The 72,089-nt window shown below is 34.8% G+C and overlaps 2 protein-coding genes across 5 annotated transcripts; one reads left to right on the forward strand and one right to left on the reverse strand.

The window, feature by feature from the left end:
- The first annotated feature begins 2,956 nt into the window (after window positions 1–2,956).
- On the forward strand, window positions 2,957–7,184 carry LOC103485880 (amino acid transporter AVT6A-like). Of its 4 annotated transcripts, none has more exons than XM_008443614.3 (6): window positions 2,957–3,193; window positions 3,775–4,284; window positions 4,828–4,980; window positions 5,499–5,702; window positions 6,002–6,467; window positions 6,728–7,184. In XM_008443614.3, the coding sequence occupies exons 2-6, from the start codon at window positions 3,858–3,860 to the stop codon at window positions 6,864–6,866; spliced, it is 1,389 nt and encodes a 462-aa protein (XP_008441836.2). In that variant the 5' UTR covers window positions 2,957–3,193; window positions 3,775–3,857; the 3' UTR covers window positions 6,867–7,184. The 4 variants fall into 4 exon arrangements, with proteins under 4 accessions (XP_008441836.2, XP_008441834.2, XP_008441835.2 ...); XM_008443612.3 differs by having other exon boundaries at window positions 3,026–3,409; XM_008443613.3 differs by lacking the exon at window positions 2,957–3,193 and adding an exon at window positions 3,235–3,681.
- A 6,115-nt stretch (window positions 7,185–13,299) lies between these two features.
- On the reverse strand, window positions 13,300–32,364 carry LOC103485881 (uncharacterized). Its single transcript, XM_017044028.2, has 7 exons — window positions 31,940–32,364; window positions 31,562–31,739; window positions 21,507–21,604; window positions 14,506–14,602; window positions 13,841–13,926; window positions 13,676–13,731; window positions 13,300–13,576 (listed from the first exon to the last, which is right to left on the reverse strand). The coding sequence occupies exons 1-6, from the start codon at window positions 32,186–32,188 to the stop codon at window positions 13,678–13,680; spliced, it is 762 nt and encodes a 253-aa protein (XP_016899517.1). The 5' UTR covers window positions 32,189–32,364; the 3' UTR covers window positions 13,300–13,576; window positions 13,676–13,677.
- Window positions 32,365–72,089: the final 39,725 nt, after the last annotated feature.

Raw genomic sequence — 72,089 nt, forward strand, 5'->3', positions numbered from 1 at the left:
TAATCCTAGGTTTTCCATAATCCGGGTTCCAAATGTGGAGTGGGTTAACATAACTCTCTCCACTCCCTCATAGTTTGAGGCCCAAACACCCCCAAGTGTTTTGCAAAATTCAAGAAGTTTTAATGCTAATTCTTGAAAGCAAACATAAAAGCTAAATTTGATTCATCATCAAAAACTCATTAAGACAATCTAATACCAAGATTTAAATAGTCTCCCAATAAAAACCTTAATGCATCATTAAAAAAAAACTAAATTAACCATACATAGATGTCATAATAAAGTTAAACATTGGAGAAAAAAATACTAGAAAGTTATATCAAAGTTATCAAATACAATTTAATCAATAATTTGATGCGTCGATAGTTCATATCAATATGTATTTGAGGTGTAAACTATTTTACTTTAAGAAAAAAATAGTAAACGTTGTATCAAAGAATATAAAAAAAATAATAAATATAAAATAGTAAAAATCATAGCACATTAGAGATTTTGAAATATTGATAAGTGGTATTTATCGTAGCAAAATATCGTTATCATAGTCATATTTGTTGCTACGAATCACCCATATATAATACATTTTTAAATTAATTTTTTAAAAAGAATAATGATGGACTATAATATTACATTAATGCAACTTGACTATTTATTAATCATAAAATAATTTTATTAATTTTATACTAATTAGTGACTTGTATATAAATAGAAATACAATTTCTTATTATAAGATAAAATAAAGTAGAAATGTATATTTTATGTGCATCACGTGGTATTATTATAAGGGATCTTTTAAAAAATATAATAAAACGATAAAATATTTACATTGTATAGAACTGTAAATGGAAAAAGGCCACAGGCCCACAATGAAAAAATACAACAAAAAAAAATGTCACATCAACCACGTCGTCAACAACGCGCATAATATATTTGGTATACGATTGTTTAGATTTAACTATTGTGTGCTATATAATCGTTTAAATTTGATCGTTTAGATTTGGATCCAAATCTAAACGATTTTTTTTTTCAATTCTATCGTTTAATTTGGTTACAGGATCGTTTAGATTTGGCTACAGAATCGTTTAAATTTGTTTAAATTTGACAACACGATCGTTTAAATTTGGCTACACGATCATTTAGATTTGACTACACGATCATTTAGATTTGACTAAACGAAAATTTTCAAGATTCTTTTGATACACGATCGTTTATTTTTTCAAGATTATTTGATATACGATTGTCTGCATTTGGCTAAACGATTTTTTTTTTTAATTCTTTTGGTCAAGATCATTTATTTTTTTTACACAATCGTTTAAATTTGGTTACTTCAATCTAAACAACGTAAATGAAGAGTAGGAAAAGAAGAAAGACGATGGAAAGAAATTACAACGAAAAAAAGAAAGAAAAAAAAGAAAGATGATAGAAAGAAATTAGATAAACCAAATCTAAACGATGTAAAAAAAACGAAGAAAAAAAAGATGATAGGAAAAAATTCGCAGCGGAAGGAAGAAAAATACATAATAGTTTGTTATATTTATGAAAATTTAGTAAATGATTTATTTTTTTAATTAAAATTTAAATAATAATCTTATCTTTTTGGACTAAAATTAGTAATTTAAAAATGAAATACTACATAATTTATGTATTTTTTTTTTTAAAAAGAAACTTTTAGATACTGCTTAATTAGAAAATAATTGTTAAATTAGGTAAATTGAAATTATATATTCCCAGCTAACACGTCGCTAAATAACAATAATAATATAATGTAAAAGCATAAAAATTAATATTATTTAATTTTAAAAATAAATATACTAAATAATATTTTGTTGAATTTATCCATACAGCACACATTTCAATATATATTTGTTCATCTTCTTATATTTTTAACAAAGTTACCATGTTGTACTTAAGAGAAGGTTATTAATTTAAAATTAAAATGATATTCATCCGTGAATTTAGTATAAGGACAAGATTCGAGTTTTCAACTTTATCATCTGTGTAGAAAATATATAAAAAAAACTTATTTAATTTTTAATACTTGTAGATAACTTAATGGTTACTCTTTCACGATTTTTTTTTTCAAATTACAAATCTTTTATTTTCACCTAAAAATAAAGTCTCTTATCAATGAATTTTTTAGACCTGCACTGATTATATTCTGAATGGCTATTTTATAGGAAGAGTTGATTAGAATTTGGATGAAAATTGAGATGTATAGCACACGTTTGGCATTAACATAAAATGATGTGGTAGTGTTTTTGGTCCGACTTCCTCTTCAAGCCCTAGCAGCCACATGATCGTCCAAATCTCAATTTTCATTTGTCTAACTAATTCCGGATTTCAAATTAATAGTAGTTTAAATACATATGGTGTTATTTACATAATGTATAAAGTTATTTTTTCTCTCTTTTGAAAATTACAATGACTAAAGTTTATTAAGAGACTTTTATAAATACAAAAATGTCAAACTATCTAAAAAATAGAAAATATATATATATATATATATATATATATATATATATATATATATATATATATACCCATAGAATTTTATCCCTTTCTATCACTTATAACAAGATAAAGAATATGGGGTTGACATCAATAATAAGGTAATAAACTTCAATCATCTAGGAAAAAAGGTAAGTGAATCTTTTAAACCACCTAATTTGGAAATCAAATGATGTTTGATCTCATTATCTTGAATTTTCCTTTAAAGTAAGGATAGTTAATGAAAACAAAAAATATTTACGATTGGAATATACGATCGCTTACCTTAATCAACGTATTAATCTATGTGAATTAAGATATTTTTGGTATCTCTCGTTATATAAGTCTGCCAGCTTTTTCATTTTCAAAATATTTTACTGTTATATATTTTAAAAAATCTAAGTTATTAATTTCTCTATTGTTCTTATTATTGTTAAAAAGAAGGAAAAAAAAAACAAGAAGCGTCGGCCATATGCATGGAGGCCTGGTTTTTTCGTTTTCGACAGGTACACTTGTGGCTGCCGATTTCCTCTTCTCAATTATAAATTTCCCCTTTCTAAAATTCTTCTTCCAAGGGGAATTCAGTTGAATTCACGATCACAATTCCCTTTACCGGCCAAACGGACGCAGTAATTTTCCGGCGGCGTATACATTAGAATAACAATAAGGAGACAACTTTCAACAATCCAAGTCAATTTTCTCTTTTGTACACGTACGTCTTTGCCACTAATTGCTCTCATTCTCTCTCTCTTCTCTTCATCATTGCCTAAGAGACGTGCTATTTTGGCATTTTTCTCCCAATTATATCGCTTAATTGGCCCCAAGTGAATCCCATTCTGGCATTGTTTTTTTTTTGGTTGGGGATTTGGTTTCTGTTTCTCTAATTGGCTTGTCCGAGGGGGTCTGGATTATCTCCTTTCTTCAAAACGTAAGAACCCAGATTTTGATTGTGGATATACTATCTTTCGTTTCATTTCTTTACCCTTCTGTTTCTGAAGTCTATTTCTCTTCTGGGTTTTCATCTTCTTTCCAATTTTTATTTCGTAAGTGTTAGTTTTACAGTTGATCGGATTGTTTATTATAGAACACCTGGTTTTTATATTTTACAAGAACCTGGGTATTTTGATTCTGGTGGCTTCGTTAAAAGTAGTCATTTGATTGTATACGATCCTCTATTGCAAAGCTTTGAAAGCTTATCAGGTGGGGATGGGGTCAAGTTACTTTTGTAAGTTGTTAACTCTTGATAACCTATGTCAGATTCAAGTTTAACTTTTATGTCTGTTTCTTTTGCAGATTTCTTGAAAAATTAGCTTGGTAGTCGTTTGGGATTTCTTAAATCCTTCAGCTGTTTTGAGTTTGCGTTGATAATTGCGAAGATGACCATTGAAAATTTTACTCCAAGGGAAGAGAAGAGGTCGGAAAGGAAGAAATCTGCAGTGGATGAGAAATCTCCTTTGTTACCAAGTAGACAAGATGACGGTTCTGGGGTTAATGAATTCAGTGGAGCTTCCTTTAGCGGGGCAGTGTTTAATTTATCGACCACAATCATTGGTGCTGGGATCATGGCTTTGCCAGCTATGGTGAAAGAGTTGGGCCTCCTTTTAGGGGTTGCTATGATCATCATCATGGCATTCCTTACAGAGGCTTCGATAGAGCTCTTGCTCAGGTTCAGTAGACCGCGGAAATCTACTTCTTATGGAGGTTTAATGGGAGATGCTTTTGGGAGATACGGTAAAATTATGTTGCAGATATGCGTTCTTGTCAACAACATTGGTGTTCTTACTGTGTACATGATTATTATAGGTGGGTTTCAATCATCAATTCATAAACTTATCACAGAATCTACTTCTATGGCTTTGTTTTAGGTATTTCTTTAGAGGTTGAGGATACTACACCCAAATTTGAAACTGTGAATGAGTTCTTTATTTATGGAAATATAATAGTTTATTTGATAAAAGATAAAATAAGGATTGAGGTTCAACCCTTCAACGTCTAGATACCTTTTTGTCTTGTGTTTTTTTTTATACACGTTTTGATGTACGAAAGTGTCAAGGCTAGCTTATGTGCATCTCTATTAATCTCACGAGACAACCCTCGACCCTACAAAATTTGGATATCAAAGAAACTCGTAGTCCTAGATAAGTGGTTTTCTTAGCCTTTTATCAAGAGAATGTTCCTTTGTTTTCCACTAGATTAGGTCAACTCAGGATGGTTAGTGTATCTTTCAAAAAATTGCTTTAAGAAATTCATCGTATGTTATCTTGGCAATGAGTAACTTTCTTGACTAGAAATACTTACATATGTAGTTGGATGAGATGAACAATCTTGGTATGATTTTGTCCTCAGGTGATGTGCTCTCCGGAACCACCGCAAGCGGTGTTCACCATGCTGGTGTGCTAGAAGGATGGTTTGGCCAACATTGGTGGAATGGTCGATTTTTTGTACTTCTATTTACAACGCTTGGGATTTTTGCACCATTGGCATGCTTTAAGCGAATAGGTTAGTGCTTTCATTTTCATTGTGAGGATTGCTGGCTCTGCACCAATCTTCTTCTTCTGCCTGTTCAGCTTACATTAGAACATTGCCTGCACTTTTGTTCTATTAAGATACATGAACGAATACATGTTATATGTCTTGCGTAAATTATTCTTGTTACTTAACTTTATTCATTTGTCCACATCTTAAGATATCTGATAGCCTTGTTTTGTTTAATTATGCATCTTAAAGTCAAATTTTTGGATGGTTTTGAACGATAGGAAAAATGCTTTTAGCCTCTTAAGCATTCTTTCCATTATTACAATTGTTTCTTGATCAATGTGCTCACCTAGTTCATTAATAAATATCAATTTGTCTTCTCTTCAATGTATATCAATTTATGTTCTGTTTTTCTTATACTCCTACACGTACAGATACGAGAAATAGGATGAGAATCTGAGCTCCATCGAGAAGATAAGCTTAGATATTTTATGATATGTATTACAGAGTTCTAATTGATTATTGACCCTTCTTGGCTACAGATTCATTGAGCTATACATCCGCCTTATCAGTCGCATTGGCTGTGGTATTTCTTGTCATTACCATCGGAATTTCAGTTTACAAGTTGATAGATGGCAGCATTAACATGCCCAGATTGCTCCCTGAGATTATCGACATTTCATCATTTTTGAAGCTATTTACTGCTGTTCCGGTTGTGGTTACTGCCTATGTATGCCATTACAATGGTAATTAGTCTGTTTACCTACGTTGTTCTTCTGTGTATAAACTGTTTTAAAACGGTACTGACTTCTGCAAAACTTGAATATCTTATACCAGTGCAAGAGTTCTATGATTTAGGGGCAACGATCTGAGATTTTTATTGGTTTCTGAAAAGAGAGGAGATTACTTTTCACTGATTTTTATGAAAGATTGTTTTGATAGCATCTATCAATGTTGACGGATCTGAATCTTGTTAGTCAGTTTCTGGTACATGTACCAGCCTAGGTGTTTGAGTTATCTTATATTATTGACTTCTTGTTTGCAGTTCACAGCATAAGCAATGAACTGGAGGATTCTTCACAGATAAAGGCAGTTGTACGAACTGCCATTGCTTTGTGCGCTTCTGTTTATATTATGACCAGCATCTTCGGCTATCTCCTTTTTGGTGAAGGAACTCTCTCAGACGTACTTGCAAACTTTGATGCTGACCTTGGCATTCCCTATGGTTCTGTGTTTAATGATGCTGTCCGTGTCAGCTATGCAGCACATCTGATGCTTGTATTTCCAATCGTTTTTTACCCGTTGAGAGTTAACTTGGATGGCCTCCTCTTTCCATCCGCTCGACCATTGCTCCGAGACAATTTGAGATTTTCGCTGATCACAGTCACACTTATTACTCTCCTTTTCTTGGGAGCAAATTTCATTCCAAGCATCTGGGATGTCTTCCAATTTACTGGTGCAACTGCTGCTGTCTGCCTTGGATTCATATTCCCTGCTTCTGTAGCTTTGAGGTTAGCTAGTTACTTCTTTGGCTTAAATTACCTGAAATAACCATTAACGCCCCGTTTGTTTTCTTATTGAGAAAATAAGGGTTACTTGATTGCTTGTTTTATTGAAGTCTATTTGTGCTAAAGCCTAGAACTTTTGAATGTTTGTCAAACTTGGGATTTCGTTCAATTTCATTGTCTTTTTCAAGTTAGCTGCAAAGTTACTATATTGTTGGACTTGGTGGTAGCTTGAGAGTAAATACTGTTGTGTTTTTCCTTTTCAGGGATTCACACAATATAGCGACGAAAAAGGACAAGGTGTTGGGTATTTTCATGGTTGTTCTTGCAGTTTTCTCAAACATCATTGCCATATACAGTGATGCCTACGCATTGTTCAAAAGGGACTCCTCACCCCGAAACTAATCGATCATGCTCTCTCTCTCTGATCACGACATGATCGTTGTATCTTCAGCCAAGAAAGCTCAACTGATGCAAAACCAGATGCATTGTGTCAATCGGAAGTTTGAAGGTTTGGGTAAAGACTTTTAGTTCAAAATAATTAGATGAATGTGCAGTTGTGTTGGAGGTTGGTTCGTACTGTCTATTGTCCTTCATGTGTATTATATATAATATTATTCCCTTATTAGTTTGCAATAAACATGATGGAACGTTTGATGGACACACGTTTCTATTGTTTTGTTTGTTGTCTATTACTTTCAAGTCTTAGTACTCATTCTTACATATTGAATTGTTTAGGATTCATTTTGTGAATCCATTTATATTAGGATGTAGCTTTTGTTGATATTTGTAAGTTTTTCTGGAAGATCTTTTCCCTTTCTCGCTGGAATTAGTGAGAAGTTAAACCATGTAAAATTGTTTTATTTTCTTGATTGTTGTCGGTTGGCAAACTCCCATGTAAAATTGTTCTTTTCTTTTTTTCTTTCAAATATTATTTTAATATCTATCTATATATATAGATATTGTGAATTGGGTCTTTCTTGGAACGAGTACCCTTTTGAATCTAGAAAAAGTCGTGACTACGGTGGACTTCAGGTATGCAATGAAATCCTGCAATAAAATCTATAGCCAAATCTTACCTTATGGCTACTCTAGACATACATGGAAAAAAAATTCCATTAACCTTCCATAGGAACTTGGATTTAACACATCACTTACACATTTCAACAATTATAATTCACTAAAATACGATGCCAGGCTACATGTCACTGGAAATAGATGAGTCGTATTATAGTTTCTTATCAACTATTTCTTGTAACTCAGGTGAAGAAAATAAAAATATAACAATAAGTTGGAGAAGTCCAATACGTTAACATTTCACAGCAGAATAACGATACTAAAAACTATAAATTATTTCTAATAAGTAGTACTTCAAACTCAAAAGGTTAATTGGAAATATAATCCACTTTTGGAAACAAAAAAAGAAAAAAAAAGGGTTAGGAACAGTATAGAAAGTATGTAGGGAAGAGAGCAGGAGTGGTCAGTGTTTGAAGAGATGCATTCCATATTTTACTTTCCCTAATTGATTAGAAGTTTGGTTTTTTTTAGCTTAATGGTTTTTCTTCTCCACATTAAATTGTTTTTCTTTTTTCTTTTCCTTGTTTGTTATGTTTTTTTTTTCAAATATTTTGTAATGCTAACGTTTAATTCAATATTAATGTTTTTTTTTCTTTTTAACTTTTTTAACTCTGATTCTTATATTAGAAATTAAGTTTTAGGAAACTTAAAAGTCTGTGTAACAAAATTCATAAAGCTTAACTATTTTTTAAATGTTTCAGGTTTGTCCTTCCGTCCTTCTTTGTTCCATCATTTTCTTTTCTTCTTTTCGTTTTCGTATGTTCCATCATCTTTCGTCTTTCATTTTTTTTTTTGTTCAAGCTCGTGTATCAAATATAAAAGACTAGAAAAAAACGTTGTAAAAAAATCTAAACGATCATGTACAAAAAATTCTAACTAAGAAAAACGTTTAGATTGAGGTAGTCAAATCTAAATGATCGTATACCAAAAAGAATTTTACAAAAAATCTCGTTTTGTCAATGCAGTCGTGTACGTGCAGAGAATTTAAAAAATAAATCGTTTAGATTTAGTTACCCAAATCGATCAAATCTAAACTGTCAAATTTAAACGATTGTATACAGACAATTTAAAAAATAAATATGAGCGATCATGTACCAAATATACCAAATATATTACCTGCGTTGTTGACGGAACATTTTTTGTATTTTTTCATTGTTGGCCTATGAGTTTTTTCCATTTTTAAAATTGTTCTATATTTGACCGTTTTGTTATATTTTTTAAAAGACCCTTAATTTTTTAATTTTGGAGTTGGATTAATTCTAACTTTAACTTGAGTTTTCTAAATCTAACTATAACTAAGGTTTGAAATAATCGATATCGATAATATTAGGGTCTTAGAGTTTACAGAAATACTTATGCCGATAAAAAAGATTAAAAAAAATTATGAAAATGATTCAAACACATTATGGTTATATCATATGAAAGTAAGTTTTAAAAAAGCAAGTTCATTAACCATAAGAGTTGATAAAATCCATTACCAAACTATCACCAAACATCTATCGATATTTTGACAGAATAATCTCAATGCGTAGCAGAGGAATAAGTAATCATATATGCATGCAAAAACTTGCTCCCAAAAGGCTAAACACCATAATACACGATCCAAAATTAAACCTATATTTGTTCTATCATCTATGTGTGCGCTAACGGTAGATTCTAAAGGCCTATATCACATCCTTCCCGCTGCGGACGTAATCCACCAACCTTATTTTACTATAAAATCTCACAAACCTCATTTTTCCTTTAAAATCTTATACATCTCATTTGACTATCATTTCGTAACGTATATACTTTCTTTGCTAAACACGAAACGTTTATATAAAAACACATGTATTCTTCAAACATTACTAATACACAAAACTCATAAAAGTATTTTCAAAGCATTCACAAACATATCTTTCAAGAAGGTTATAACGTTTAGCAAATCAATATAAAACACTTCAATATTTACACATATAGTTTGAAAATAGTTGAAAATAACCACTCACATATGGTTTATACTAAAATATTTGAAAATATCCTCATTCACACATACAAATTTCAACTTTCCAAATAGCTAGAGTCTAAAGTAATACAAATTCCTTACCTTTCAATGGTTTACTAAATTATGAAAATCTCATGAAATCCCATAACATATTTGTAAAATAAACCATATTAATAGTATCGATACAAATTTAATCAGAATCAACTTAACTTCACCGTGACGCATACTTTGGAACAATTGAAACCCAACCCAATCCGAGTAAGGAGTACTAGTTACCAAGATATATTCCAAAAAAACCTGAGAGTTTAAGCATGAAACAATGCCTAACAAGCATTTAACTCCAGGAATTGATCAATTAAACAAGCATAGTAGCACATAACTACAAGAAGAGAAGAAAAATAAAAAGAGAGAACACAAATGAGAGGTCTTAGCGGAGATCAATATGGCAATTCCCAGCAGGACTATGAACAGTTACTGTAACCCATTTATTCACTTTTAAAATGAGGATTCAAGAACTAACTTACCAAGAACTTTTCTTTGTCTTTACTTTTTGTTGCTATTTCCTCACCAAAAACATCAAAATTTATCTTCAACAGACATAATTTTTCTTTTTGAACTTGGATAAAAGTCATGAAATGGGTAAATCAACAGCCCACATGTCCCACATGTCTTCTCCTAGATTATCTAAAGTCCACCTTCTACGTCTAGAAATGAAAACGTGGAGGCCCTTTTGTTATATATTTTCTTATTTAAGTTCTTTGTTCATTTTCTATCCAACGTTAAACCGTAAAAAATAAACCATTTTAGAAAAATAATTTAAATGTTTGATAATTCTTCGAAAATAGCTTTTAAAATAAAATTTAAACATTTTTTGTTCAAATAAATATGTATTTTTTTGAAAAACATTTTTTCCAACGTGGATCTAAAAGGATGCTAAATCTACTTCACCATCTACTCTTAAAGACAAAAACGTGAAAAGCGTCCAAAATTGTACCACCCAAAAAACATTGGCCAAACTAATTACTTTCCGCTGACTTGTCTAAAAAAGTCTTGATATGATACAAATTAAATTTCTCTAAAATTATGTTGAAAGATGTAAATGTAAATAAAAATCTAGAAATATCCTAGATTTTTTAATTAGTTTAAGGAATTTTAAGAATTTTAAGAATTTTTTTAAATAAGGATGAAATTAAAAATATCTAGAATAATTAAAACTCTAAAGAAATCTTTGGTTTGGGCTCCAAGGATTTCACATCTATAATAGAGGTTGTGTCTTCATTTGTGAACCAAGCAAAGAAAGCAAAGCAAGAGAGAAAGAAAGTAAGAGAGTTAGAGAGAAACTTTAAAACATTATCACTTGTCTCAATGCAAGTTTTTGGTACAAAGAAGCAAAAAGAAAAATGAAGGAATCATCTTAGGCAACCATTGCTCGAGTCAACCAACAAAAAGATATCAGGTGATATAAATCACTAGAAGACAAGAAGAGCTAGATAAATTGTCAGAAAAAAGGAAAACATGATATATTCAGCACCGCATGGCAGCGCTCAAAAGTAAGAGAATTAATAGTGCATCAGAGCCATGTACCATCCCATCACACAAACACCAATAAAAACAATGACATCTTCATTTCAAAGTGTGTAAACAACGGTAAAAAAAATCCAACTCCATCCCTAACCTTTACTCTCTGTGCTTTAGGTGAGAACTTAGGGTGAGAGTTATAAAGAATCTCACGGTCTATCCCACACCTCATTTCTCCTTAGTTTGTATTAAGCATAAATGGAGCCAAATAACACAAGAAATTGTGATTTGTGACTTGACACATTTCTTTTCTTTTCCATTTGTAATCTCTATTTTAGTTGTATTTATAGTTTAAACTACATGGATGAGAGGCTTAAAGCTTTTATTATGAATGCAATGTTATGTTACTTTCATTCTCCTATATCTTTACTTATTGCGTGCACGTATTTTTTATGTTATGATGACACAAAGGAGTAGCTAGTTTCTTGGAATATTTGGAAGTTTGTATTACTTATCTTGTTTAGTTAGTGCTTCACTCAACGCCTAAATTCTATTCGAAAGAATCAAATGGGTATTGGGAGTTAACTACTCAAGAGAGCAAGTAACTAAGACCTCACTAAACAAGCGTCGAAGGATTTAACACTATAATTACTTCTCTGAACCCCTCCTTAACATACAAATCCCAAATGTGAATGTATGTGGCATCAAGGCGCTGAGAGGTTGTTTGTCTTAATATAGGATGGATCATAAATAATATGACTCAAAGGGTTAGATGTGAATTGAGTAACACTTTCACTATTTGCATCCTGAAGGCAAGCAAGTATGGTGAGAGCTCCAAGAGGATGTCTGCCTTAATTTGGAATTGGTTATGAAATTTATATCGTTCCAGGAATTTACATAATTTCCTTGTATTGAGTCATAATGTAAAGAACGTTCTTTCATTAATTATTCTTGCTTATACCGAACTGAGTCCAACATTACATAAAATTAACAACTCCGTTTCCCCTTTTACTATACACCTTTAGTATACGTAACAATAGAGTTAAATAGAAGATACTGTGAATATAATTTACTGTATAGATACAACATAAGACTTTTGATTACCCAAAATTCCTTGTGTTCGACCTTGACTTACATAGGGAACCTCTCTTTCACTTGCACTTGGGCAAGAGAGGAAAACTAGTACACAATAAACACATCAAAAAAGTTAAGCAACACATAGGATTAAGTTTGCCCATTTTATCGCATGCCCTTAGCCTTGTTGTCTAACTTGGTCGCAAACTTAAAACCATATTGTCATATTCACGATAAAATTAAAACACGTACATATTAGGAAACAAGCAATTCCTTAAGGGGCCGTTTGTTTCATGAGTACTCCTAGTGGAAATTTATATTACCGTGTTTGTTTTGTAGTATTGTAAGATGCCAACATTTGAATATACTTATACATCCTAGGGTGCTCGAACGGAGGGCATTTTGGAGAGTTTTGGATTCTTGGCATACCCATTTTACATTTTTATCCTTTTTTATTTTCTATTTTACATATATATATAAATCTTCATTTGCATTATATATATATTCATCAAGACAGTTTTTCTAAAACTTTTGGTTAAAGGTGGCATTTATCAATATAGTGAAACAAGGGATCAAATAAAAGAACAAGACTGTTTCTTCAAGATAGAGTGAACAGATACATCTTTCCAAGCCTCAACGATCAAGCCAAGATCAAGTTCAACGATAGAGGTCTTGAGGGGAAAAGAAAAATGATTGGAACATATCCTTGATCAAAAACGATGTTAAAATGGTGAAGGGAAAAGGAAGGGAGTCGGGCTAAGAAAAGGGTTGATATGGACTTGAGAGCGTGATGTTTTGATCCTTCATATGATTCTATATATATATTTTTTAGCTGCAATCATATATTTTTGTACTTGAATGAAACCCCCTTAAGGCCCGATCTTTTTAGAGTGTTATTATGTTTAATTGAACTGTTACTTTTTCTTAGATAAGTCGTGAAGTTTGAGCTTGAAATAATTCTGAATGCCAATTATACTTATACCATGTCATTTTTTCATTGGTCAATCAACAGTCAACTTAGCTGATGGACTATTGAAAGTTATTTGAGATCAAAGACGTATTTCGACGGTTGTATTTAAGTTTGTTTATCCATCAAATATGTGTTTAGAAGTAGCAAAAATCAGGTTTTTCCATTATAAGTGTGTTTAGATATAAGGGTTGCAATAGAAGCACAATTCCCATCAATGGTCAAGAATAGTTATATCGTTTCACTTTCACGTGACTTGTGATTTGAACCCGGCCACTTCCCGTTACAAGAGTAATGTCCAACCAGTTGGTTAACTACGATTTTTCAAACAGAACTAATTCTCCATTTCTTCACTAAATTTCCAAAGAAAATGGAGAATGCACAACACTTTACAAGATCTATTCCTTCAAAGTAAACATCCTCCTCTCTAATGCATAATCACTTTAATTTCGAAAGAGTTGGAACAGAGAACAGAAAGGCTCCATCAGTTACTACCTTCATGAAATTTGTGATCACTGGTTAGACATACGGGTACGATCACATGATTGATGATTATATTCGAGGCAAAAGTAGAGATACAGGGATGTGAGTGACCTTTACTTGTGCAAGATACTCTTCTTTGGAAGCTTTGATTTCTTTTGTGTGTGATTCTGTAATTAAATTAGTCGATTAGTAAACACATCCAAATTAGAAGTTTGAGCATCGAAAGAAAGCAAGAAATGAGGGTGCAAAAGAACCCCCCATAGTACGTTACTTTACCTTGTGTCTTCCTAGGGCTTCATAGTCTGTCCTCTCCTTCCAATTGCTCTTTCTTAGTTTTATCGGCCTATTTCCGACGTACTTGCCTGTGATCAAGAAGGGTCTAAGCACATAAACGATAACAAAAGGAAGTAAAGGGAAAGAAGGCTTCAAGGATTAAAGAAAGGATGTAAAGAATAGTTTCAGATAATTTGTAGGAAAACATAAGACATCGAAAAATGGCAAACTTCACATCTTTATAAACTCTAGCTACCACAGCCTAGATGGCACACGCTCGAGGATTTGACCATGAGATTCATCTATGCTAGTTCCAAACCATCTTTTACTTAGTTCTTTTAGAAAGTAATTCATACTGTCCTTTTTAAAAGGACAATTTAAAATTTCAACCAAAAAAAAAAAAAAATTCAAATCTACAATTTAAAATCTAAAATTTTCTTTCAAATGTTTCTGAGAGAAAGAAAACTGCAAATTGAAGAAAAACCAAACACTTGTTACTTAACCAACCACAAAACAAGGTTTTTTCCATTCAAAATCTTCTAATAAAATCTTGCACAAGGTCAGTAGGGTTACACAGTACATGTCATGAGAATTGAACAAGAAGCACGAGTCCAACAGAGAGATGAAATAACTGGCGAACCCATATAGATCTAAAATCAGAATATTACCATTCATTTCTTTAAGTGCTCCAGCAAGGTCGGTAGGATTGGAGAAGCTAACAAATCCATAGCCCTTGGTTTTACCAGTTCGCTTATCTCTAACAACCTTGACAAAATTATATGCATGTTAATCCATTGGTAAAAAGAAAATATTCCCCAAAGAACAACGTAATCAATAAACATAAACCATAAATAAAATATCAAAATAATTTAGGTCAATCTTCAAAGTCATAAAATAGTATACATTTTCCAAGATACAGAGTTCAAATTGTTTCTTATAAAAGATGCATCAATCGGTCAAAACAACTTTCTACGAGTTTCCTTGACACCTAAATGTGGTAAGGTCAGACAAGTTGTCTTGTGAGATTAGTCGAGGTGCACGTAAGTTGGCCTAGACACTCGCGTATATAAAAGATATGGTCAAAACCACTCCTAAAATGTTCGACATGGAAGTCTTTTTAACAATTGGGCAATGTATTTGAAATTGACCATGGTCCAGAACATACAAATGTTTGTGAGAATTAAGTTAGGTTCACTGACACAATGTCCATGAGGAAACATTAACACAAATCAAATAAACCTTCCGGTGATAGGACCCAATACCAGACATGAAATGTGAGTGAAGGTGGTCATATATTTAACCGGATGAATATACAATGACCAAAAAGCACGAATATATGCACCTACATGGGGAAATCGCAGAACCCATCACTATAATAGCTCCTATCTTCAAAATTCATGACCGAATACCAAAAGAAAAATTACTCAAAGCAGAGAGCTCACTGTCTTCATGTCGCTATTGAAAATTTCATGGATAGTTTCACGCCCAAAATTTTTAGGTATTTTCCCCTTATCCCCACAAGCAGAAAGATAGTCAGAATGACCAAGGAAAAGAAGTCCCGCTTTTAAAAGCTTCAGACCTGACCTCTTTCTTACAAGCTTAAATGACCCAACCATGTTACAACTCAAGCTAGTCCATGAACTCAGTAAATTCCAAGGGTTTACATACAAGATCCATAAAGAGGTTCCAGCTGCACAATTCCCAATCAGATGATCACGTCTTTCTTAAATAAAATTAATAGCCCCACAAATAATATTTATGAAACATGAAAAAAAGGGTACTACTATTTTACTTTGGAGCTATAGTACTCTTTTCATTTTGGTTTTCCAGATAATTCCATTTTCGTCCTTCAGCTTTGCATAAAAGAATATTTTGTCACTGTCATTAATTTTCTTTTAATATTTATAAATCATTTAGCAGAAACATGATATGACACAGCTTTTGTTCCTTTATGTGTTTAGTGTCAACATAGATAAGTAATTTGAGTAGCACAAATCAGGTTAGGAAATTCCAAGCGATTGACCAAAAAGAATTGATAAATATGATAGAACTCCGACCAAGTAAACTGAATATATCCTTCTCTTATTAATATCGGTAACAATGAACACACAGAATTGATGAGTTATCAATTCTGCCACAAGCTCTTGATCTTGCTTCTCAAGAATCAAGTACAACTTCTCACTAAATTTTCCATATCATTCTTCTATCATTAATCCTCTATTTATACACATTTTTCTAAACACATTTAACATGTGTTTTCTAACTAATCTGTTAACTACTTTCTTAACTAATTCTGTTGTAGTTTGTTTCTTCTTTGGTAAACTAACTTGATTGATTGGAGGTCTAACATTACTCCCCCCTTTGAGATTCACCTTGTCCTCAAGGTGTAGATTAGGATACCGCTGGTTTATCTCATCATAGTCTTCCCACGATGCTTCATAGTCCGGTAAATTCTTCCAGGCAATTAACACTTCCCATTTCCCGGTTTTGTCTTGTCTGTAGTCACGTGCTTCTTCCGGTTGAGATTGCCACTCGAGCTTCTCTGTTATGTTTTGTAGTGTGGGCAATATATTTGTCTGCTGATTTACGAACTTCTTTAGTTGCGAAACATGAAAAACAGGGTGGATAGCTGCATCCGTTGGTAATTCCAATCTATACGCTACCTCACCAATTCTTTCGAGAATTTTGTAAGGTCTAAAATACCGTGATGATAACTTTTTATTCCTTTTGCTTCGTAAAGTGGTTTGTCGGTATGGACGTATTTTAAGCAGCACTAATTCATCAACCTGGAATTCCACTTATCTTCTTTTTCGGTCAGCATATAGTTTCATTTGTTGTTGAGCTAGCAATAAATGTTCCCGTAGTGCGTCTAATGCCACATCTCGTTCTTTCAACTGCTCGTCTATTGAGGAATTTGAGATTCTTCTTTCTCCATAAGATAGTAGGGCTGGCAGTTTACGTCCATAGACCACTTGGAAGGGTGATTTTCCTAGCGCCTTTTGATAAGTAGTGTTGTACCAGTACTCGGCCCAAGGTAGCCACAGAATCCATTCCTTTGGGCGTTCACTACAAAAGCATCTGAGATAGGTTTCTAGTCCCCTGTTTACCACCTCTGTTTGTCCGTCGGTCTGTGGGTGGTAAGCTGTGCTTTTCTTGAGTTTAGTGCCTGCCATTTTGAACAATTCATTCCAGAAATGGCTGAGAAAAACTTTGTCTCGATCGGAGACAATGGAAGTAGGGAAGTCGTGCAGTCGAACTATTTCTTTTACAAAGATTTTTGCTACTATCTTGGCTGTGAGGGTGTTTAAGGGCCAAGAAGTGGCTGTATTTGCTGAGCCGATCTACTATCACGAGTATTACATCCCATCCTTTTGCTTTAGGTAGACCATCAATGAAGTCCATAGAGATGTCGCTCCAAATTTGATGCGGTATTTCAAGTGGCATTAATAGTCCGGCTGGTGATAGAGCTAAGCTTTTGTTGCGTTGGCAAGTTATGCAAGATTACAATGTTTTTTTGACATCTGATTTCATCCCCTCCCAATATAGCTCACTTGCTAGTATTTTATATGTTCTTAGGAACCCGGAGTGTCCTCCTACTACTGAGTCATGAAATGTATTCAATATGGCTGGAATTAGGGAGGAAGCTTTTGAGATTACCAGTCTATTCTTGTAATGCAGGAGGCCATTCTTTAGTGTGAATTTGCTGGTTTGGTTTTCGTCTTCTTTGCTTAAGCTTGCTACTATCTTCTTTAGCTTTTCATCTTTCTCCACTTCTTCCTTTATGGTTTCCAAGTCCATCCAATATGGTACTGAGATGCTGTTTAAATGTATATCTGGTGGTCTTCTTGATAAAGCATCGGCTGCTTTATTTTCTAAGCCCGGTTTGTACACCACTTCAAATGAGTATCCCAATAGTTTAGATAGCCATTTTTGATATTGTGGTTGGATGACCCTTTGTTCTAGCAAGAATTCAGCGACTTTTGATCCGTTTTTACTACGAATTTTGCCCCAAGTAAGTATGGCCTCCATCTTTGTACGGATAGTACAACAGCCATCAACTCGCGTTCATATACTGGTCGGGCTCTATCTCTCATGGATAGTGTATGGCTGTAGAAGGCAATGGGTCTCTTTGACTGGATTAATACTGCTCCCACTCCAAAACCGGATGCATCTGTTCCTATTTCAAATGGAAGTGTAAAGTTGGGTAAGGCTAACGTTGGCAGTTTGCAGATTTCAGCTTTCGAAACGATTCTTCAGCATCTTCGTTCCATTTGAACCCCCCCTTTTTGAGTAGTTGAGTTAATGGGGCTGCTATTGATCCATAATATTGGACAAATCTCCTGTAGTAGCCTGTTAATCCAAGGAATCCCCGGACTTCTCTTATATTTGTTGGGCATGGCCAATCCGCAACTGCCTTTATTTTCTCAGAGTCTACTTCCACTCCTTCTCCTGATATGATATGTCCCAAGTATTCTACCTTCTTCTGACCAAAGTTGCACTTCTTTTTATTGGCGAAGAGGGTATGCTTTCTCAATGCAAGGAAGACCTTTTCAATAGGCTCTATGTGGTCTTTCTCATTCTTGCTGTAGATCAGGATATCATCGAAGAAGACCAGAACAAACTTTCTCAAAAATGGTCTAAAGATGCTATTCATTAAGGCTTGGAAAGTGGCCGGGGCGTTGGTTAACCCAAACGGCATAACAAGGAATTCGTAGTGGCCTTCGTGAGTGCGAAAAGCCGTCTTTGGAATATCTTTATCAATCATTCTTATTTGGTGGTATCCTGACTTGAGGTCTATTTTTGAGAACACTGTTGCCCCATTTAGCTCGTCAAATAGTTCTTCAGCCATTGGTATTGGGAAATTGTCTGGAATTGTGGCGTTATTTACTGCTCGGTAATCGACACAGAAGCGCCAGCTGCCATCTTTCTTTTTAACTAATAGTACAGGGCTTGAGAAGGGGCTATTACTTGGTCTGATGATGCCTGAAGTTAGCATTTCCTCCACTAATCTTTCCATTTCTGCTTTTTGTTGAAACCCATATCTATAGGGTCTAACGTTTATTGGATTGGTTCCTTCTTTGAGGTGTATTTGGTGTTCAATTCCTCTTCTTGGTGGAAGTTTTTCCGGCCAGTCAAATACATCTTCGAACTATTTCAGCACGTTTTGCAGGGGTTCATCTTCAATGGTTGTTACTGCTGTATTAATTCGTTCATTTTCTTTATGAACTTGTACTGCTCTGCATTCGATTAAGAATCCTTCATCTTGCTCAACCCAGGTCTTGATCATACTTTTAAGGCTAATTCGTGACTTAGTGAGGCTGGGGTCTCCTTTTATTGAGATCTGTTTTCCCTCACTAGAAAATGTAAGTGTGAGGTTTTTCCAATCGACTATTGTTATTCCGAGCGAATGGAGCCATTGCATACCTAGTACGACATCAACTCCTCCGAGTTCTAATGGTAGAAATTCTTCCTTCACTTTCCAATTTGTTAGTTGAATTTCCACGTTTTCACATATTCCTTTGCCTTGTACTGCTGTTCCGGATCCAAGTATAACACCGTAGTGGGCGGTTTCCTTGACCGGTAATTGTAGTGATTCCACTAATTTTTCAGAAATGAAGTTGTGGGTGGCTCCACAATCTATGAGGATGATCACTTCTTTCTCTTGGAGTTTTCCTTTGACTTTCATCGTGCCCGGATCGTTCAGCCCAACAACAGAGTTTAGAGATAATTCGGCAAAGGTCTTTTGCTTTTCTTCTTCTTGCGGTGGTTCTAATGTTTTTTCTTCAGTGGTATTTTCCTCAATTATCTCGTATTCCTCGCCTTCTTTTTTCACAACAAACATTTTCAGTTCGCGTAATTCTTTCATTTTGCATCTATGATCAGCTGAGTATTTTTCGTTGCATCTAAAACAGAGTCCTTTTTCTTTTCGGGCCTGGAACTCTGCGTCGGGTAATCTTCTTGAGTTGGTAACTTTACGAATTTCGGCTTATTAGAGCTCCTCAAGGTGATAGTTCGCATAGGGAAATTGGTATTCGTCTTGTTATCGTTGTGGGTGTTTGCCGATGTTCTGTTGTTTATTGTATTTTGCTGAAAATATTTCCCGCCCGCGAGGTTATTCAAATTTGCTTCGTTCGGCACGATTTCTCTGTTCTTGACCAATTGCGCGAATTCCGTCATTTCGGCTAATCCTTTTGGTCGACAGAGTATTACCTCCGCTCTTATCCATGGGAACAAGCCATTCATGAAGGTATCTTCGACGACCGGATCTGGAACATCACTCAATGGTGCAACGAGTTTGTCGAACAAATTCCGGTAATCATCGACTGTAGATTCTTGCTTAACTCGTAAGAACTTCCCCAATATCGTTCCGTCTCTGCTCGATCTGAACCTTACCAATAGTCTTTCTTTCAAGTTTGACCAGCTGGTGAAAACTTCTCTTTTTCTTCTTGAGATAGGTACCAATTCAAGGCAGGGCCGTCGAAACTGATCGTGGAAACTAGCATTTTCTCAGAATCAAAGAGTTTATGGATCTGAAAGTACCTTTCGGCTCTGAAGAGCCACGAGTCTGGATCTTCTCCGGCGAACACGGGCATTTCGACTTTCTTGAATTTATTCTGGTCGGCTGCAGCTTCTTCGGTCTCTGTTTTTCCTTCGTTTCGGTCGTCGGAGTTACTTCGACCCGATACGGCCGATTTGCTGGAGTTTGCTTCTTTTTCCTTTCCCTTATTTGTCACAGACATGTGCGCGTTGGGCTTTTCATTACGTTCGCTGGTGGTAGTTCGATCTTTGGCTATAGTTTCCATTATCATCAGCATCATCTGCTCTTGTTTGTCCGACTGGGCTCGCATCGTCTGCATATTCTTCGCGATATCGTAAAGGCTTAATTCGATGATCGACATCTTCCCGAGTTCTTTCTTCATCAGTGCTATTTCTTGATCAATTACTTCAAGTCGTTCTTCGATCCTAGTTTGCACCATTTTGTCGGATCACGGACTCTGATACCAATTTGATAGAACTCCGACCAAGTAAACTGAATTTATCCTTCTCTTATTAATATCGGTAACAATGAACACACAGAATTGATTAGTTATCAATTCTGCCACAAGCTCTTGATCTTGCTTCTCAAGAATCAAGTACAACTTCTCACTAGATTTCCCATATCATTCTTCTATCATTAATCCTCTATTTATACACATTTTTCTAAACACATTTAACATGTGTTTTCTAACTAATCTGTTAACTACTTTCTTAACTAATTCTGTTGTAGTTTGTTTCTTCTTTGGTAAACTAACTTGATTGGAGGTCTAACAAAATAGCATAGTTCAGGGGATGAAATCAAAAGCTTCAAGACCAAAGCAGAATATTTAAGAGTTTAGAACCCAAATAAAATAATATACAAGTTTGTTTTGACCAAAATAGAACTTAAATAAACCTAAAAAAATATCAAAAAAAGACATTGAAATTCAAGGAACGGGTACCAGCAATCAGAAGCTTCAAACGCAGTCATAACCCCACGTAAACGTAAAAACAAGATGTACCCAGATGCATTACCACATTTTAAACAGTCCAGAAGATTTCAAGAAAACTAACCACCGTGCATAGTGCCAAAAACAAAAATTGAAAATAAAAGGTGAATTATGTAGAATAATATTAGACTAAATAAACTTACTCTTGCCATGTTAAATGAAGGAAATCGTGAGAATGCTTTAGAGAGTACATCATCATTCACTTCATTGCCAAGATCACCACAAAATAGACGGTAATCATCTGCAAACAACAATTGACATTTTTCTTAAGAAATACTTCCGGCTAAAGATGATAGCAATAGGTACAAAGCTCAAAAGTTAAGGAGACTGTAGCATGAAACCATTCAAGGCATTCAATTCATACTCTACAGTAGTCATGATTTCTACAAAGCCAAAAGAAAAAGGAAATCCATCAAAATCAGTGGAAAATATAAGAAATGTGAAATGTGTCACCAATAAAGTATGACACTAACACAGCAATATGAATTAATAAAACGGTTGGGTATTAAACATTGGGGATATGATTTTTTTCCCTTCAAAATTTTTTACCTGTGTGCACATGCGAGCATGTGAGCACAAACATTTAAAATTCTTAATAATGTAAAAGTAACTATAATATCTAAAATTTCAACGTGAAAACAAACTAAATTGATTAATACAGTGATGGACAATCAATAATATTCATTATCCAATGAGGGTGTCTTTTTTCGTCCTTTGTTCTATTTTCTAATAAGAGTCATAACATATTGATGACAAAAGTGTAGATGAATTATCCTTGTCAAGCCAAAGGGTCAAAAACAAAAAGACCAATAAACATAATCATAATTACAAAAAAGACTTAAAAAGATTTAGACAACACCAGATGGATGCAAAGAGTTTGGTAAGAGTCCAAAGCATGTCAAGGCTAGTTGTCTTCTCATTGTAGAATCTCTAGTCCAAAGCTTGCCACAATTTCACAAAGTTCCAAAAATAGCAGAAAAAGAGCCCCATCATTTCTTTTAGGTAACACAGCTAACCCCAAAAAACTCGATAATCTAGTCCAAGGAGTTTGCCCAAGAGCAAAGGAAGAAAGATTATGCTGAATTTCCTTATTCAATCCTCCAGATAATGCACCAATTTGGAGACATGTGAGAATTTGTTTATCTTCTTTGTAGAACATCCCTTGTGTTTAACTTGCCTTGAGTGGAGAGCCATTGAAAGGCTTCCACTTTCTTAGGGACTTTGGCCACCCAAATCTCCTTTGAGATATTAATATCGGTGGGGCCCTGATGAGTGATGAGCTAACTGAGGAATTAAGGAATTAATAAAAAAATCGACCATCTCTTTTGAGGCTCCTAAACTTGGAATCTTCAATATTCAAAGGACATTTTGACTACACGAGGCTGTAGAGCTTGATCCACTCTCGAGTTTAATCGACAATCAAAATCCTAAAGGCTCACTCAACTATTTGAGGATGCGGACGAACATTGATAGATAAAGTTGTCTACACTGATAAATAAAGTTGTCTATGCAAGAAGCACTATTGTAAATTCTTGGTAAGGAAGATCTAAGGGTCGATGACCAATCCACATAACCTCCCGAAACCAAATTTTACTATCCTTTCCAAGGTTACTTTTAGACCATTTTTCAGCTGCAGAGCAAGCCTTAAAGATGGATATCCAAGGACCTCATGTTGGCCCTTGGCCTAGCTAAGGAATCCATTCCTCCTTTAGTTAAAAGAGTATTAGTTGGCAATTATGAACTACCTCCTTCCACAAGGCAGTATTTTCTTTCATGAAAGGGGGACCACTGGGAATGAGAATAAAATAGCCTATAAATAGAAGGGATTGTTTCAGTTAGAGTTAGTTAGCATTGTATGAGAAGTAGTGGGTCTTTTCTGTAGAACACTTGAAAGAAAGGGTTTATAGATTAGAAGTGAGAGAGAGATATCAATCAAATTGCAATCTGTGCAATTTGGTTTTCCTTATACCGTAATCGTTGATAGAATTCAATAAAAAAGTATTTTCTATATAGTTCCTGTGTTGGATTTAAGATCCAACATATTGGCATCAGAGCATCACCCTGGGAAAATCGAAGATGGCTAAGAAACATGAAGAACGATTTGAATCATTGGAGCAAGAAGTTTCGGAGATGAAGACTGATCTTCAGAAGTTACCGGTGATGGAGGAGAAATTACCGGCAATTATGAAGAACATTGAACAACTGAGAACGCAAGGAGAAAAACAAAAGCAGCAGCAACAAACATTGATGAAGAACCTGGATCGATTAAGTACGAGAGCCGAAACTCAACATCAACAACACCAAGTACTTACGAAATACATTGAATGTATCGTTAATGAAAAATCAGTTACCACGACCGAAATCGAAGGTTCATCTAGTAAAATGGAGGAAAATGGAGGGAAATTTTTTTTGAATGAGTCAACTGGTGAAGAATGTTCGGAGGAGAGTAAAAAAAGAAAAAGAAGGAGAAGGAAGAGGACGATAAAATTGCCGATCGATGTAAGTTTAAAAAAGTGGAAATGCCTATGTTTAGTGGAAACAATCCGGACTCATGGCTATTTAGAGATGATTGTTATTTCGAGATTCACAAATTGACTAATTCGGTTAAGATGTCAGTATTGGTGATTAGTTTTGATGGACCAACACTTTGGTTCTGATCACAGGAGGAGCACGATAAATTCAAAGATTAGTCTGATCTGAAGATTTGACTATTGGAGAGGTTTCGATCATCGTTGTATGGTCGTTTCTTTGCGATCAAGCAAACAACTATAGAGGAGTATCTGAATTTATTCGATAGATTGGTAGCACCATTATCAAACCTGTCTAATAGAGTACTTGAGGGGACTTTTATGAATGAATTATTTCCATGGATCAGAGCAGAAGTTGAATTTTCTGAACCAGTTGGGCTTCCCCAAATGATGAGATTGGCCTAAAAAGCTGAAATTAGGGAAATGATTCATAGAGAGGCCAATTGATACGGATATATGGGAGGAAAATATCCCTATTATTCGGCGAATTTCAACAAGATCAACACCATCCCCAATTTGAATGAGTAAAGCGGGAAATACCACACCAATAAGAACTATTACCTTGTGAGGATCAGAGAATGGAGAAGTAGAAAGGGAAGGCCCGAGCAAAAGATTAACTGATGCCGAATTTAAAGCCAAGAGAGAGAGGCTTGTGTTTCAAATGTGATGAGCAATACTATTATGGGCACAAATGTAAAGAGGTAGCATTGAGGGAATAACATATGTTTGTGGTTACAGCATATAATACAGAGGAAGAAATGATTGAAGAAGAGTATTATGAACAGAAGGAACAAAATATGGTTGAATTAGATGAGGAAGTGAATGTTGTGGAGGAGCTTTCGATTAACTCTGTTGTGGGACTCACAAATTCGGGTACTATGAAGGTCAGGGAAAGACTTTTGGGGAAAGAAATAGTTGTATTAATAGACTATGGAGCAACACACAATTTTATATCAGCAAAGTTGGTGACTGAATTGAAGCTACATACCAAAGATACCTCTCATCATGGGGTTGGATCTGCGACAATGTAGAGATCATGCTGAATGATTGGATTGTAGTTGCTGAATTTTTACCACTGGAATTAGGAGGAGTTGATGCAATCCTTGGGATGCAGTGACTATTTATTAGGGGTCATGGAGATGGATTGGCACAACCTAACTATGACCTTTTTCCATGAGAACAAAAAGGTGTAACCAAGGGAGATCCTAATCTGACAAAGACTAGAGTCAGCTTGAAAACTCTGGTGAAAACTTGGACTGATTCAGATCAGGGCTATCTAGTCGAATGCAGGGCATTAGAAGGGCCGATAACAGTGAATGAAATTACAGTAGATGAAGAAACACCACAAGTTCCTACAAAGATTGATAGAGTACTAGTTCAATTCAAGGATGTGTTCGATTGGCTAGAAGAATTACCACCCAAAAGAGCCATTGAACATCATATCCATTTGCAGATGGGAACTGATCCAATAAACGTGCAGCCTTACAGGCATGGCTTTCAACAGAAAGCAGAAATGGAACGATTAATGGACAAAATGCTCACTTCATGAGTAATACAACCAAGCACAAGTCCCTCAAGTACTCATGAAGGTCCCATGAATTTCTAGTGATTGTGTAGAACACTTGAAAGAAAGGGTTTACGGGTTAGAAGTGAGAGAGATATGCTCACTGGGAATGGGAATAAAATAGCCTATAAATAGAAGGGATTGTTACAGTTAGAGTTAGTTAGCATTTTACGAGAAGTAGTGGGTCTTTTCTGTAGAACACTTGAAAGAAAGGGTTTACGGGTTAGAAGTGAGAGAGATATCAATCGAATTGCAATCTGTGCAATTTGGTTTTCCTTATACGGTAATCGTTGATTGAATTCAATAAAGAAGTATTTTCTATCAATAGTTTTTGTGTTCTGCCACCGTGGGAAGGGGGATTGTCTTCCAATTTATTATTTCCTTGAATGCTGTCATTTTCTTTAGGTACACTGTCAGGTACCAAGATAGAAATATTAGTATGTCAGAATTAAGGGATCTATTGGTCATTAGATGAAAAGTTAGTTACTGGATGTTGTAAAAATAGTAAGAGGATGAGTGAGTAAAGAGGAGGTATTTTGTGGAGTGATCTAAGGCTTGGGTAAGAGCAATCAAGAGCGAAGTTCTAAGTTCCTTTGTACTTGGATTATATTGTAGTTTCTTCTTTAATTGTCAATATATTTTAGATCTTGATTCTTGTTAGGAAGTATCCTAACATACTCCTCGTCACGCCCTACCCCACAACGCGTCGTAAACCTTGCAATGTGGCATCGAACGCGACCTGAGTAGCCTTGACGCCTCTAATGAAACGCCAAAACGCTCAACTTAAATCCTTGAACTTTAACTTCATCGCCTAGTTTCATTGAAACTCTTTAACTATTAGGCGAAAAGAAGACATACAGCGCAGAATAACAACAAACTTCTTTTCTTACTTGGTCAATATGTGATCCAGATACAATATACATGCTATCTTTACAACAAGGACTTAAAATAAAACTTTAGGCCTTCAACGCCTACGGTAGCTCCATGCTTAGAACGCCTAACTTACTCGCTTTACCCTTCTTAACTTGGCCTCAACGCCTGGTCTAGGGAAGGGAAACTTAAAACGTAAGTCAAATGCTTCGTGAGTGAGGCTTTAGAAATCCTTTTGGGGAATACAAATAAATCAACAAATTCATTTTCATTAAACTGGTTCACAACGCCTCATTTCAAAACATATAAACCACACATTAGCCTCTATTTATTCCTTTCGCCAGGAACATGAACCATTCCCACGCCTAGATCACTATGATGACCGCATCATCATCAACATTCGTTTAAGAATTTCCCATTGCTCAGGCTGTTAACACAAACGCATTGGTCAACTTCTCACCACCATGTGTTCACAGACCCCATGGCTGCCTTGACCTATTATGTGTACACAATAGCTAGCTCATTGATAAGAATAATAACTAATGGTTAATACACATGCATACAAACATCATACAGAAACTTAACATTAAAAACTCTTTCTTATAGAACATTCAAGCTTTCTTATAAACACCAACAAGTTTGAACATGCTTTAAACATTAGCATAACAATTCAAGACATAGAAAGAAAGCTTTAAAATCATTGTTCATCTCTAGAAAATCACTCACTAACTAAGTTCCCTTTTTCAAAACACTTAACTCCATAGATTCTTGTCCTCTCACCTAATGTTTCTTCTTTCAACAGCATAACTCTAAGATTTCAGCATACATTCCTTTCTTTTGATCTTTCACTCCCACTTATACTAATCTAAATTGGACTAGTCATTCCCTAAGCTCCAATAGTTTGCCAGCTCCTACTTGAAGTGTTACACATGCAGGCTTAACATTTCTCTTAACCAAGCTAAAGCTTATCCTTGACACGTAGCCTACTTATTAAACATAATTAGGAAATCTCCCTAAGTTTTCCTAACTCTCAGCGTCTGACTTCTTCTCGCATTGAACATCAAAACGCCTAAATACTCTTGAAAGCAACTTCCTTCATCACGTCGCCTAGCTTCAACGCGAACTACCTTCAAAACACATACTTCTTCTCAAAACACCTATTTTCCAAGACTTGGGTCTCACACTCCTCCCCAAAAGACATTACAAATAAATCTTTCCAAGCTCTTTTCTAAGGCATTAGAAAAAGTAAAGAGATGACAATTGGGATGCTAGAAATGACTGCATTTGTGAGAGTAAGTCCCCCTACCCCTAGAGCATAGGAGATTCCCCCACTTTTATAAGTTTTGAGGATATCTTTTACTTCTCCAATGGAGCTCAAAACAATTGAGTTTCAATAAGGTTGACAAAACAAATGACTGCATGTACTCTCTCTTCTTTTAGTGAATTAACAATTTAATCGATGAACGAAATATCCAAAAGAACTCTTTCAAGGGGAGTACAAGTGTAATTGCTTGCTTATTTTTGCGACATATTATTAAGTTTAGGTCTTTTTTTTGAAGTGGGCACCTTTCTTTTCTAGTGGGTACTGGGTAGCGCACTTCCAAATCTAGCAAATGTCTAACTTTGTTTTTTCAAAGAGTATATAGAAGTTAAAAATTATTGAAGTAAGACTTTTTTTCACATGTACCGTGACTGTTGGAGCATAGACTTGAAAAATGAAGTGTTTATACTAGGAACAAACATAAAATTTGCTAGCTTTGCAATTTGAGGTCTTTCCCCATCACCTTACCTTAGAGGAGAATTCTTCAAACAAAGAGCAACAGGTCAACAACCTAACAGCCGGAGATAACAGAGCCCCCACTACCCATACAAACAGTCTCCCAAAGAATCATAGGAAAATTACCAAAGAATTTGCTAAAACTATGGCACCACCAAGATGCGGTGAGTTTTAGGAATCCCAAAAGAACTTATCTTATCTTAAAAGAAATCTTTTTATTTCGTTCCAGCCACAAGTTCCAAAGGGGAGCTCTCAAAGCAAACTACCACAAGATTCTAGCTTTGTTCTTCAAATTGCATCCTCTAAAAGACTCCCAGAGCCAAAAATCCACCTTTCTAGGAAGACAAAGTTGCATCTCAGAAAAGCTTATCAACCTGGCCAAACAAATTACTGCAAAGGAACAAAGCAACAAAATGTGATCCAATTCGTCACAGTGCAGACAGAGCACACAAATAGCAGGGCCAAGGGTAATGGAGCTTCACTTTGAATCCTCTCTTAGGTAGTTAGGCTCCTGTGACCTGGAGTATAAGAAGATCTTCACCTTCTTAGGAACCTTCCTTTTTTTGTTAACAAAAAACAACACTTTTCATGGATGAAATAAAAAGAGACTATTTTCAAATTACAAAGAATGCTTGAAAATGAAAGCAAGAACGAAAATGAAAACGACAGGTTCTTAGGACCTTACTCACAAATCTGCTTCACAAGAATACACTTAAGAATAGGTGTATTGAGGCAATCAGATTAAGCAAAGAGACCTCATGGAGAAAGATCCCAAGGAGTCCAGGCAGTAAGGACTAACTCACTTTATTAGCATCATGGTCCAATCTAAAATAAAACCCTGCAACCTCTCAGTCAGCCAATCCCACTTCTGAAGTCAAGGTTCCAGATTTCTGGCTCATCATCCTAACAATCAGACACAGAAGTGTTTTTATTCAGAGAAATACCACAGATCTATGGATAGATATCCTTAAGAGCATTTGAGTCAACCCAAACATCCAAAAGAGATCTAATATGCCACCCACTACCCTACTTAAATCTATAAAATTTCTGAAACAAAAAGGCACAGTCTTTGTGACATCAAAGAAAAGACCAGGTCTTCCCCAAGATGTTGTCCAACACCTTCCTCCCAAGCACCTTTTCCAAAGCGAATCTACAACACTATTTTTTAGTAAGGAGAGCTAAATCAATCCCAAGGCCTTCCTGAATTAGGGGGAGAGAGGTGGTTGGTCTTCCAATTCATCAAATGCTTCCCCATATTACAACTAACTCGTCCCAAAAAAAGTATCCGATCAACTTCTCCTTACCATTAATGACCCCTTTAGAAGCTTCAAGAAAAGAGAGAAAGAAGTAGAGGCAAACCATGTAACACCGAAAAGATAACAAAAAGACAACTCCCTTCAGAGAGCAATGAAGACTTTCCATTGGCTTCTTAGGCTTCCTTGAGAAACCATACATCTCCTTTCTTTCCACAATGTTAGCAACATCATTATTCCTTCATGGCTCCTTACCACCTCAAGAAATATTAAAAGTCATTTAGCCAAGGACCTTTTACTTTTGGCTTTTTTTTTTTTTTTTTTTTTTTTTTTGGTATTGTTTTACTTTTGTCGGACAGAGAAAAAGTCAACTAATTCATTGATTAATGAAATTACAAAGAGGTAAAACCCAACCACTCATGGTGGCTTACAAAAATAATATTCAAGAAGTGACTGGCTACAACCTTTAAATGGATCAATACATTTACATCAGTAAAAAGGATTAAAAAAGAAGAAATCCAAAAATTGACCAAAGGAGGAAGACACACTATTGAAAATCCTCTTATGAAATGATGATATCCTGCCATTGGAGTTCCTTAGATGGTTTAAAAAGTGACCCAGGGGTGAGCAGAACAGTAAGGCGTGTTTAGGGGGTGGAGAAGGATCCTCAGGAGTTATGGTACCTTGTTTATTTTCATGTTTCTCTTTGGATTTCAATCTCGAAGACATTTTGCAACTATTCTATATGTGTGATTTCACATAGTTGGAGTCCCTTCTTGGAAGGGGGTACTTTTTTTAGGTTTTTCTTTTTCTTTTTTGGTATGCCAGTGTGTTCCTTCATTTTCTTTCTCAATGAAAATGGTTGATTTCATAAAAAATAAATAAAAAATAAAAAATAAAAACTTAGATGTAGTCCGACATGGCTCGTGGGCAATCAAATGCCTCCAATATTAAATTGCAAGATCTTTGGGCAAGTTTGCATTGAACAAATAAGTGAATTTGAGATTTAGAGACTCCTTGACAAGTAATACACCAATTGTGGAAGTCCGATTTTGGAGAGGAAACCAGATTTATCCTTCCTCTTCAGTTCACATGGAAACCAACGGTCACTCTCAGGCAAAGACAAAATTGTGGAAGTCCAACAGACAAGTTGAAAATAGTATCTCTCCTTCACTTGATAAAATTGGCAGTTTTTCATTTTCTCGAGATTGGTTACAAGTAGATGAAGAGTGGGAATTTACAAATAAGTGAAGATCATCTTGCTTCTTTTAAGTTTTAACTTGGTTATACCAGCAGGATTTCTTCTCGGCATTATTTCGGCTAATTTCATCTTCTTTGAGTTCTCTTTTTCCAAGTTTACTCAGAATTTTTTCTAATCCCAAACATGAAGAGTGGGAATTCCAGCGGTTATTGGCATATCTAGTGGGCCAATGGATGGTTGCTAGGTGAGCCTCAAGAAGCTGGTTATTTGGATTCAACAGAACTAAAACTGTCAAAGGAGAAGTCAAGGACTTCATTTGGGTTATGACTTGGGAGACTCCCGGTGCTCATTTTCAAAAAAAATTTGCAGTTTTCTCAATTTCAAAATTTTTCCTCAATTCAAGACTTTTTCTAAACTGGAATGTTTTATCCTCTCTCCTACAATTAGTTAAATCTTGAACTAGTCTCGTATTACTCCTTTTGTACTGGCTAGTTTAGTTCTTGTTAGTTTACATTTTGTATTAGCTTTTGTACTTTGAGTATTAGGCTTATTTCATTATTTTAATGAAAAGGTTTACCTCCATTTCACAAAAAATACACCAATGTGGATGAAAAGGAATCCTTGTTTTCAATCTCTTTCCTGTATTCAAACCACCATAACTGAGCTCCCAAATAAAGGCTTTAGTTTTCTTCGGATGACGCCTTTTCCAATTTCCATAAAGACTCAAATGGAGGGTTCTTAGCTTTTCCTTTTAAAATAAATGCATTGAGGACTTGACTAAGAATTTTCAATAGGGATCTCAAATCCAAATCCAAGTATCTGGTCCTTGGTTGAAATTTACCGAGGTTAAAAGACGTGAGAGATGCAGTAACTAAAAACATCTATCGATTCAAGCTGATATAAAAGACCCGGAACAATTATAACTATTCCTAGCCAAACATTTTTTTTTTCAGCAAGTCCAATGATTGCAAACACGTGAAATCAAAGAAAGCAGAAAATGCATACTTTCAGGCCACTCAGCAAGAGTTGGATCCTCCCAAGATTGCCCGGCAGCTTTGCGAGGAATAGCTTTCTTTTTTGTTTCTGCTTTATGCTCGATCTCACTACTTGCAAGAGCAGCTTTAACACTCTCAAGAGCTTCCGGTGTTATGGTTTGAGCATCCCTTTGAAACAATTGTTGGGCCTGTTCATAATAAATAAATAAAATAGGAAAAAGAAAAAACAAATACAACCATGCTAAACCTATAAATTGAAATTAAAAAAAAAAAAAAAAACACCCATTATCCATCAGAAACGTCCTCCATAACAATTCCCCACAAACCCTATCCAAAATAAATGAAAAGCAGAACTTCGAAGTAAAGATTCAAGTCGTATATTTGGTACCTGCTGGTACTGAGGGAGAGTATAGACCGCCGGAGGCGGAGCGGGAGCAGGATAAACAGGTGCGACGGGCAGGGGAACTGGCGGAGGACCTGGAGGAGCGACATAGGGAGAGGGATACTGGGGGGGTGCGGGCGCTGGAGCAGACTGCTGGAGATGGAAAGGTAAAGGGAAGTAAGAACCGTTTGAATACGTAAATTGGGAAGCTGAAGAGGAAGAAGCTGATGAAGGAGCCGAGGAAGGACCCGCCATGGCCAACGACAATTAAGAAAATGGTCCGATTTTCAATCTGGGAATGGAGAGCTTTGCCGGCAGGGCACTACAAAAATTTACAAATTAAAACAAGTTTGAGAACTTTTGGATTCAGGTTACCCCAACTTTCTATTTCCCAAAGGAAAAAGAAGGGGTATTTTGGAAAGAAAAAAAAACTAGTTAGAGAACACCTGCATAGCACATGATTATAAATCTGTATCACATTAAATTGAGAAATTAGCAGAAGAATACCTTTAATTTTGATACACATAACAAAACACTAGTTCTTATAACAAAATCAAAAAACTACGATACTTCCTTAAATTCTAGATTTGTCCGATTATTTTGGGAAATTGCCAAAAATAGGTTAAAAAAAGAGGCTTAAATGAATTTTGGGACAAGTTTTCAAAAGAAAGACTTTTAGGACAATTTGGGTGTGAATGGACAAAAATGCCCTTCTTTTCCTTTCCCTCTTCCACGTTTGCTTTCCCTTCTCTCCACGATCGATTCCTTCTCTTTCGTGTATAGTTCCCTTTCCCTTCTCTTTTCTTTCGCGTAGAACACCTGAACCTACTCCGCTCATCGTCACTTGGCCTTCGTCGCTTGCCCTTCGTCGGTCGTTGTCCAGTGCATTTCGTCGCTCCTCTTCGAACCATTCAATCAACTTCGAGCGTTTTCTCTTATTTGGGTGAGTTTCATGTCTAACCGATTTTCAATTTATCTGTTGTAAGTAAATGTTTGGTTGGGGTATTTGGTGCTATTTTCATCCGTAATTGTCTGGTTTTTGGAATTGGACTTATTTGCCGTAAATTAGTTTAGTCAAAGTTTGGTTTTAGGTTCTTAGAAAGTTCAATGGGTAGTGAAAAATGAATTGAACTAGAGGATGGGGATTTAGTTGGATCAAATAGAGGAGGAGTAAGCAATAGGAATAGAAGGAATGAAGGTTTTTTTTTTATCTCGCATGTATTTTTTTTTTATCTCGCACGTATCTCGCACGTATCTTGCACGTTCCAAACTTTCATTATTTATTTCAAAATCAACTTGGTACACCTCCTAATCCATTTAGAGCTATTCTTTGCATGTTTAGTAACTCTCTTAGGCCCTCATGCTTTATCTCGCACGTATCTCACACGTTCCAAACTTTCACTATTTATTTCAAAATCAAATTGGTACACCTCCTAATCCATGTAGAGCTATTCTTTTCATGTTTAGTAACTCTCTTAGGCCCGCACACATCTTGCAGTTATTTTTGTTATTTCTTTACATCTTGCACGCATCTTGTAGGTTCTTAAGTTGAAATCAATTTTTGAAGATACAAAACTACTTAAGGTAGTTTAAGGATGGCACATGTTCGGATTTTAGTGCGTCACGGTGGTGCATGGGATGAGGGACGAAGAAAATATAAAGGAGGAGTGTTAAAAGGCATTGTTGTCCCTAAAGAAATAACGCACAAAGATTTACAGTATGAATTATATAACCTTGCAGAAGTTGACCCTACAAAGTTCGACATAAAGATAAGATGTATATATGAGATCAAAGGGGAAAGGAAGCTCCTCCATTTGAGTTAAGCAATGACCGTGATTTGAAGTTTTATATTCTTAGTGAAAATCCATTGGAGGTCCCCCTATACCTATCATTTGAGCCTACAAGCAACCGAAGCATGAAAGTGTTAAACAAAGATTACAATTCAGTATCTGGGAGCAACCAAGTTCAAAGTTTAAACTCTCATCCTCCAATTGGAATGGATACATTAGATGAGAATGAAGTTGATATTGGTGAAGTTCAGGTTGACTTGTGTGATAACATGATAGGGACCAATTCGGCTATATGGGAATCATATGAGTCATATCATTCAAAAGATGATACTTTTACATGGGAGTCAGTTGAGATGTACAATGAATTGTTTGACATCCCAGAACAAAGAGATGCTCCTACAAAAGATTGCAAAGGAAAAGGTAAAGTTGACTACACCTCCTCTAGTCGAAAGTTGAAGACAAAAGAAGTGGGTGGTCCGAAGAAAGCTCTACAAGTGAAGAGTTGGATGTAGGACAAATATTTTTTTGCAAGAGAGATTTGTCAATGAGATTAAGTGTGTTGACAATGAAAAAAAATTTCAGTTTGTAGTAAAAAGATCTACAAAAGAGGTTCTTTTCGTTAGATGCATCGACAAGAAGTGTGGTTGGAGATTGCGAGCGGTTAGACTGAAGGATTCAAATATATTCAAGATTAAAAAGTATGTGAAAGTTCATTCATGTTCTCTTGAGTTTTTGAATCGTGACCATAGGCAAGCAAAATCTTGGGTTGTTGGAAAATTAATAAAGTCCAAATTCAAGGGACCCGGTCACATATACAAACCACGTGATATCATAGAAGACATGAGGCAAGACTATGGCATAAATATGAGTTATGAGAAAGCATGGCGTGCCAGAGAAAATGCATATGAACGAGTGCGAGGGTCTCCTGAAGAGTCATATAATCTTTTGCGTAGATATGGTGAAGCACTCAAATTTACAAATCCAGGTACAATATTTCACATGGAACTCGTAGATGATCGTTTCTTTAAATATCTTTTTATGGCTGTTGGTGCATGTGTTAGAGGATTCTTAAATTGCATTAGACCGGTCATAGTCATGGATGGAACATTTCTTAAGAACAAATATCGGGGTCAGTTGATAGTGGTTGTTTGCTTAGATGGTAACAATCAGATCTATCCTCTAGCCTTTGGAGTAGTTGATAGAGAAACAGATGACTCAATACAGTGGTTCTTAGAAAAATTGAAAGGTGCAATAGGGGAGTTGCCTAATCTAGGCTTTGTGACAGATCGGAAAACATACTTCTCCAAGGGTATTTCATCAGTTTTTCCCTCTGCATTCCACGACCTTTGTATCCAACATTTGAGTCAAAATTTGCATGATAAATATAAGAATGATACGGTTGCTACTTTGTTTTATAATGCATCGAGAACATATCGTAAATCAACGTTTGTAGAAGTGTGGAGATATCTTCTTGCATTTCCTAGTGGTTCAGGGAAATATTTAAATGATGTTGGAATAGCACGGTGGTCTCGTGTTCACTGCCCAGAAAGACGATATAACATGATGACAACAAATATAGCAGAGTCCATGAATTCTATACTGAAAGAACCTAGAGATTTGCCTATTGCTTCATTCCTTAAAAATGTTCGAGCTTTGCTACAACGTCGGTTTTGGGAGCGTCGAGAAGAAGGCATTAAAGTGACGTCTACATTGACAAAATGGGCAGAGTTAGTTATTCAAAAGAAACAAGAAGGAGCTTTGACAATGAAAGTCAACCCAATTGACTGTTACCAATTTCATGTCAAAGATTTAGATAAGGAGGAGGTCGTAAATCTTCAGACTAAAGAATGCACTTGCAAGGAGTTTCAAGCTGAGCAACTACCATGCTCACATGCCATTGCTGCAGCACGGGATCGTAATATAAATGTTTATAGTTTATGTGCTAATTATTACACTAATGAATGTTTGTTGGCTGCATATGCGGAGGCCGTCTACCCAGTTGGGAATCAGTCAGATTGGAAGACAAGCGAAGACTACGTACATATGACTGTTTTACCTTCGAAAGTAGTCAAAAGAGTTGGTTGACCGAAGAAAAAGAGGATTCCAAGTGTTAGTGAAACTCGGAAATTGCATAAGTGTGGTCAGTGTAAACAAATAGGTCACAACAGATTAACGTGTACCAATCCAATTTCATATACCGACAAGTCGAGCATACAAGATTAGAAATTTCTCAACCAATGTACTAATTATTACACTAATTAATGAATGTTTGTTAATGATGTGTTTTCTTAATGATTTGTCCCAACATTCTTACTTTCTGTGCTTCCAGATGGATGAAGAAGACGAAAATAACAATTGGCTTATTCATTTAGGAACACAAGAAACTGGTTTTAGGATCGTTTAAAAATAACTAAACGTTCGTTTAAAAATATCTAAATGATCGTTTAAAAATAACTAAACGATCAGTTAAAAACAACCAAACGATCATTTGAAAACAACTAAACGATCGGTTAAACAAAACTAAAGTAAACGATCGTTTGATAACAACTAAACGATCGGTTGAACAAAACTAAACGATCGATTAAAAACAACTAAAACATCGTGTAAAAACAACCAAACGATCGTTTGAAAATAACTAAACGATCAGTTAAACAAAACTAAATGATCAGTCAAACAAAACTAAACAATCGTTTAAAACAACCAATCGATCGTTTGAAATTAACTAAACGATCGATTATAAACAACTAAACAATCGTTTAAAAAAACTAAACGATCTTTTAAAACAACGAAACACACCCGCGAATTGTTTACAACCACGATTCAACATTTCAAAAAAAGTACGCGAATTTACAATATTGCCCCTTTGGTAAAAACAATCGATATATACGTTCTGCCTTCTTCGTTCGTTTTTTGTCACTTCGCAATACACAACCGCACCGATCACTCACCTTCGTTTTCTCTCAGTCCATTGTTCTCTCAGACCATTTTTGTCTCAGTCCATATTTTTCGTCAACGTCAAAAGGTATTTTCCCGAACTTTTCCTACTATAACGTTACACTTTTCCTTTCTTTATATTTCACACGTTTCGACTTCTGTATTGAAAAACTATCATTGTGTTCTTAAATTATTATTGTGAAGCGTTTAGGGTTTCAGATTCGACTTCTGTCTTCAATATAGTTCTCCAGATTGTTAAATTTATTACTTTCCGATTAACTATATTTTCAGGATGGCTGTACCTAGCGACAAGTATTTTCCTGCCATTGTGTCATGCCAAGTGCACAAGATCGGCAGTCTTATTAAGGATAAACTGACCAAGGAACAGCTACAAATGTTCGACAAAACATTTTTTGGTCCATTGTTGAATGTGAACATGGTCTTCAACGGCCAGTTGATCCATCATTTCTTGCTGAGGCAGATACCTGAAGACGGTAACGCAGATGGAATCTTTTTCTCAGTTTTGGGGAAGAACGTCCGTTTTACCCAAAAGGAATTCAACATCATAACTGGATTGTGGCCAACAAACAATCCATTGGAGAAAGATTGCGATAGCAAGCGCCTACAAAGTCTTCTATTCGGATCAGAAAATAAGAAACTAATAACATGCTTGGAAATTGAGGAAATTTTCAAGAATTTTGAGTTTACAAATGATGACGATGCTGTGAAGGTCGTCTTGGCTGTCTTTATAGAAACTGTGATGGTCGGGAAGGATAAGAAAACACAGTTTGACATGGATATTTTGGGAAGAGTTGATGATGAAGAAGCATTTAAAAGCTTCAATTGGTCAACTTTCTTCTACACTCGTTTGCTCAACAGTTTAAAGACAAGTCTCCAAGGAAAAAAGAAGCATACGAGCTGAAGAAGACAACAAATTCCAAAGCAGTGTCATACTACAACATCAAAGGCTACGTGCTTGCTTTTCAGGTGATTTTTATTTGTTCATACACTTTAAGTAAATGCCAATTGAACATCAAAGTTTAACATATTTGTTTAAATGTTGTAGGTGTGGGCTTATGAAGTACTCTCAACTGCAAATGAGCACCTGGCCACAAGAAACAGTAAGGGATTAATCCCTAGGATATTGAGATGGAATTGTACGCAAGCTCCATCTTACAAAATGCTACAGAAGAACATATTCGACAACAAAAATGTAAGTAAAACTTGTCAGCGATCGTTTAATACAATTACACGATCGTTTAATACAATTACACTGCAGACTGTTGTTCAACCTAAATTGAAGATGTCAACCCAAGAGAAGGCTTTCATGGAGAGTCGAATTCGAGGGGATGATAACATGCAAATGGAGGACGATAAATCCATTGGAGCAATGAACAACAAATCATTGGAGCAATCAGACTCATCTCCACAAAGAGAACAATATCACCCTAAAGAGAACAAAGTCAAACAGTGGCTGACGAGTCTGAAATGCATCCAATCACCAAGAAGAAATATTTCAGATCAAAGTCCAATGACAAAGAAGAACAAAGTCATTCAAATTCCTACAAGAAACTGAAGAAGGAAATAAAAGAAGTTCGTAAGGATTTATCCACACTGACTTCTATAGTCTGTAGGATGGATGACACAATCACAAAGCAATCATTGGAGCTGTATGAAATGAAGCAGATGCTGGAGAGATTGGTCCAGGTAAAATTTGTTTTCATAATACATTAGTTACACGATCGTATAACTTTGATAGACGATCGTTTATCAAAGTTACGCGATCGTTTAACTTTGATAGACGATCGTTTATCAAAGTTACGCGATTGTTTACTTTTATATACACGATCGTTTAACAATACATTATTTTTTTAATTTTATGTTCGTTTTTATTTTTTTATTAGAATCAAACTGAAAATCAAGGGAATGATCATACTGATCAGAATGACAATGAGTATGTTGTTCAAGAACAACATATTGAACAACAACCTACTGAAGAACAACATACTGAACAACAATATACTGAACAACAACATACTGAACATCAAGAGGAAACCCAAAGGTTAACATTTCATTCATTGTTTACTAGTTTATAAATACCTAACAATTGTATTTTTTTTCTTATTCTCATTTTTTTTTCTCATTTTGTTTAGGGAACATCAATAGGAATGTGGTAGTGATATAAGCATAGACGGCAGGGATGCAGACTTGCTAATGACTATAAGAGATATATCGGATAGTCTAAGTGATAAAATTCAGAAAGAAACAGACTTGCCACAAATGATTACTACCCTTCCACTTGTGAGCCAACCTCTTGCACTTTGTGAATTGGCTCCATTGGATCAAACTGTACAAATTGTAAATGAAGAATCTCAACTGGTATGTATACACAACAAATTTATAGTCGTTTGAATTAATAGTTTGTTACTTGTTTAATACGATTACATTGCAGGAAACAACAAAAAAACAGGTTGAGATTCAAAAAAATGATGAAACAGTTACTTTGGTTGAAAAAGAACCAGTAACTGTGCCTGATAAAGATGAACAAGAAAAACCAATAAAGAGAAGAAAGCTATGTAAAATAGAAAATAAAAAGGTGCAAGATGAAGATGAATAAGGTAATCCACCCACAACATCTACTCAGATCATATCAGAATCTACAATACCTGTCCCAGATGTGGAAATCAGAGAAGTAGATAGATATAATCCGATGTGGCAAGTGGATCCAAAATTATGGAAGAATACTTACAATGGAAAAGATCAAGAAAAACAACCCATGAACAAAGGAAAGTAGTCTCCACAACCAGAAAGAAAGACTTTTTCAGACAGCTTGAAGAAAACACATGGGTACATGGAGACGTAAGTACTCTTCCCAAACGATCGCTTCTATTAACTAAACGATCGCTTATATTAACTAATCGATCGCTTCTATTAACTAAACGATCGCTTCTATTAACTAAACGATCGCTTCTATTAACTAAACACATGGGTACATGGAGACGTAAGTACTCTTCCCAGACTGCATTGTTTGGAACCATTTTTCGATACTCATCTGGTGACACCAGATAATAACAAAGCTGAATGGACAGACCCAACAACACACCTAACTATATGGACAGAAAAAGATGTGGAATACTATTTCAACACAGCTGTTGGTGATTACGACCAAATACCAGGATGGGGAGATGACAACTACGTGATTAGCTGCATCAACATAAAAGAACACTAGTTGGCTATTGCAGCTGATATGAGAAAATGCAAGATCTACGTGTTCAACTCAATGCCTAATTATGTTGAGCAGAAACTTGTTGATGAAGCTCTTCAAATGCCTGCACGATGCATCGCCTCACTCGCAATTGTAATTGGAGTCAACCTCCATTCAGATCATTTCACATATGGCTCTTGGCCAATACGCAGATCGAAGGCCACATTACAGAAAGGGCGTTCATTGGATTGTGGAATTTTCTGTTCTAAATTTGTTGAATGCCTTGTAACTGGTAGTGACCTTGGTTGTCTAACTGTGCCAAACATGAAACTGTTTAGACAACAATATGTGCTGGAACTTTGGGCGAATAAATACTTTTGCTAAATAAAAAAAATATATTTCGTTCTTGTACTTTTGAGTTAATATTTGTATTTGTTTATATTATTTTTTTATGTAATTTTTATAGAGAGAATAACATATTATAATTTTAAACTTTGTTATAAAATAAATACTTTGTTTAAATTTAAATTGGAGTATCTTTGCTGGAAAAAAAATCAAAACAACTACGAGTGGAGTGGTGCTAAAGCAATACAAAAATTGATATTTTCAATTAAATGTGGCCAAAATTGAGAAAGAATATTTGAGTTAATATTTGTATTCGTTTAGATACATATCACAAAATATCGTGTAGAGAAATACTCATCGTGCACATATGTTTAAGCTATCGTTTAGTAAAGTCTAAACGATCTTCTTAATAAACGATGTCTAAACGATCTTCTTAATAAACGATGTTTAAACGTTCAGGTGAAGAGTATTAAGCGATCGTTTATATGTATGACACTAATGTAAAAGATCATGCACATATCTTTACATGATCGTTTAGAAAAGTCTTAACGATCTTCTTAAAATCATAAAAAATATTAAGCGATCGTTTAGCTACAAGTAGTCTTGCAACATAGATAATAATCGATACTACTAATTGAAATGCTAATTGATACTAATTGAAATGCAACATAGAGAATAATCGAAAAGCCAATTGATACTTGTGATTTATGTAAATATTTCAATACATAGGAGTGTTGGTCCATAATTGAAATGCTAATTGTTTTCTAAAGTAGGACATGTTTTCTTGACATAATGTATCTAAACCAACACCAGCAGCTATGTACTCAAAATACTTAATTGTGAATACGCCACAATCACTATTATTTCGTTGAAGTGGAATGAGTCAACAATGACAACTGGCCAAGGTTCCTTGTATGTCGATGATCTACCTCTTCTATCAAAGAAGCCAGTACTATCTACACAACTTTGGCACCAACTCTCGAATGGGCAGTAATATGTTTGTCATCTCTTCGGCAGTTGTAAGTGACGGAAGCGAATCCCATACCTTCACTTGACAACTTACCAAATCCAAGCATAATAGAACCCAATGGTTGCCATGAACATTGAATGGAGAGTAAACGTAATCAACACTTGCCCAAGGATCTTGGAAGTTCTTTTTTGACCCGACAACATAGTCAACCAACCTATACTCTTCCTTCCAGTCAAATGGGCAATTCTCTTTAATACATTCTTTGTATAGGGACCACTTCGCAACTAAAATGCGCTGCAAAGAAAAACATACAAACGCAAATATCAGACCGAAAGACAAATATCAAATGCAAATACATACATAAAGTAACATGACGATTCCAAACCATAAAGATTGTGTCTGCAGTTATGAAGTTCTGAGAAGAAGGTATCCCGGCTGCCTTAATCTTTAAGTGAATGAAAAGAAAAAGTGCATCCAAATGCTAATAGAAACAAAAGTAAGCAGTAAATGTATAGAACCATAACAATGAAAAAATTATAATGGCATAAATGATAAGATAATCCCTTACCTCATCCGCCAACCACCGGCGACACATAAATAAATCTCTGAAAAAAACCTTCGATTTTTCCCATGAAAGGTTTCACGCACCTCATCATCTGTACGCTTGTCTGTAATCCAAGCTCGAAGTCTATCTAAATGGATGTCAAGTATTTTGTGCATAGGATCATAAACAATTGGTTCAGACTGAGAGGTGCTGGTGGTTGATGTCACAGACCGTTTAGGTAGAGTTGTGAATGGGGTTGATAGGTAAACACTTTCACGCTTCCTACGGGCGGGCCGAACGTGTGGTCGTTGAGTAAGAAATGGTTCTATCTCTGTGATGTCCTCATCGTCAACGACATCTATTGGCTCCTCTAAACCAATATCAACCTTCTTCTTCAACACATCTTCGTCGCCCTATGGAAGCTCATAATGCATTAGTATGGATAATGGTAGAAATTAAACATCAATATTAGCAAGAACATGGAACCAAACCTTCTTTTTAAGTTCAATGTGTTCATCCTCCTTTGGCATCCTCAACCAATTAGGGGTACCGCCTGTGTCAACATCTTCGGTCTTAGCATTATCCACTTCTTTACTTTCTAATGTATGATATACTAAGCCTTCAGACACCTTGCGGTCTCCTTCGTCACCCTATGGAACCTCAAAATGAATTAGCGAGAACATGCAACTTAACGTATGAGTAATTACCAAATATGAAATAACTAACGTCAATACACTTAACAGTTTCATTCCTAACCTTTCTTTGAAGTCCAATGTGCTTCAATATGGTTGACATCATGCCTTTCAATTTGTCAATATCTGATTTTATACTATTAAGTTGCCCTTCAACAACCGCTACTCGATCTTGGAGATTCCGAATAGCCTTTTTCATCTTAGTCTTGGACTTCTGTTTCTTACTCTTTTTGAAGTCATCTTCATCATTAACAACTTCTCTTACTCTTTTTGAACCATCATTCTTCGACTAAATAATGGTCGATGAGCGGAAGTTTTCAAAAAGTTCACCTGAAGCAATTTTCAACTGCTCCTCTTCAGGTGTCATCTCAATGACCGCCTTAATTATAAACTGCAAATAGAAAAAGGCAAATGTATATAGGACAAAGAAATAAGCACAAAATCATGCGATCCTTAAGTAAGTTACTATTGCTTGCTACTTACCATTGGCGAGTCGAACACCTGGCTTATAGTTTGGGACTTTGGTGATTGTTGGCACACCTACCTCAACATTCGTGGTATGGCATGATCGTTTACTTTATCTACACCACATCCAATGATGGTTGGTATAGACTCATATGCCCAAACCTATTCGACATTTGACAAACAAGTTTAGGAAGTGCCACAAGATATATATAGATATATAAACAAGTGGTTTCACAATCGTTTGAAAACAACTAAACGATCGTTAAAAAACAACTAAACGATCGTTTAAAATAACTAAACAATCGTTTAAAATAACTAAACGATCGTTTAATTTTAAATGTATGCATAAGTTTTGAAGTAAGAAGTAAGAAGTCACATACCTATAATGCATGCGGAAATCCATTGATAGTATATTTTTTTGTCTGTGTTGATTTCTTCTTTCCCTTGGCATATTGCTTGTCCAAGGCTCTTTTCAAGGCACTTAGCGTGCGTACAAAAACAATCCGACCCCAATCATAATTATTAAATGTATTACAATCATCAGCAATCTTGAAAAAACCAATGTCGACTTTGGTTCGCCTATCTTTTCCCAACAAAGATATCTCTATAAAGTAGACTAAAGCTAATTTCACAATATCATTATCATCACCCTCGTATTCCAAAAATATATCCTCTAAGTCGCTAACATAAATACACTCCTTGTCTCTGAAAAACTTCTCCAACAGTCGACTATTCCCAACTAACTGAATATAGTCCTCTTTAGGACCCCATAGTCTAGTTATGATGTTAAACTCTCTCCTACCGAAAGTACAAACAACGCCCCCTAGTAAGAAACTTATAGAATCCTTTCCTTCATCTTCCACCTCCCTTAACAGTAAGTAGTGGATGAGTGGCCCATTAAAGACAATATTTAGGTCCAAAAAAAGCCCAAACTTTGTTTTCCTAAATAAGGCTAATTGATCGGGTTTGAGTTTGACCTTAATATTATGTGTTGTCTTTTCTAAATGAGACAAACAACTTACTAGGGAATAAAAATGATGGAAAGGATTAATCTTGTACAAGGGTCCGTCTGTCGATGTCGATGTCATGATTGAAGCCTGAAGAAAAAGGAACAAATTCCAGCAAATAAGTCGATTCCAAAACCAAACATTTACAGCAAATATATTGAAAATGGGTTACAGATAAAACTCACTGAAATAAGAAAAAACGCTCAAAGTTGATTCTTAGGTTCGAAAAGAGAAGCGACGAAATGCACTGGAGGACCGACGACAGACGAACAGTCGGAGTATCTTCGAAGAGCAGAGCGGGAAATTTCAAAATTCAACGAAAGGAAATGTTTTTTTTTTACTTCAGGTGTTCTACCCGAAAGAGAAGGAAAAGCGAACGTGGGTAGGCAAAAAATTCAATAGAGAGGGATAGAAATTTAATGAAGGGCATTTTTGTCCATTCACACCCAAATTGTTCTAAAAGTCTTTCTTTTGAAAACTTGTCCCAAAATTCATTTAAACCTCTTTTTTTAACCTATTTTTGACAATTTTCCCAATTATTTTTCACTTTTCTTTCCTTCTTTGTGATATATTCATCTTTTTTTCATATTATTAATTTCTTTTTATTATTACTTTTTTTTTAGTTTACAATATTATGATTGTTTATGTAAATATTTACCAATAAATTCTTCATTTTCTCCTCCTGAATTTCTTCCTTATTCTTCATTTCTTATTTTCCTTTTTTTTTTCTTTTGGTACAAGATTTAAATGATAATGGTACATGATATAAACGATTGTGTATCAATATCGAAACAATCAGTTATCTATCCTAGAAAGACAAAAATAGACCATTATCACTAATATATTATTTAGATTTGGTACAATATCGTTTAAACTAAGTACAAGATCGTTTAGATTTGATACAAGATCGTTTAAACTGAGTATAAGATCGTTTATGATGGGTACAAGATTGTTTAGACTCAGTACAAGGATACAATATCGTTTAGACATGTTACAAGTTCGTTTAGACTTGGTACGAGATCGTTTAGACTTGTTAAGAGATCGTTTAGATTGAGTACGAGGTCGTTTAGACTTGTATAAAACCATTTTTTCACGCGTGTGTGACTGACTAATTGTAGGGAATTTTTGTTATTTTATGTGTGGACTTGTCAACTTTTTAAAATTGTTCTATATTGTAAATATTTTTGTGTTTTGTTCTATTTAAAAAAACCATTTTTCTAAAACTAATCGACCATCAAGATTATATTGAAATATTAAAATTTTTCAACTTATTGATAATTTTGGTTATTTTTGTCGTCTGCTCAGTATACATTAAACTGAGATTCTAACTTTTTCAAATCCTTCTTAATCTTATTTGTTTATTTTTCTTTTCAATTTTTTTTTCAAATCTTCCCAAATCTTACCTCGAAACTTATTGTATTAAGAATGCCTAAAATCTTATAATCTCGCTAAAAATTATAATTTTACAAATAACAAAAGTTAGTTAAGATTTGGGAATATTTGAAAGGTTGTTAATCTCAAATCTTAACTTCTTTATCCCTAAAATTTGGAAAATATATTTATAGGAATTTTCCAGTTTTGAAAATAACTAACTTTTTTTTTATAATCTTTCTAAATCTTATACAGAGTCTTAACTAATTTTCTCCATATCTATTCTTTTTGTGCAACTTCTTACATCATTCCATAATTATGTTGAGATTATCCTAGAAATCTTATTTACAAGAACAAATTTCTATAAAATTTTGGCGAGATTGTAATAGAAAATTTGACTAAGAGTTAGGTAAAAGATTTAGTTGATCTTGGTTCATCTCGGATAAAATTGTATCGAGAAAGTCCAAAATTATCGAATTTTTAGCAACTTTGCTCAAGATGAACCAAGATTATCAAAATTTTAGGTTTTCTGGGTACAATTTCGGTTATAGAATGAGTGTATAGTGTTCATTTAATTTAAATTGTAAATGTGTAATACAAAATTTAAAAGTAATGAAAGAGATTCTTCAAAAAAGAAAATTAAGAGATAATATCAAAAATAATATATACGTTGTATTAGGTTATATTGAATGTGAATGTGATGTCAAATCGAGTTTAGTTTAGTGGTGATTGACATAATCTATCATTCTAGATGAGGTTTGAATTTCTAAGCTCCAATTGTTGGAGTAAAAAAAAAGTATGAAAGCTAATGGATGCAAAATTGATTTTAAAATATAAATGTTGGAAAAATCTCTACAGGATCGGGTGCCCACCTCAATGGGACGAGAGATCCCTAGTCTAATCGGGGATGGAGTCAAATTAGGAACACTAATCAGGCATGAGGAGGATATCCCCGATCCAATGCTTTTTTTTATTATTATTTTATATAGAATGGTAGCTTAGTCTTTTGTTAATTTCTTTTACTTTCTTTTAAGGGAAACTTGTGTAAATGTAACAAAACACCAAAGTATTTACGACCAGTGTAACAAAGTCCATAAAATTAGCCATTTTTTAAATATCCCAAGTTTGCCTTTCCATCTTTCTTTTCTTCCTCGCGATTCGTCTTCCTTCTACTATTTCGTCTTTCCTGTCTTTCCCTGCGATTTCGCATTTCTTCTTTCTTTTTTTTTTTTGCGATTTCTTTTCATCATCTTTCTTATTTTTCAATTCTTTGTTTACGTTGTTTAATCTTTCCATCGCTTTTCTACTTTTCCTCTTATTTTTGCGATTTCTTTCCATCATCTTTCTTCTTTTCCTTTTTCTTATGTTGTTTACATTTGGTAACCAAATCTAAACGACTGTGTACAAAAAAAATAGCAAAATCTAAAAGATCGTGTATAAAGAATCTTGAAAAAAGATTATTTAGATTGGAGTAGCCAAATGTAAACGATCGTGTATAAAGAATCTTGAAAAAAATTCATTTAGATTGGAGTAGCCATGTAAACGATCGTGTAAAAAAGTAAACGATCATATGAAAAAATAAAAGTTTGTGTATAAAAAATCTTGAAAGAAAATCATTTAGATTGGACTAGCCAAATATAAACGATCGTTTAAAAAACATAAACGATTGTAAAAAAAATAAAAGATAGTGTATAAAAAATCTTGAAAAAAAAATCATTTGATTGGAGTAGCCAAATGTAAACGATCGTGTAAAAAAAAGTAAACAATCGTGTAAAAAAAAGTAAACGACCGTCTAAAAAAATCTAAACGATTGTGTAACAAAATAAAACAATGGAATTAAAAAGATAAATTATACCCATATCTAAACGATCGTGTAGAAATTGTAACCATATCTAAATGATTGCGTATAAGTTGTAGTCATATCTAAATGATCGCGTTGTAGCCATATCTAAACGATCGTGTTGTAGTCATATCTAAACGATCCCGTATAAATTGTAGCCATATCTAAACAATTGCGTATCAAACAATAACCAAATCTAAATGATCGCAAATATATTAGGCCCGCATTGTTGAGGACGTGATTGACGAGACATTTTTGATATTTTACACGATGAGCCTTTGGGCTTTTTCCATTTTTGGAATTGTTCTATAAGGTTTAAATATTTTGGCCTTTTTTTTATATTTTTTAAAAGACCCATTCTTTTAATATCATATAATAATTAAGTTAACTTAAACTTTTACTAAATTATAATTAAAATTTGTTAAAATAATTGTTATTATTGTTATTTTAAATTTTAAATTTATTTTATTTTAAATAAAAATAATATTTAAAAAAAAGAGAATTTTTTTCCCAAAGGAACCCAATCCCCAAATGAGGATTTTCTGACCTAGACTCCCCAAAAAGGGGAATGGGGCGGGGACAGGGATGGGGAATGCCCCACCCCTCCTTGATCCGTTGCTAATCTTAGTTGGGTATAAAGATTGAAAGTAATCAAATACGTCAAATGGAGTAAGACATTAAGCAAAAATTTCTTAAAGATAAAATGTTGAATTAAGAAAAGAGCATAAATCTAAAAAGGTAAAATAAATAAATATTAGCTTGATTTTTTTTTAAAAAAACCTCATTGTTAAGGGAAAAAAGTGGGGGAAAAAGCTCTAAAAATAGAAGTATATATATATATATATATATATATATATATATACTTATGGCACCCGTAACAAAAACAAAAACCCATGAAGCCGATAAAATATATTTTTATATTTGCCCTTGAATTTTGCAAACAATTCATCACTTATATTTCTTCTCCTTTTTTTTGCAATATATTCATCTTCTCTTTTAGATTTTCATCATCTCCTCTTTTAGATTTTATTTCTTCTATTTTTAAACGAGTTATTCTTCTATTTAAATCTCTTATTTCATCTTCACCATTTTCGGTAAGATTTTATGAAGCTACTTCATCTTCCTTATATTCGAGAATATCAATATCGTTTAAATATCATTTTGACATGATCTAAACGATCGGTTACCATTGTTAACACGAACGTTTACCATGTTTAACATGATCTTTTAAGTTTGAAGCCTTTTTCCCATCATTTAAAACGAACTAAACTGTCGTATTAGCATTATCTAAACGATCACTTACCATGGTTAATATGATCGTTTAGCATAGTCAACACGATCGTTGGATTGGAAGTTTTTAACGATCACTTACATTGGACTACACGATCCCTTACCATAATCAACACGATCGTTTACCATGATTAACACGATCGTTTACCATGATCAACACGATCGTTTTCCATGATCAACACGATCATTTTCCATGATCAACACGATCTTTTGTCATGGTGAACACGATCTTTTAAATTTGAAGCCTTTTTCCCTATCGTTAAAAAGAACTACATGATCGTATATCATGACCTAAATGATGGTAGATCATTTGTTTAGACTATAGCATATGATCGTTTAAAAGAAATTTACTCGAACGTACGTGTGGTCGATTAATTGCGTGTTGATTGGAGTATTTTTGGTATTTTTCATTGTAGACATGTTATAACACCCCAAAATTGAAGGTATTTTCCCCAATTTATTTGTCTCATTTTTATTAATTTTTTTTAATGTTTGGGTGTAATATTGTTGAAATTTGGTCAAGAAAAGAGGAGGATTTTATTAAAAGGGAAAAGAATTATTACTTTCTTTTAGTAAAAGGAAAGGAAAGGAAAATAATAATGTTAATAATAATATAACATATTGCTATTATTATTATTATTATTATTATTATTATTATTATTATTATTATTATTATTATTATTGCTATTACTATTGCTAATATTATTATATTATTATTATTATTATTATTATTATTATTATTATTATTATTATTATTATTATTATTATTATTTTTTAAGCATCCCTCGTTTCATGTGCAAAAGGAAAAAAGGAGGATTATTCATCTTCTTCTTCCTCTCTGTAACTTAGCCATACATCACCGCCGCCCGGTTATCCGTTCATGCTGCCATCCGCTTCTCGCCGTCAATGAATTAGACAACGTCGCCGTGATTTTTTGTCTCTATAGCCGCTTCTCAGTCCGTCAAATAAGATGCAATCGTTGCAAATCATCGTGTGTGAAACCCACCTCCGTGTCGAAGTTCTCTATCTTCCTCCGTCGCATGTCGCCGCACAAGGGCGCCAATCTCCTTTCATCGTTAAAGCCTTCGTTCGTGCATAGTCACCATTAAAAAATCCGAGCTAATTTATCTCCATTTGTAAAGCCTTTCCATTCTATCTTAGTCCAAGTCGTGTCCTGATCCAAGTCGCATCGTGTAGCCCGAGCCAGATCCTTGTAGTCTGAGCTGATTTTTCTCCTCACCCAAGCCGAGCTGCACCTCTTTCTATCTAGCTGGGCCAGTACTTCCTGCCCCTCCTATTAAGCCATTTGAGCAATTTTGGTTTTTTGGGTGAATTTTGGATTGCGTTTAGGTATACCCATCACGTGTTAATTATTGGTCTAAAATAGATTAATTTTAGATAAGTTGAATTATTTTCTTAAATTGGTTTATTTTTCTTGAAGGTGTATTTAGCAATTGTGGAACAATTGTTTGACAGAATTTTTCCCAACCAAGGTTGAATTGGTTTCAACCTCGGTTTAGGTAAATTTGGATGTTTAAGTAAATAATTGGATGATTGGTTGACAAAATTATTAACTTAATTATGTTTATGTTTAGAATTGTTTTATTTCAATTTTGACTATTGACCAAGGATTGTTGCTAATCTCGAGGTAAGAGATTTCTATTACTAGACTCATATAGAAATTGGAATGTGTTGACTAAGAAGGAAGTTGGTATATATTGACTGAGTTAGTTCAACTGTTATGTGTAGTTAGAAGGTAGAGATGGTTTAAACTATTGACTGAGTTTAGATAATTTGACTGTCATGTGTAGTTTAGATATCAATGAATTGTATTATTGACTGAGCTTAGATGATTTGACTGTCATGCATAGTTTATACATTGATGGACTGTACTATTGACTAAGTTTAGGTGATTTGATTGTCAGGTGTAGTTTACCTATTGATGAATTGTACTATTGATTGTGATGTGTAGCTTAGATATATATTGATGGACGATACTATTGACTAAACTTAGATTGTTTGACGGGTTATGCATAAAGATTGAATTGTTAATTTTAAATGTGTTTTGATGTGACTGTCATAAACTGTTTAGAATGGACTGAGGGGTAACTGTTAGGTTTATCTATGGGGTAGTGTACTTTGCAGGCATGGTGTCCTACGGGATCACCACATGTTGTGCATCCTTCGTGATCACTAGACTGATATATGTATCATACGGGATCACTAGACTGATATATGTATCTGATGGGCTCACTAAACTCATATGTGTATCCTACGAGACCACTAGACTGTTGTGTGCATCCTACGGGATCATTAGACTGATGTTTGCATTCTACTAGATCACTAGACTGTTATGTTGCAAGGTACCCCCTAATAGGAAGCTAACCACTCTTACCCCTAATTGGACCAATAATGGGTCTCTTACTAGGTATATTTTATACTCACCTTTTATGTTTAACTTTTTTAGGCAAAGATAATGCGAGAGGTAGATTGGCAAAGGACTCGTGATCGCCGTATGGGAACGTTTTTCTTTCAAATGCTTCCGCTTAATGTTTTTTTTTTCTTTCAAATGCTTCCGCTTAATGTTTTTACTTCTTTATGTTTTGAGGATTAAAAATGAGTCATGTTTATGATATCTATTTATTTTGTTAATGATTTTGATGATTTTATAAACGATGTTGTAAACTTTTGAATTTGTTTGAAATAGGGCCCAAAGACAGTTTTCCTTTTTTTGGATGTTTATTGATTTTATACAGGTTTTTATGAATTTTTATGTTTTGATGAAGTGTCTTAGTAGTAAAGTAATGGCCTCAATTTAGTTTGAAAAGTTGGATCGTTACAGTTGGTATCAGAGCCTAAGTTTTAGGTTATGTAGACTGACTTATGATGTAAGTCTATGTTTTATGTCCCTATGGCTTACACGATCATTCGTCACTCGTAAAATATGTTTTTATGATTGATATGTATGGTTTATGTTTATAACCTTGAATGCACGAATTGTTTTATTGTTTACGACTAAAGGAGTTACTGGTGGATATTAGGAAAATGTCGCCACGTAGGGGTGCTTGAAGGGGTGGTAGAGTAGGTAAAAGAGTAGGACGTAATCAACTTAATTGACTGTTTTGTGATTGAAAATCTAAGAAATAAGTTATCTTAGTGGTTTTCATAGGAAACTAAATACATGGTTAAGTTAAGTTTATATCATGCATATTGAGCTATGTTTAGAATGGAGATATTGGGGAAGGAACAAAGAAAACTTTAGTGCATAGTTGTCTTGATGGGACTTTAAGAAACTATTTTGAGTTTACCGTAGTAAAGGAAAAGTTACTAGTTTGAAGGTTGAAAATTGAAATGTAGTTTTAACCATGTAAACATAGACTGTTCAGCAAGAATGTAGTTTTTAATGCTCTTGTAGAGGCTAGTTTTAAGTACAAAGGGGCTGAGCATATGGTCCTACTAAAAGTTATCTCAGCTATGAAGGCTAGTAAGTTGCTTGACCAGGGTAGCTGAAGTATCTTGGCTAGTGTGGTAGACAACATTGAGGCTGAAGTTTCTTTTTTATTTGAATTAATGGTGAGAGACTATTCTAATGTTTTTCCAAAAGAGCTTCCAAGATTACCGGCTCACAGAGATATTGACTTTGCCATTGAGTTAGAACCAGACATCATTTATATCTAAAGTTCCATACATAATGGCCTCGACAGAGTTGAAAGAGCTGAAAGTGCAGTTGTAGGAATTGCTTGATGAAGGCTTTATTCGACCGAGTGTGTCACCTTAGAGTGCACCAATTTTGTTTGTTGAAAAGAAAGATGGGTCGAGGCGTGTATGTATTGTCAAGAGCAAATTTCCTTTGCCTAGAACTGATGATTTATTTGACCAGTTGCAGGGAGTCACAATATTCTCTAAGATCGATCTCTGATCGAGATGACATCAGTTGAGGATTAAGGACAATGATGTTCTGAAGACAACTTTTTGTTTGAGATATGGGCATTATGAGTTCATTGTGATGTCTTGAGGAATAGAGTGTTTAAGGATTTCTTAGACACTTTTGTGATTGTATTTATTGACGATGTCTTGGTTTATTCCAAGACAGAGTAGGTATTTACATGAAACTTAAATAATAGGTAGTTGATATACATGGATTGTGTTTAAATAATAACCTGAAGAGTCTATAGTAGAAATGGATAAGGTTAGGTGTCTTTCCTAGTAGCACTGTGAACATGACCGATTTTATAATTGTTACACAAGATGTAGTCTGAATCGTTCATGAGGAAACATGTGTGTGAGGTTATCATATACAATAAATTTATATTTAACTAGATTATGGTATAACTAATCTCTTTCTAACTCCATTAATTAAAGAGGTTAATTAATATTTTATAGGATGATCATATGTAACACGATCTTCATCAAGAGTTAGTTACAAACTCTTGCATATGAGGGCTTGTTTGTTGATTTGCATGGGTGAGAGTGACCCTAGTCATTGACTTTAGGGGACTTTATTGAATATAGAGTTGGAGACTGTAATTTCACTCCTTCATATGTTGGGGAAGTATATAGGTAGTTCCCTTCAGTGTTGACTCGAGGACTTGAACAATGGTGCTCCACCCTCTCATTGTCCCAAGAGAGACTTAGTTTATGATTAAACTATAAACAAATTGTTTATTAGAGGATAAATGATACTTAAGGATAAAGAAGTAATTACAGGGGTAACACGAACATTTAACCTAGCTATAATTACGAACAACTCTTGAAGGATCGTTCTATGTGTAGTGATTATATCCATGGACGCAACATGTTTTACATTACATAAGAGTGCAACTATAGGTCTACAGTGTTTTGCCTCATAGTTAACCAATGTTGATTAATTTAATTAAAGAGTTTAATTAATCAATCTTGGATCATTGGAGCTTTTAATTTATAGGTTCGTTAAGATGTTTGCAAGGATCAATGTTTTAAAAGAATAATTTGAAATATTTAAATTGATTAAGGGAAAAAATGTTAATTGTATGGTGATTTTTAAATATAGAAAATGGGTCAAACTATTAGAACATAATTTTCTATACTTCTTACCATCCATATAAATGCTAATAGAAGTCTATCAATGATAGAGGCTAATAAAAGCTTGTTATGGTTATTTTGTTGGCTATCTTATTCTCTTTTATCGTCCTTGTTTGTTATGTTGTCTTTGTCTTTGTGTTTGCTTTTTCTGCTCTATGGATTTCTTGCCTTATTTGGTTTCTTCGTTGCCAGACTTTTTCTTTTTGTGGATGGTCTTCCATTTCGAGATTTTATATTTTGTTCTCTTGTTTCTAGGTCAAGTCACTTTTGTGTGCTATGATGCACAATTTTGTAGTGAACTCATAAAAAGAACTTGTGAAGCAAAAATAAGTGCATAGAAGATTTGTATTTGGTCCATTAGATTGATATCAAGTTAGTGGCATTGTTTTAGATGTTAGGAGTAACATCTAGTGGGTGAAAGTGGATGAAGTCTCTATAAGTAGCATTAGATTGAGGGGAAGCCTTAATCATTCGACTCATCATAAGAACATTGAAGTTAGGGGGAGCCTAGCGTGTTCGCATTTAAAAAGTTATGTACTCTTCAAATATTATCTGAGAGTGTTTTTATTTGTATGTGTAGAACTCTTTTCATATTAGAAATCATATTTCACCCAACCATATATGCTTCTAGACATAGGTGACTTTCTAACAATTATGTGTGTCTTTTGTTACTTGAGTTATTATTGTTGTGTGTCTCTTTGTGTATGACATTTTGGTTACGTAGCATCAAATTTTTTAGTTGGTATTAGAGCAGGTTTGCCTCTAGTGCATTAAGTTTTCAACGAAGACTATTAAAGAAGGTGGATCTACTACTCGTCCTTTGGTTTTAGATGGTTCAAACTAATCTTACTAGAAAGCTAGGATGACTACATTTCTTAAGTCCATTGGTAGCAATCCTGAAAAGCCATCAGAAATTAATGGTCTCCTCCTAAGTTGACCGATAAAGATATAGTTGTTAGTGTTAAGTATGAAGGTGAGTGCACCATGGAAGAAGATGAAGCTACATTGGGAAATTCATGGGCTTTAAACACTATTTTCAATGGTGTTGATCAAAATATCTTTCAACTGATTAATACTTGTGTTTTTGCCAAGATGCATGGAATATTCTTATTGTTTCTCATGAAGAGACTTCAAAAGTTAAGATGTCTAACTACAGTTGATGCAACACAATTTGAATCCATGAATATAAAAGAAGATGAGACCATATTTGAATTTAATTTTCAATTGTGTGTTATTGTCAATGAATCTTTCACGCTTAATGCAAAGATTTCCAAAGAGAAGTTGGTGCGATCATTGCAAAAAAGATTTAATATGAAGGTCACTACTATTAAGGAAGTTCAAGACATCAAGACCTTAAAAGTTTATATGTTGTTTAACTCTTTTAGAACTTTTGAAATGTCTTTTTTGGTGAAAGGGTGGAGAAGAAGTCCAAAACCCTTTAGGCATGAACTCCATCTATCTCATAAATATTGTTATGATACATCTCAAGAAATTAAAGATATGAGTCATATTCCCTAGGCATTAGCTATTGGGAGCTTGATGTATGCTATGTTATGTAAAAGGCCTAACATATGTTACACCGTAAAGATAGTCAACATGTATCAGTCCAATCTTGGATATCATTGTTGGATTGTCGTTAAGAATAACCTCAAGTATCTTCGAAGAATGAAGGATTATATGTTCGTGCATGGAGGTAGAGATTTGATCCTTACAAGATATATTGATTCTGATTTCTAATCTAACAACAATTTTTCTTTTAACAAATATTCTAGAAAATCAACATCATGATTAGTATTCATTTTAAACAGAGGAACTATAGTATTGAGGAGCATCGAATAAAGTTGTATTGCTGATTCCACTATGGAAGTTGAATATGAAGCTGCTTGTGAATTAGTAAAAAAAGAAGTTTGGCTAAGAAAGTTATTGATGGATCTTGAAGTTATTCTGAATATGCATATGTCAATTATGGTTTATTGTGATAATAATGGAGCAATTGCAAATTCCAAAGGACCTCAAAGCCATAAGAGAGGTAATTAGCATATTGAGTGAAAGTGCCATCTCATTAGGGAGCTTGTAAATGAAAAGATTTAATAGTCATGCAGATTTCCTCGGTAGACAACTTAGCCGATCCATTTACAAAGGCCCTTTTGATGACCAAGGTTAACAACTTCTTCTTTTATTATCATTATCATTATTTTGCATCTTGTCTAAGGGATAATTGTTACACTTTTGATCAATATGTTAAGGGTGTTCAATTGGCTCTACAACCCAAACCATCCAACCAAAATATTAAGGATTGAGTTGAATTTTTTATGCTTTTTTTTTGTGTTGGTTGGTCGTGGGCTACACTTTTAAATATTTGGTTGTTATGTGCATCAGTTCACATCCTATCATGCCTATCATGTTAAGGCATACTCCCTTTGCTAGCTTAGGCATGTCTTTAGAGCAAATGGTTTTGAAATTATTTAACAACTCTTTGAGTTTCAATGGGAAATCGTTCATTGGCAATAGGAGTTCTCAAGTTTTCAAGAAGATAGTCTCTATTTCGGAGCAAAATATAAAATTAACATTTAGAGCTTAAGTGATCAAGTTGTTGAATCTATTGGGAGGCAAGATGAACCTTTATTGACATTCCCTAAGACTACCAAGACTGCAACTATGAGATAACCTATATCCTCAGTCAAATTAAGTAGCTTATTCCTCAACCTCCAAACCAAAGTATGATGCTAGAAAGTTCCTAGAGTCACCTTTCCCTCATACCACCAAAGTAGAGTTGTTATACTCCTTTTCAGACCACATGCGCTTAGACCAGAAGGTGGTGTGAAGTCAGTAAAACTTGTCCCTAGCTTCTTAACGACACCTGCTGACCTTACCCCCCAATTCCATTACTAAAAAAAAGCACGCGGAAGCCAATAACACAACTTTGGAGAAAGAAATAATAAACAAGTCAAGTGCAACCCATTTATTAACAAACGTTGAGATAATTCTTACATAGACTCTTAAGCCAAGCAAACTGACATATAGGTTACTACCATACATTTTACATTCTCGTATGTTAACATATTTACAAACACAAACTTGACATGTTTTTACTATACCACAAGATGCATGAATGTAAACAACAAAATTGGCACAACAGACTATCGACAACAAGTCAATTTCGGAAAATGCGAACTCTTCCTGAAAGTTGGAATTTTTTTTTAAAGGATGAGCTAAAATGTCTAGTGAGTGACAGTTTTGTAAAATATGCTTTTTGAAATAGTTATGCTCAAAGTTCAACTTTTTAACATTGGTAAACCATTATATAAATTACACGTAAGCTTTTAGAACATTTCAACTTTGTAAACCATTCTTCTTAAAAAAAAATCTTTGTTTCATAAAAATGATTCTATGTTCATCTTGTACCCTGAAACTTGGTCACGTTAGCTTGATAACTTAATACTATTGTGTCTGATAAACTCATTCATGATATGGCCATGCTTGAACTCGGTCAAGATAGCAAAGTAAAATCAATACTATCCTGCCTTAACTCGATTAGAATAACAAAGTATGATCGATACTATCCTGCCTAAACTCAGTGGTAGATGGCTAAGTGGTCAGCAAAGCCCTATACCTTTGATACTTTGTATACATTGACCATAGATAACTATGTGTATAGAATGGACATGATTTTTTTTTTTTGCTGAAACCTTATTTATTAAACTCATGCTTTGCAAATATCTTTCTTTGCAAAGCATGAGTTTAATAAATTTTATTTCCAAAATCTCAAAACATACTCATAAATCATTTCTAAATAGCTCAAACATGTTCAAAATAATCAAATTGAAAATATGTTTGTGAATAGCTTTAAAGTCATGCTTAATAAATCAAGCTTGGAAATATTCTAGAAACTATTTAAATGTGTAAGTCACTCATATATGGTAGCTAAATCATTGGCTTGTAAGCTTTCCTAATTTCTTCTTGTTTTGAAATAATTATATTTATCCTTCAACAAGCCCTTTTAATTTAGAAAACATCCAAATTTCAATAAAAAATTACCAATATACTAAAATGGTATGTGGGTTGGGTTGGTGCGCATGCATGAACGTCAATCTTGGCATGCGCATAGGGGCCCTGGGCCACATGCTAACCCTGTGTGTGCTCATGGCCATGCGTTGAGGTGTTGTATGTCACAATCACAATCTTTTAAATGCGGGACAAACAATTGTATGGCACTTGCTCAAGTCCAATGAGTAGGTTAGTCCTATAAAAACTAAAAATTCATGGGCAAGATTATTGTATGATGTAGCCTCCCTTCACGTTTTGAGAGATAATGGTTTTATATAACATAAGAAAGAAAGAAAAACTTGGTAAACATCATTTAAAGAAAGCATTGAAGACCGCAAATTGCAAAAAAAACTTAGATTGCAAAGAGTACGATAAGGCTTGGTCGGGGATTTAACTAGTGGATCTCCCCTATAGTACATTTTAAGGTTTGACAGACTTGTATATGAAAAGTGAAAAACATCACTTACAAGGTCAGAGACATCAAAAGGAAAGATATAGACTAAACTAAGTACAAAACATAAAGATAAGATGGTTTGAGGATGTTTGGGATGCAACCATAAGCAAACAACGCTCTAGACATGACTGCTCATGACATTCTCCACCACTTAAGCAGTTTACATCCCTGTTATTGGTGAAGTTTGAACTCTTCGATCTTCTGTGTCTAGGCTTCTAGGTCTTCGACACGTTCCCAACTGGTTTCTTCCACAAGAAAGTACTTTCACTTTACTAGGTATTTGTGGATTCTTCTCGTGGGTCTTCTGCTCTTCCTTACTGAAATGACATTGAGTTGCATGTCGTCTGGATCTTGATGGCAAGGTTTTAGGTTGCTCACATGAATTACTGGATGTATTTTCACCCATATGAGCAATCTCACTCTATAAGATGTATTCCCAACCCTTTTGAGGACTTCTACTAGTCCGTCGTATTTTCAATGAGATATTGGTCTTTTCGCTCTCGGAATCAGATTTGTTAGGGACAACGGTTCTTATCTGCCCACTTCTTCATCCGCTTTAAGGCTTTCTCTAAGTAAGCTCGAGTGATATTTATTGTATGTTTCCATTCCTTTGTAAAGTTTTAAGCCTGGGATTCTTCCATAAAGGTGCAATAATATGGGTTGCCTGCTGCATACAATCTCGAACAGGCTTCTTCCAGTCGACCAACTCGTCTGAGCATTAAAACAAAATTGGACCACATCCAGCAGTTGAACCTAATTTCTTTGTCTTGCATCCTTAAAATGGCATAGACATTCTTCGAGCATACAATTGAATCACTTAGTCTAGCCGTTGGTCTAAGGATGGTAGCTTAAGGATATATTCAGACTTGTCGCCAAGAAAGTAAATAATTATGTGCAGAAAATGCCAATGAATCTACCATTTATGTCGCTCACGATGCTTGTCAGGACTCCCCACAATTTTACACATGTCTGAAGAACAACTATACTGTCAACTTGGTTGAACATAACTTGGTATTGGGAATGAGGGTGACATATTTTGAAAATTAGTCAATGATGACCAAGATGACCTCAAAGTCGCCTACCTTTAGGAGATGAGTGTGAGGTCCATAAAAACACTCTTCTAAGGTCTTGTCGGAACTGGCAGAGCTTTGAGAAGTTTAGCAACTTTCTCTTTTTCAACCATATCTTGTTGGTAGATGAGACATGTCTTCGTGTATTGCATGACATCATTTCTCATATTAGATTAGAAGTATCCCTTTTCCTCAAAGCATAAGTCCTCTACCACCCAGGATGGCAAGCCCAAAGTGTCACACCTCCTCCTCGATCGCCTGATTTCGAACTGAGAGGTAGTGTGATGTCAACTGAAACCATCCACCTTTGAGACAGTTCTAGCTGACCCTTGACATGAAAACATGAACCTTTAATACTTGGAAGTCTTTAAATGTTTAAAATAACTAAAAATACTTTAAAATCATAGTGTAACCCATTTCAAACGCCTTCTATAAATATCAAGTATAATGTATAAAACATGAAGATATAAACTTAAAGATAAACACAAATATACTTTTAGCAAATCTATTTCTTTCATGATTTAAAATGAAATTAACCTGGCAGCAGTATGTTCAACACGTGGAGACTCACAATCTATACTTGGAAAAAGGGAAAATATTTGGAAAAGGTGAGCTAAATAGCCCAATGAGGGACGATTTTATAAAGCATACTTTAAAATAAATAACTCTAATCTTTTACATAAATCATTCATAAAGCATATCATAAGGTATAATTTTGAAAACATCTTTATGCTAAACTCTTTTTGTCTTTCAAATACTCTTTTATCTCTGTATATGCTATACCTAGGAAACTCGGTCACGATAATAACTAGCTCGACCTATCGTGCTTGATTTAATTATGTCGGTCAAGATAGTAGAGCACCTTCGATCTTACTATCTTGCCAAATCTCGATCAAGATACCAGAGCTCCTTCGATCTTATTATCCGGCCAAATCTAGGTGGTAGCTGGCTAAGTGGTCAATAAAGCCCCATACCTCAAAATGTGCACATTGATTGTCGAGAAATTGGTATATAGAGTACCATGCTTTTCACTTTAAAATCATTCTCATTGAACTCATGTTTTTCAAGTATTTTCTAAAACAACAATCTTTTTCAGAAGCTCAAGCTTGCTTATAAATCATTACCTGCAAATCTAATCAATAAATACATGATTTATTAAAAGATTTAAAATTAAGCGTACTTAAGTACTTTTCATAAACACGCTTGCAAATCATAATCAGTATAATACAATAATCATTTCAAAGCATATTTAAATGGTAGCCTATAAATCATATTTAAAATTTTCATTTAGAAATCATGTTGTCACTCATAGTACATGAACGGATCCTTCATACTTTAATCATTAATTAATCCCTTGATCATGAAAATATTCAAAACTTCCTTTAAATTTCCTAAAACAATATCAAAATAGTCCTTAGTAGCTTAGAAAGGGCCAATCGAGGCTACTTGGCAGATGGGCAATGAGCACTGAGCGCTCATGGCCACACACAAGCATCCATTGCGTGCCCTTGCATGTGTTGTGCTGCACGCACATCCTCACGCTAACCTCCTTCTCGCAAGTCATGCGTATAGCCTAAGTGCATGCCTTGTCGCTCAATTGTGCCAATACCTTGCCACATGCACCAAAACATGTTAACTAACCTCTATGCCCAAAACGCCATGCCCATCTCACCCACACATATATATGTCACTCGACCATTACCCAGAACACTGTTTTTCGTCAAAAAACATGACTCCATAACTTTAAATCTGTAATTCTTTTGGAAAAGCTTCCTTCTATAAAGTTTCTCTAAAATGTCTTATCGTTTTTACCTTAAACTTTCAAAACCAAATTCCAATGGACGTGCTCTGTAGCCTTCTTGAAGTACTCCTTGCTCAGATTCTCTTTGAAAATGGTCTTCTTGCCTTTTCTTAACCAAAATGTCTATCTTCTTGCCTCCAAATTTCACAGCAGACCTCTATTATAAACTAGAATCAATTACTGATCTTTTGAAAGTGGTTTAAGAGAATTTTCACGAGTGAGTTGTGAGAAATCCTTCCTTAAAGTTGCCTATTTATAGGAGAACTTTGCATGAAAATAAATTGACACCTAAACTTCTCTTAATCCACCCTTAATTTTCCTTGTGACACCTCAAACTTCCATTCTAGCTCCACCTTGATCACAAAAATGCATGTAGTATGTTTAAGGCACCTAGATTAGCCTTAAGCCGATTGCCTTTAATTAGCCACGTAACTTGCCAAAACGTTTAGCTAACCTTTATGGCCTTCTCCAATAGCATTTCCTAAATGCCTAGTCTTCCTCTTGTCTTGCTTCTCGCCCACTAACCTCCATGACTCTTCTCATATGGCCTTGCCACTCAACATAGAACCTCACAATCCCTTCTCGAAAAGCACTCATCCAAGTCAAACTAACGTCTTATGCCTTCTCGCCTAGTACATGACCATCAAGATCAACCCTTCGTAACCTCTCTATCCTTCATCTCGCTTAGCATGTCAAGATTGGCAAGTCATCCAAAACGCCCAGACATGTCCTTGGAGGTTTTTTCCATGCTTTGGTCGCCTAGCACCTACACCAAAACGCCAAGCATTGGTGGTTCTCAACCTTCTTTTACCGTCCCAAGAGTGTCATTTGGAGGTTATTTGGTGTCCTTTTGATCACCCACATAACCTCTAAATGCCTAGCATGACACTTAGCCAATTTTCCTAACTTTTCTCTTTCTCTTAAACCTAAACCTTACTTCTTATTCTTTTCGAAGGATTTTTACCTTCTTTTCCTATAGATTCCATTTTTCTTGTCTTTGTCAAAACTTAATAAGTTCCAAAGATCTAAAAGTTTTGGAGTTTCGCACAGAGTATCATAACACTCGGTAATAGTTTCTTCCTCAGGTCCCTTACTTATGGACGTACAATTGATTTCCTCTGGTTACTAGTAAACTCTCTGCTACCCAAAATTTTCTTGTCTTACCAGCCTTAACTAAATTCATGATAGTTCAAGCGACAATATCATTATGCAAGAATTCCATTAATCTTACTCGTTTCAAGTGAGCTAACATGCATAGAGTTGCATGTTCATTTTTCTAACTTAGGGCATTGGTTGCTCGATCCTTTCTTAGGTTCAAATTCAAAGTTAAACTCAACTAGAAAATCCTACCATCTTGCATGATTCGAATTGAATTTCAGCTAAGTAAAGAAATGGCAAGTGGCATTGTGCGAAGAATTTAAGAACTTTAAGTGGAAGCTTTGACTTTATCCCATTTGCCGTCATTCTTTTCTTTTCTTTCATTGCAATTCTTGTAAATGCAAGATTTTGTTGAATGATAATGAATTTTTTCTTATTCTTGTGTGTTTGCTCATTAATTCTATTTTATACTGCTTACATGTCCTTTACTATGAGATTACATCATTACAATGAAGCATGATATATTTTTTTTTATTTTTTGAGTGCAGCTAAACTTAAAGTAAATTGTAAGCTGCCTACGTACCATTTTTATAACATAGGATCAAGTCATAACATAGTTCAACTAAAAGATTTTTTTTTGCCATTCACTTTTAATCTCTTGTGGGCTAGGAGTTGCCTATTTATCAGCTCATATTCTCATCAAGGATTTGTTCACCTTCTTCATTTATAGAACTGGTGAATATAATAATTCTTGGCTTCACTATCAAGGAACCTTCTGTATTATGTCAACAAACAACTTCCTCTTCATGCGTGATGGGACACAACTGTGAATCTTATCGTCATTGTTTTTTTCATGCAATGGTTTTTCCTTCAAAGTTTTCATCTCTCTTTTGCGTCGATCACTTGACATCTTTAGACGATCAAAAGCAGATGTTGAAGGTTGATCACTCTTCGATATGAAGATATTGATCACTCTTCAATATGAAGATACTTAACCTTTTGAAAGTTGAAGTTCCAATGGAAGTAGACGTATGACATTGGTTTTTTTCTTCTTTCGTGGCTATACTTAACCTTTGAAAGATTGAAGATCGAGTAGTTGAAGACTTGATACGATCAAAGACAGAAGCCTTTTGCTTGATTTCATTTGGATTGTCAACTTCTTCAGAAGATGTATAACTGTTATCGACTTCTGCTATGCTGATAGCATGGCATGCAACGACTTCTAATACTTCCTTTGGATGATCATCAATGAAGCTTCTTAGGAGGAATTTTGTCAAAGTTATTGATTGTTGAGGTCGGAGGAAGTCTTCATCTTTTTCTCTGATAGGTTTAGGCTTCCACATCTTCTAATTTCTTTCTCCCTTCTTTTTATGGGGAGATGCTTCATTTTGCATGCTTTTGATGAAAGTGTGACTTCGTTTGATGGAATTTATTTGTCTCCCTTTTCGATGAGCCACGACTATCCATTCTTTACGATCATCCTTAATTGGCCCTCTTTATTTTGAAATTCCTTCGTCATGATCTTTTTTGGAATCGAACAAGTATACATTTGAAAGTCTCAAATTGAATCAAGCTTTTTCTTTGATCATAAAGCTGTGTTAATGGCAGAACACTTGAAGTCATCTTGACTGCAACTTGATTCGTTTGAGCTACTTCATCAATATCCAGCTCTTTCTTCTTTTCACAACTAACCTTAGAATCAGCTCCTTCAACATGAAACACTTTTCAACAGGGTGACTAATGACCCGATGATACTTGCAGTAGTTAGGACCATTCACTTTCTCCTGCTTGTTTTGGTCGTTTGCATTCTGGTAGTTGGATAAGTTTGTTCTCTATCAGCTACTTTGACATGTCTGCAATATCATAGTTAGGAAATGTATAAACTTTTTCTTGCCTTTCTTTAAGAGTTAGACGATGCTTCTCTTCACCATCATGCTTTCTTTCAAGTTTTTTTTTCTTTTGGAGAAAGATTTTAGTGGAGTCTCATGAACAACCATAGACTCATTTATGACACTATTTGCAATATTTTTAGTGTCATTGAATTTATTCTTACCATTTTACATTTTTGGAACTAAGAAATCTTTTGGCCTTGTAGAATATAGAGAAGTTCTCAATGCATGTCTTTCGTGTACGTCTCCATCACAGATAGTTCGATGAGTTGATCCTTACAGTTAAGACTCAGAGCTCTCCATCGGTTGATGTAGTCGAAGACTGACTCTCCTTTTTGTTGTCTTGTGTTTGTAAGCTCTATCAAGCTGACGATACGCCGAGTGCTGTAGAAGCAGTTGAGAAAGTCCCTCTCAAGCTGCTCCCAACTATCAATGGATTCAGGTTCAAGATCGGTGTACCAGTCGAAGGCATTTTCTTTGATAGTTCGAATGAATTGTTTGACCAATAAATCTCATGGAATACCAGAAGTGAGTAACATGTTGTTTTGGATTGCCCTTTCCATCAAATTGTTCGAACTTAGGAGGTTGTACCCATTCGACATTCTCAGATTGTCGATCCTCTCCGTATATGTTGGAATTTATGTCTTAAAACTTGTAGTTTGTAATCATATTCTATTCAATAAAGTCATTATTGAGAAATTGAATACTATAATCTTAAATCCAAGAAGCTAAGGTTCCGAGGCTATTTTTGAGTAAACTTGAACTTTATGTAAAGACATAAACATGGATTAAGTTCGAGAATATAGCCTAAATAGTCAATAGTATATGAATAAAGGTTGGGGGCTTTATTCAGAAAAACTATGGATGATGTTCATTTTGTAGTTAGTATAAACGAGGTGATCTTGAATCGTTCATGTAGAGACATAAAGGTAGGGGCATCCTATGTAAAGTGTTTACATAAGACTGAACCATGAAATAATCACTTTTACGTTATAATGACGTTTACTGTTTAAAAATGACAATCTTGATTATTGATGATCTAGGTAACTTAATCTTAATCCTGAGCTAACTATGAACTCCTTTTCACACAAGATTATCTTTATATCTTCATAGGTGAGGGCGACTCTTTAGCGCTAGCCTAATAAAGTCTCCAATTTCAGAGGTAAGACTGGATAAATAAATAGGGACATAGGGTGCAAGACATAATTTACTCTTACCTGCTTTAGGGTTAGTAAATAGGTTACTCTTAAGAACTGAATACAAGTCTTGAACAAAGGGCCCCACTCTCTCATTACCCTAAGAGGGATTCGATTTATAGGTTGAACCTTAAACCAATTGTTCAATAGTGGATCAATGGAAATTAAGGAGCAAGATGTAGTCTCGGGATAAAATGATATTTTAACCTAGTCGAGCTTACGAAAAACCTATGAATGATTAACTTACTAATCATGGTTATATCAAATTGACACAAATATATCTATAGTAAGGGGAGTGCAACTACAGGACTTTAATGGAATGACCCGTTAGTTAATGAAGGTTGATTAGCCCGATTTAAACAAGTTTAGCCAGTTAATCTTGGATCTTAGAGCCTTTGATCTATAGGTCCATTAGGTTCCCCTGCTAGCTCATATGGAATAAACTTTAAAAGAGCATGATGGAATGAGTCGAATTGTTCGAATTAGGCTATGAGAGAGAAACCGACAAGTATATGTGATATTGTCATCAGATTTTAGATTAAAGATAGAGTTTTATGTTTAAATGGGATTTAAATATTAAAGATATGAATGTGATTCATACTCAGAAGCTCGAAAGTGATAGAAATAGTCAAAGTTGTAAAAAAGTCAAGATATTGACTTTTGACTTTGAAAAGTCAAACTTTGGTAATATATTCAAATGTGATTTGAATTTAGAGTAAATGAATACGGATTCATGCTTCGAAGGTTGAAATTAGTCAAAATGGATAAAATATTTGGATAATCCCACTAACTATAGTGGGCTAGGTGTTATCGCACTATAAAGACATTAAGCCCACTAATGGTTAGTGGGTTATGTGTTGTTGGCCCATGAGTTTTCATGCACATGCAACTTTGCATGTGAATTCTCTATAAATTGGGCTTTTGGGGCCTTTTGGTAGAGGTTGGACTTTTGAAGACCAAATTTGGGTTGCTTGATTTTTCATTTGTTTTTCTTAAAAACAAATTTAAAGCCCAATGCTTTTCCAATGGGTCCCACTACCCGGTTCTGAGTCCAAAGGATAGTAGGTCAACTCTAGTAGTGGTTCAAGCATCAATCAGAGCTTCGAATGTACGTATTCTAAAAATCCTAATTTAAAATTAATTTACCTTTTAGGGTTTCATATTATTTAAATGCAATTAGGGTAAAAACTCGATCTTTTTCCGCTGTGCATGTTTAATCTCTATAAATATATAGCTTGGAATACAAAGAGAAAGTTTGAGCAAGTCCACCATATTGAGTTTTGATGGAGTTTGCTACCATTTTCTGCAGTTGCTAAACAAACAACGATGCAATTGAGGTCGATTGTTATGGTTGATTTTCTTGCATAATTTCCTTCCCTTTGTCAGCATTCTTGACAATATGTGTGTGACTTGATTCAACAGCATCACGATTCTCGAGGTGATTCTTAAGAGATGCAATCTCATAGTCCTTTTCTTCAACATCCTTCATGAGCATGTTGATCTCTTTGCAAGCTCTGTCATTCTATTTTCACTTGTATCCATGTGAGTCACCATAACTGACATTATATTTGGGTGAGGCGTCTCCTCACTTGAGTGTTCTGAAGATGAATTGTGTTCGTCAACTATAGAATTTTCTTTGATTACAATTTCCCCTTTTGGTGGCTTTAAAAATTATTCTCAAATATTATTTGTGGCCTCAAAGGGTGACATATCCTCATATGATTGAGTCTCCCTTGAGCGGCTGCGAGTATTTGGTTGCTTGCTGATGTCGCAAATAGCTTTGGAATTGTTGCCTTTAGATGTCATGTTTTTTTTAGATGTTCTTTAAAAAGAGAAAAAGATGAAAAGTAGAGATGGTCCCACTGGGTGTGCCAAGCTGTTCACACAAAATTTCTGAAGAAATGTGATTCGTGGAATTAAACTTTTTATATTGATTTTTATAATGTTCTGGATACAATCTCTAGTATTTACTGCTTTGATTATTTCTCACGCATACAAACTAAAGTTAGAACTTCTTGGTCTTCGATCTTCAGGAAGTTGTAATTGCAAGTCAATTTGAGCTTCAATCTTCTGGAATTCTAGAAAAGTTTAATCTTCCAAATCTTCAATCTTTCAAAAGATGATGATCTCGAGGGTGATAAAAACTTGCACGTCTTGAGAAATTTTTGAAGTTTGTCTTTAATTCTACAAAGCTTCAGTTCTTTAGAGCTTCAATCATTTCTTCTACCAAAATCTCCAAAATGAATGGAAAGGTCTTTATTTATAGAGAATTTCCATGGGCTTTAGGTGGGCTTGGGCTTGCTTGTTGGGCTTAAACTTGGACCAATTTGCTTAGTGGGCTTAGACCCATTTGCTTGATGTGTTTGGGCCTATTTGCTTGTTTGGCTCAATTTTTGTATCTAGGGATTGAATTAGGTTGGGTATGAGAAAACTTAATTACCCCAATCAAATTATGATTACCACAATGTTTGCTGTGATAACGTGGCAGAATTTAATTAGTCGAAATTTCTTGCTTAACAAACGATCTTAAAAACTGGCCCCTCGATCATGGTTTGCCTCAAACCATTAAAGGCAGGCTGACATTCCGAGGTCCAACCCCATTAGGTGTCTTTTTTCAACAATTTTGTCACGCCTTTCCCCAAAAGCCACTTCATGTGACTAAATGGAGGCGTGCCGCTTAGACACTCAACGCATATCACACTGCCTGATAAACGTTGAACACCTAATAAGCGAAACAACTTCTTTAGTAGAGCTCTAACCTTGGACTCCAGAGACCTAAACTCCACACAATGAAAAAAGAAATTAAATAACCAATTAGGAACTCATTTAACTTGGCTCTTCTTAATATTTTACTTAGATTAACACTTTACAATTACAATTCCCTTGCTTCCTTAGTATAAAGGGAAATCTTAGACGCTCCGCTTCAAGAAAGTGGTTTCACCACGTAGCTCCGGATACAGGATAGGATAAATATCCAGTAGTTGACGGCTCTTCGCTACGCGTTAAGTAGAAAGTAACTCATGATCTGACAAGCACTTAGCGTAGCTTTCACAAAACTAAGATCCAACCCTCCGCGTTCAAGGTGTTTAGAAGTATAATTACTCTCTTATTACAAGGGAAAAAAGGCAAAAGAGCACAACTTCCATGCATAGTAACTCATCTTACCCTTCTTTACTTGGCCTTAACACCTGAACACATGGAGAAGTGAAACTTAACACATAAGTCAAATCCATAGTGAGTGAAGCTTGTAGAAATACCTTTTTGTGGAATACAAGACAATAACTGAAATTCATTTTCATTTCATAAATACAGGCTTACAATGCCTCATTTCATAAACTACAAAAATCTCACATGAGTTTCTTATCTTTCGACCAAGAACATGAATCGTTCCCTACACTAAGACAACTGGGATTTACTCTTGCCAGTACTCTGATTTTAGACTATTGTGATGTTCACTCCATCCACAGTGTCCGAGAATTTTCTTGATTTACTTCTTATTGCACTGGTCATTCACATGATGCCATTACACATTATGTGCACACCACATAACAGTTGCTCACTTGATAGGAATAAGACTAATGGTCTATGCGCACACAAGTATCAGAATCATCACATCGAAATTAGTAGTTTTTCTCTTTTCAAACAACAACATCAACAGCAATACAACAATACATAGATATACATGACACATTACGCATAACCACAAACTCAAAAAGAATACTTTCAAACACACTTCCTTAAGAAAACATTCACAAAATGCTTCTTTTATTTTTTAATATCACTCTCATAAGAATACTTAGTTAACAAAAGTCACTCACAAAATACTAAGTTTCCTTCCTTTCCAAGCACCTAACTCACTTTCTTTTCTCGCCTAGCTTGTTTAGCAATAACTCAACTCTTAATTCTTCCTTGGAAACTTCTCCAAATAATCACTCTTTCTTTTATCCCGCTAGTGCTATTTATATTAATCATTTGGTTCGGTTAATCACAATTAAAACTCTTTTTACCCCCGAATTCCTACTTATAACTTTACGTGTGTCGTCTTACTACTTACCGGGTCATGCAACCAATATAAGCTCAATGCATAGCCAGCTGTTAACTCAGGATTAGACATTCCCTTAAGATGCTAACCTTATCATCTCAGAAACCTAAACTCTTCCTGGCCCAAATTCTTCTCGCGATAGACTACAAACTCCAATTCCTTTTTCCTAACCTCACTTTGTGTTACCGCAACAAAACACCAACTTCACTACCACAAACTTTCACCCCATGTCGTCTTTCCTTAAAATGCAACCTTCTTCGAAAAATGCCTCAAACTTAGCCAAAATAATCCTTTTATCATGTTCTTCTCCAACAGGACTCCCTTTTTTGGATCTAGGCCTCACAAATTTTGTCAACGGACTTGTCTTGGCTAACCCAGAAAAAGAGCGTAATTCTATGACTGATTTTGGTATTTCCTTATCATATATTGCTACAATCTTCTCTCCTTCCATACCAATTCTTCCACACTCTATCACAAGGCTCATAAAGTTTATCTTTTGCTGCGTGAATGAGCATTTTTCTCGCTTGACATACAACTGGTTTTCCTTCAGTCTTTAAAAAACCATTTGAAAGTGGTCATTGTGTTCTTCCATTGTTGAGCTATAAACTAGTATGTCGTCTAAGTAGACTATGACAGACTGGTCAAGATATTCAAGAAAGACCTGGTTCATTAGTGTATAAAAGGTTGTAAGGGTATTGGTAAGACCAAAGGGCCTTGTTTTGGGCTCATTTTTCTTAAAAATCCTTACTTGATAATATCTTGGTAGCAAGTCTAGCTTCGAGAAATATTTTGCTTCATGTAAACAATTAAATGGATCATTATGGGGAACGAATATTTGTTCGGGATCATAAGCTTGTTCAAGGCACGATAGTCTATGCATAACTGTAAGCTTCCATTGTTCTTCTTCTGGAAAAGGACTAGGGCTTTATATGGAGCTTTTGCAGGTTTGATAAATCCTACCCTCAACAACTTGTCTAACTATTTCTGAAGTTCAGCTAACTCCGGTAGTGTCATATGATAAGCATTCTTCTCAAGCAGTTTTGCCCTGACAGTAATTCGATCTTACGATCTATCATTCTTCAGGGTGGTAGAGATTTGGGTAAACTATCAGGCATCACAACACTATAATTCTCTAAGACATACATAATATCTTTGGGAATCATCTCTTTCGGGATTTCCAACGACCCAAGCATCATGGCCATGAATATCGGTTCATTGCGAGCGAGGCCCTTCTTCAGTTGCAGGGCCAAAATCATTTTTAATCCATTAGGCAGGCGAATATCTATCTGCACAACCATGGGATAGATCTAGTGATCACTAAACATTTGGCTAGAGACATCGATATCACCTAATGTTCAAACACAAAATTTCATTCCAAATACAACATTGAAGTCGTCCATTTTACGACCATAAATTCGTAGGGTCATTCCATCGTTCTAACTTTATCATCATTTGTTTTAAAACTCTGATGATAGGTAGAGCAGCAAAATTAACAACCTTCAGTTTTCCCATGTCTTTCTCCTAACGAAGACTTAATTATCATGCCTCGCCTTGCAATGCGTTCTGAACCTCTCGATGAGGCACACAATGTGACCTTGAGCAGCTCTGATGCCTTAAAATGAGACGTTTAAACGGTTAACTTAAGTCCTTGAATCTTAGCTTCATCGCCTAGTTTGAACTAAACCCTTAAACTACCAAGCGATAAAGAAGCATACACGACTTAAGATATTCAATAAACTTCTCTTTTATTCACTTAACATTATGCTTCCATATATACATATTACATGCTTTCTTAAATACATGAACTATACGATAAAACTTCTACCGCCTTGCGCAGCTCCACACTTAAACCACTTTGCTAACGCCTCAACGCGTAGTAGCTCGCTTTACCTTATCCAACTAGGCCTTAATGTCGGGTAAGAGAGCCAAAAGGTTGTAGGAAAGGGAAACTTAATCCTAAGTCAAATACTTAGTAAGTGAATTTTTGGAAAAACCCTTTTGGGAAATACAATCACATAAATACATTTCATAAAACTGGCTCTTAACACCTCATTAAATAAAATATAAATTACACATTAGCCTTTTATATTTATTTCATCAAGAACATGAACCATTTCCACGCATAGACTATTGTGATGGCTTTTTCATCAACAACATCCCTTGAAGAATTTCCCAAGGGCTTGCTAACCCAATACGCTCATTTTAGAAATTGGCCAGCTTTTTTCTACCATGTGGTCTTTTCACCACATGGTTGCCTTAACTCATTATATGCACATAAGAGCTAGCTTATTGACAGGGATAAGACTAATGGTTTACTCACATACATAGCATACATTCATCAAACATAACACTTTAACTTGAGACATAACATATCATACATTCATCAAGCATTATGTGTATTTAAACAATCAAGACAACATGAAACTTTAGAAAGAAAGGCTAAAAGTTTGACTAAGTGTTTAAGAGAAGGCACTTTGACTTGAGCTAGATGATAAGAAGTAGGCGTTTGGGTTCTTTACGAGGTAATGAGAAAGTGAGGAAGCTTAGAACATGGGCTAAGATATCTCAAGACTGGCGAGAAGGACTAAAGAAACTTTTGGAAAATTTCCTAAGATTACTTAATGGGCCACGTGTGAAAGTTTAAGCTAAGCATGGTTAAGTTAAACATCAAGTTTACACGTGCACCACTAAGAGTAGGAGCTGACAAGTTATTAAGAAAATTAAGGATGACTAATCCATTTTAGGACTAGTATAAATTGAGGAAGAAATCATATTATTAGGAAGTGTTACTCTGAAAGACTAAAGAGAAAGCCAACTGATGAAGTTGCTGTTGAAGGGGTACACGAGAAGAAAAAGTGTAGGAGAAATATGGGTAAGGCAACTAAGTTTTATGAGTGTTTTCTTCTTTAAATAGTTTATTTATGTTTAAAGGTTTTCTTTTAAGTTTCTACTCATTTGAAATGATGATTTATATTCAAATGTTTCTAAAGAGATTTCAAATGAAAAGTTTATGTTGTGTCTAAAGTATGCTTTATAAGTTTCAAA

This window comes from Cucumis melo, chromosome 5, assembly GCF_025177605.1.
Source record: "Cucumis melo cultivar AY chromosome 5, USDA_Cmelo_AY_1.0, whole genome shotgun sequence".
Taxonomy (NCBI): Eukaryota; Viridiplantae; Streptophyta; class Magnoliopsida; order Cucurbitales; family Cucurbitaceae; genus Cucumis; species Cucumis melo.

What these genes read in the sequence shown, in the direction of transcription:
- LOC103485880 (XM_008443614.3), top strand. Translation starts at nt 3,858, where the DNA reads ATGACCATTGAAAATTTTACTCCAAGGGAAGAGAAGAGGTCGGAAAGG. An exon ending in TGTGTACATGATTATTATAG is followed by an intron (nt 4,285 to 4,827) that starts GTGGGTTTCAAT and finishes TTTTGTCCTCAG; the next exon opens with GTGATGTGCTCTCCGGAACC. An exon ending in CCTGCTTCTGTAGCTTTGAG is followed by an intron (nt 6,468 to 6,727) that starts GTTAGCTAGTTA and finishes TTTCCTTTTCAG; the next exon opens with GGATTCACACAATATAGCGA.
- LOC103485881 (XM_017044028.2), bottom strand. Translation starts at nt 32,188, where the DNA reads ATGGCGGGTCCTTCCTCGGCTCCTTCATCAGCTTCTTCCTCTTCAGCT. An exon ending in CTCTCCCTCAGTACCAGCAG is followed by an intron (nt 31,740 to 31,939) that starts GTACCAAATATA and finishes TATTATGAACAG; the next exon opens with GCCCAACAATTGTTTCAAAG. An exon ending in AGCACTTAAAGAAATGAATG is followed by an intron (nt 13,927 to 14,505) that starts GTAATATTCTGA and finishes TCTTGATCACAG; the next exon opens with GCAAGTACGTCGGAAATAGG.